The sequence below is a fragment of the Arachis ipaensis genome, chromosome B5, assembly GCF_059453495.1.
Source record: "Arachis ipaensis isolate K30076 ecotype BB chromosome B5, ASM5945349v1, whole genome shotgun sequence".
Classification (NCBI taxonomy): Eukaryota; Viridiplantae; Streptophyta; class Magnoliopsida; order Fabales; family Fabaceae; genus Arachis; species Arachis ipaensis.
In genome coordinates, this window is record NC_142440.1 from 137,476,205 (window position 1) to 137,537,683 (window position 61,479).

General features: G+C 29.4%; 3 protein-coding genes across 4 annotated transcripts; all 3 read left to right on the top strand.

Annotated features, from left to right (window-relative positions):
* The first annotated feature begins 35,512 nt into the window (after positions 1-35,512).
* On the top strand, positions 35,513-39,204 carry LOC107641075 (uncharacterized protein At1g24485-like). Its single transcript, XM_088487297.1, has 7 exons — positions 35,513-36,099; positions 37,144-37,619; positions 38,097-38,229; positions 38,351-38,419; positions 38,527-38,598; positions 38,798-38,866; positions 38,979-39,204. Exons 1-7 carry the CDS (start codon positions 35,513-35,515, stop codon positions 39,202-39,204), a joined length of 1,632 nt encoding a protein of 543 aa, XP_088343423.1.
* An 8,460-nt stretch (positions 39,205-47,664) lies between these two features.
* LOC107641076 (uncharacterized protein At1g24485-like) lies at positions 47,665-51,636 on the top strand. The gene is made up of 7 exons (XM_021124484.2): positions 47,665-48,257; positions 49,256-49,827; positions 50,388-50,520; positions 50,925-50,993; positions 51,084-51,155; positions 51,259-51,327; positions 51,495-51,636. Exons 1-7 carry the CDS (start codon positions 47,665-47,667, stop codon positions 51,634-51,636), a joined length of 1,650 nt encoding a protein of 549 aa, XP_020980143.2.
* A 6,482-nt stretch (positions 51,637-58,118) lies between these two features.
* On the top strand, positions 58,119-60,431 carry LOC107642061 (methylecgonone reductase). 2 transcript variants are annotated; one of them, XM_016345384.2, is made up of 4 exons: positions 58,119-58,513; positions 58,599-58,845; positions 59,129-59,308; positions 60,087-60,431. In XM_016345384.2, exons 1-4 carry the CDS (start codon positions 58,197-58,199, stop codon positions 60,309-60,311), a joined length of 969 nt encoding a protein of 322 aa, XP_016200870.1. In that variant the 5' UTR covers positions 58,119-58,196; the 3' UTR covers positions 60,312-60,431. The 2 variants fall into 2 exon arrangements, with proteins under 2 accessions (XP_016200870.1, XP_020980144.1); XM_021124485.2 differs by having other exon boundaries at positions 58,599-58,773.
* Positions 60,432-61,479: the final 1,048 nt, after the last annotated feature.

Below are 61,479 nucleotides of genomic sequence, written 5' to 3' on the forward strand. Positions count from 1 at the left end.
GTAGGGGTTGTTTACATAAACAAAAAGGATGAGGGTTTTTCAAGTGGCAATTGTAGAGTTGTTTTGTTATGTTTTGAGCAAGGTTATGAAAATTGAACCGGTTATCAAACAGTTTTAATTATTGGTTTATTAGTTTATAAGTTTAATCGGTTTGATCGTGGTTAAACTGAAAAATTGTTTTATAAAAAAATAATAAATAAAATATAAATAAACACACAAAAATATAATTATACACTAATAATCTTTAAAATATTATCCTAATTAAAAGTATTACATCAACCGCAATATTATAATCTCATCCAAATACAAACACAAAAGTCAAATAACAAAAAAATAAATAAATAATTAATCACAAACCATTCAATTATTCACCATCTTTACGGTTCACGGTTCAACCGATTCGACTGGCCGATCCAAACCGATTTTCAAAACCTTGGTTTTGAGTGACTTTTGATAAGCTTGAGTGTTACTTTAACGGATGGATTGAAAAAAAAAATTAACTGATGGTTGGTTAGGAGATTGGAGTTGATCGCATAGTTGTAAGAACCGAATTGATGATCAAATTGGCTAGGTTATTGGTTTATTAATTTATTGGTTTAATCGCTAAATTACAGGTTGAATCGGTAAAATCGGTTTTACGTAAATAAAAAATATAAAATTGAAAAAAATTAAGAAAAATCAAAATACATATTTTCACTAATATTTTAAAAATAATCAAGTCTCAAATTTTAAAAATAACTAATACAAAGATAGACATGAAATTAGTTAGTACTTAGTACTACTAATAACCTTAAACCGACGAATTCCTTTCGACATAACTCAATATCTTCTCATTTTCTAACCAAATGAAGCTTAAACCGATGAATTTCTCCACTCCTAATAAACTTCTCACAATATATAACAAAATGGTTTTCTAAATTCCACAACTTGTTTATAATGGTCTCATGTACTATGTAGGATCGGTTTTTGCTCTATTATTATTTTTTTTTTTTTGTTCCAATTGATGCATCATGAGTTGATCCTTGTTTTTGTGAGGATGGTGTTTTTTATGGTGAATTCGTTGAAGCCATTCTAAAACAATATGAAATAGCAAAGGTATAAAACAACAACTATTACAAATTCACATCATCTATTTCCTATTCCCTATTCAGCTATTACAAATTCACATCATCTATTTCCTATTCCCTATTCCCTATTTAGCAACCCTAAATTCATAGCGACATCAATAAAAACAGCTATAAACACTAATAATCAGAAAAAAGGCATCGATTTGCTATTAACCTAAATAGGTTCATAATAAAAAAATTCGACAAATTCAAGAAATTCATAATCAAGAATTAACAAATTCATAATCAAGAATCAACAAATTCAACCAGTTATAATAAACAATATAATATAAACAGAATAACTAAAAAAAATAGAGATAATGAAGAACGCAGAGAAGTGAGGAATGAGGAGACCACCAACCTATCAGAGAGAAGACGCGACGACGGCGACGACGACGCAGAGCAAGGAGCCGCGAGAAGAAGATGACTTACGAGCCAAAACGCAACAGTGCAGGGGATGAAGAAGAGGCACTGTGTCCGGCGAAACGAAGAAGACGAGACAGTCGGCGGTGAGGTGAGGTGAGGTTGAGAGAGACTATAGTGTGATGAGGTGAGGAAAAGACTTCAGGGCTGGAGCTTTGAGGGGTTCTGGGAAATGGATGTCGTTTAAGATTAGGGGGAATGACGTATTGGGGTATATTCGAGTATTTTTTTTAAAAAGACCCAAAACGACGTCGTTTTGGCAAAGAAAAAAAGAGTTTCGAATCGATCGGGTTACACAAAATTGCCAGTTTTTTGGTTTTCATCAAAATTGGACGGTTCAACCCGGTTCTCTCCAGTTCTATTCTTTATTCGGTCAGATTGCTCAATCAAACCGGCCAAATAACGGATTTATCAGTTTTTTGTCGAACCGACAGTCCAATTCGATTCTTACAACTATGGTTGATGGTAAGTATGTTGGAATTTAAAATTTAAAATTTGTATTAGATACAATATTTGAAATAAGACCAGTATCATTAAAGAGAGATCATATCATTTTTAGGGTCAGTTTGGGTAAACAAGTTAATTAAGTTCTTTTGAAAAAAGAACTTAAAACATAAGGACTTATATTAAAAGCAGCTTATAAATAAGTTATTTTGTATTTGAAAAGATAGAAGCACTTGTTTTAAAGTTGTATAATAAATAAGAATGATAAAATAACTTTTGAGAAAGAGAGAAGACAAATTTTTTAACTTCTTTAAAAGCTCTTAAACAACTTTTTGAGAAGTTAAAATCATATTTAAAAAATTGTACCAAACACCATTAATGTGACTTTTCATAAGTCAAAAGTTTAAAAAACAAATAACTTTTGAAACTTTTCAAACAGACCCTTAAAAAAAGATCAATTAAATGATATAATGAATGAAATAATAAAGTTTAAATTGAATTGAAATCAGTGTTATAAGAATCGGCCAGTGGCCGCTTCGACTGGAAAATCGGTGAACCGAACTCTCAACTGGTAAAAATCGGTCCAATCAAACCGCTCTAAAAAAATTCTAAAATTGTTGAAGATGTGATTTGAACTTAGGTCCTCCTTACTATTGCATGCTCTTCTTACCACTAAGTTTTATTATTCCTTATTATTTTATATGCTAATTATTAATTATATAATAAAATATACAATAATTTTGTTAATATTGTTTTAATTTTATATTCACTTATATTTAAATTAATTATATTTTTATTATTCATAATTATTAATATAAATGTTATTAAATATATATAAATAAAAATATCAAATATTTTTATTAATTACAATGATATTCTTTTTATGATTATATGATATTTATTAAATATTTTTTTAATAAAAATAATATAATAAATATAAACTAATTAGTTAGTTATTGAAATAAAAAATAGTTATTTCAGTATGAAAATAAAATTAAAAAATTTTTATTATAAAAAATACTAGAATTTTATATACTTATTTAGTGATAATTGGATTATAACTTGTTAATTATAATTTGTTAAAACTTGATTATTTTTAAAATAATAGTGAAGATATCTATTTTAAATTTTAATTTTAGACTTTTGACTATTTTATATTTTAATTTACGTAGGACTAGTTCTATTGGTTAAATCAGTAACTTATCGGTTGAACCAATAAACTAGTGAAACAGTAGTCTGACCGATTCGATTATCAGTTCAGTTCTTACAACTATGATTGAAATAAATTTTGCGTTGAGTCTCAAATTTATTTTATGATATGAATCTTATTACACATTTAAGTCTTTTTGACAACCAAATCTAATTAAGTTGTTCGAAATCCAACCAGACTCGCTCACACAATGTACACATGAAAACACATACTTCTTTTTCGTGTTTTTTCTTTTTTCTCGCGCATTGTATTCTTCCTTCCCGTCCTTTTTTCATTGGTGTTGTTGTTGCTGCTTTTTTTTTCTTCTCTTTTTTTTCATGTATTACTGCAGACATTTCTTCTATTTTGTTTAATTTTTCTTCTCTTTTTTTATTATTTTATTTCTTTTAAAAAAGTAAAACAAGACAAAATATATAGAAACAAAATATGAAGGAGAAGATGAAGAAGAAAAAGACAAAAAAGAAGAAGCAGAAGACGAGATAGAGGAGGGAGAATTTTAAATTATGCAAAATTTATCAAAAAAATAGCACCAAAATTTTATAATAATAGCATAAAATTTTTTTTTTTTGACACTGAAATTTTTAACTGTGACACAAGTTCTTGTTAAGTGGATGAAATAAAAATTATGAGAATGTGAGAGAAGAAGAAGTTTATGAGGAGTAGAAGAAAGAAGGAGAATTTTGAATTGTGTAAAAAAAAAAAATAACATCGAAATTTTTTAACCGTAACACAGAAATGTCTTCTTTAGTAGAGGAGGGAGAGTTTTCAACCGCTCTATCTATTTTATATATCATTATTAATATCAATGACTAATTACTAATTTGACAATCAAAATGTGCAACATACATGACATTCTTTAATTGCATTAAAATTAAAATTAAAATATTAAAATTAAAATTGAATTATACCTATATTATGTATGATATATTACTATCTAATTTAATAATCAAATGTGTCACATGACACTCTTTTATTAAAATTGAGAGAAAATATTTTTTTCCAAAATTAATAAACTTCCTTTCTAAATTCTCTCATCTACCTCTCTATTTTTCTATTTCTATCTACCATCTTCACTCTATATATATAATTTATATTTTATATTAATAATTTGACAAATCAAAATATGTCATCCCACATTCGATATTTTTTATTACAATTAAAATAAATTTTTTTTCTTCCAAAATTAAGAAACTCTCACTCTCATTTTTCATCTTTATCTTTCTCTCTCTTTTCTCTCATTCTCTATTTTTTCTACCTTTCTGTTCTACAGAAAACAAAATTAATAAAATAATATAATTCAAATAAAAATATTATTATTATATACATATTTTTTTAATTTTTATTTAGTTTTAAATTTTCACCCCTTATCTTTCTAATCTATATTTTCATTTTTCTTCTTTCAAATATTTATTACATATAATTTGGAGAGAATACTAATGCTATAATTAAAAGTTAGAATCAAGATTCAATTGTGAAAAAAAATTAATTTTGAGTTAATTTTATAACTATCATTATAATTTTTTATGCTAATATCTAATTATATTTTTATATACATAGAGAGAAAAAATATTAATTTTAAATAACAAGTATAAAAATTAATTATTTCTATTTGTGCAATAGACTTAACACCTAATTAAATGTAAAAATATACATGTTAAATTGTTTCAAATTTTAGATAACGAATGTTAAAATTAATTATTAATAAAAAATTAGACTTTTTCATATAAAAATAATAACTAAAAATCTTATTATTTGATTTTTTATCAATAGAAACCTTGGTCTTCTGATCTTAACCAGAGAGTTTTGTCAACCTATGACTTTTTTTTTTGTAAAAATAGTTTGATTTTATAAATCTTTTGTGTCATGCATAATTTATACTGTCAAAACAAAGTGAATCGTAATTTTAAAAAATTTATATTCCCGTAATATTATTACGGGTAAAAATACTAGTTTCTAACTAGATGATGTGATAAAATTAAGAACTTATTTTATAAAGACTTGAGTTGCTGATTCACAAATTTTGATAGAAAATAGAATAAGTGAAAAAACTCTGTATATAACGCAGCGAAATTAAGCAGAACAAAGTGCAAAAATTTGACGATAATGACGTTAACGATAATGGTGATGATGATTGAGGAAGAAAAAGAATTCAAATGAAAAAAGAAGGAGGGGAAGGAAGAGAAGGTTGTGATGGACAACAACGACAATAACAAAAGAGAAAGATGAAGAAAAAAGAGGAGGAGAAGAAGAAGTAGCAACAAAAATATAAATAAGAAGAAGAAGCGTGACGTAAAAGAAGAAGCGCGTGGATGTAAAACACATTTAATCAACTTGATTAGATTTAATTTAGCTATTTTGCTTAGTTGTAGAACTTTATTGTTATGATATATAATCTTATAAATACTTATGCAGCATTCTGTGAGATAAAAAATAAAAGGGAACTATGGCTAGTTAGTTGTGGTAAATGAAGCATGAATGCTTGACATGGACATACTACACATCACATACACATGGACACACCAAATTTTAAAGAGAACTTTTGAAAAACCAACACATTTTCCTTATCTTTGCCTTACTTTTGAACCAACACTACCATTAATATTCAAATTACCAATATTGGCATTTTTGAACAGTGTTAAAAAACCATATCCTATTTGTGTTGAAGCATTTTTGAATTATATAAAAGAAAAGAAAACAATTGGTCAAATACAAAATGTACGTATGTATGGGTTGTGTGTTGTACTGGTGTCTTTCGGTGTCAGACACATGGATATCTCCTTCAGTTAGTGAGTTCGTGCTTCATAGGCTGTGGTTGAGTTATTTGTTTTGGTCAACTAAAGATGAGTTAAATTCATCTTACATGTATGTAAAACAAAATTGTACCCGTTCAGTCATTTGAGATACATTACTCAATTCACAATCCCTTTTGATTTTCTCAAACTCACAATACTCCATTTTCAATTGTAAAAAAGAACAGAATTTTATCATTTAGTGTAAAAAAGAAATTGTTGAATTTGGTGATGAAAATTATGAGAATTGTCAATGAAAACTTCATTGGTTACTAGAGATGTAATGAATCAACCATGGATGATTATAATTATTTTCCATAGTTGCATCAAACAAAAAGACAATACATTTGTCCGCTTAAGGATATGGTGGATGCTAACACACACATTTGAGGAGTTCTGCTCTGGCTTCTGGGTGGGAGGTAGGCATTGATGTTCTAGATCAAGCTTTTGCAAGTTTAGGTTATGTATCTCTAGTAGCTATAATTTATTGTTTAGAAAAGATATCATGTAGAAGCCGTTTGTGATGTGAGTAGGTTAAAGGAACTGGTATTCTATATTGTTGTGCTTGCACCAGCAGAAAAGCCAAAGCTATCAACTTGAATTATTGTTTAACTATTATATATAAATGCTTCAGAGCTATGAAGCATGGATGACACATGACATGAGATGAACACATGTATATATTTGCAAGATATAAAGGAAATGTTTTAGGTTGTCCATGTACTTTATTGGAACATATTTGTACCATTATTTTGAGACATTCAAATTTAATATAAACTAGCAAAATGTTGTGATAAGGTTAAATTGAATGCCCATTAATGTGGACGGTTGGTTTTTATTTTCAATGCTGAATGAAGAACTTCATATGCTTATATATAGAGAAGTAATCCTATGAATATTACTTACATCAATAATAAAAACTAAAATATTCCCTCTCTCTCTCTCTTACTATAAAGCACTTATTTACTTTTCTCTTACTACTAATATAATATTAATATATTATCTTTATAGTAGTATAATAGTATTGGTAAATACTGATAATAGTATTTTTCTATTTATACTTTATTTTATTACCTCTTCCTTATTTATCTTATTTATTTATTTATTTTACAATACGTTATCAGCACGAGACTCTGATCAAATTTTTAGGAAGACTCAGGTAACAAATTTTCATTATGTCAAAACTCTCTCATCTTGAATTCAATGCTCTTGATATATCTGAAAATAATTATTTATCATGGATATTAAATGCTGAAATCCATCTTGATTCAATGGATTTTGGAGATACCATTAAGGCTGAAAATAATGCATCCCAGAAGGATAAAGCCAAAGCCATGATTTTTCTTCGTCGTCATCTTGATGAAGGATTGAAAAATGAATATCTCACATTAAAAGATCCTGCAGATCTTTGGAAAGACCTTGAAGAAAGGTACAATCATAAAAAAACGGTGATACTTCCTCAAGCTCGATATGAATGGACGCACTTGCGTCTACAAGATTTTAAATCTATAAATGAATATAATTCTGCAATGTTTCGAATCACCTCACGGATGAAATTATGTGGGGAAAAGATAACTGACCATGATATGTTGGAGAAAACTTTCTCAACCTTCCATGCCTCGAATGTGCTCCTACAGCAGCAGTATCGAGAGAAAGGGTTTAAAAAATATTCTGAGTTAATTTCTTGCTTTCTTGTTGCTGAACGCAACAATGAGTTGCTTTTAAAAAATCATGAAGCGCGCCCAGCTGGCGCCGCCCCATTTCCTGAAGTAAATGCGGCAAATTACCCCAGAAGAGGTAAATGGCAAGCTTTTAATAACAAGAAAAATTATGGAAATAAAAGGAATTATATTCAAAAGAGAGGATCTCACCAGAAGTGGGATAAAGAAAGAAATATCGGGCAGAATAAATCAACAGAGGATAAGTGTTTCCGTTGTGGTGGAAAGGGCCATTGGTCACGTACCTACCGTACCCCAAGGCACCTAGTTGATCTTTACCAGGCATCTTTGAAAAAGGATGACAAGGGAAAAGAGTCGAATTTCTATTCAAATGATGCTGAAAATTCCACCACTCATTATGATATATCTGATTTCTTTGAGGATTCTGAAGGAAATATTGGTCATTTGATCAATGATGGAATAGTTTGATGTGTGAGATTGTTAAGCATTCATGTAAATAAATAATGTAAAGAACTTATTGTTAAGTTTTAGTTTCTATTTATTTAAGTTTTAAATATAATGTATATAAATAATGAAATATTAATGTTTATGAATTTTGAAATCATTAAATGTGTCAAGTTTTAAAATAAAATTTTAGTATATGACATTTTTTATGTGCAGTATTTCTTAGAAAAATAATTCCGATCAAGTATTCAATTTAACTGTGCATACTACTCATTTTATTATTATTTGTCTTTGAAGAGAATGACAATGATATGTAATGAAGATGTATGCCTTGAGGATAGTGTGAGTTCGCACACTATTCTCAAAAGTGATATATATATTTTACCCATCTTGTGCCAAAAGAAGAATGTGTTAATACTATAATTGGCTCAGGCAATGTGATTGAAGGCTCCGGAAGAGCTGTAATTTTGTTTTCCGGAGGAACAAAATTCATAATAAATAATGCACTGTTGTCTACCAAGTCTCGAAGAAACTTGTTGAGTTTTAAAGATATTTGCCGAAATGGATATCATATTGAGACTATGAATGAGGAAAATCATGAGTACTTATGTATCACAACTCATGATTCAAATAAAAAGGTTATATTAGAAAAGTTGCCCTCACTTTCATCTGGGTTGTATTATACCAAGATTAGTGCAATTGAATCACATGCCACAGTAAACCAGAAGTTTACTAGCCCAAATGAATTCATAATTTGGTACGACCGATTGGGTCATCCGAGAACAACCATGATGAGGAGAATTATTGAAAACTCCCATGGACATTCACTAAAGAACCAGAAGATTCTTAAAACTAGTGAATTTTGTTGTGCTGCATGTTCTCAGGGAAAGTTAATTTTAAGGCCATCACCAGTAAAGATTGGATTCGAGTCCCCTGAATTCCTGGAAGGATTCAAGGTGATATATATGGATCTATTCATCCACCATGTGGATCTTTTAAATATTTTATGATCTTAATAGACGCATCTTCGAGATGGTCACATGTGTGCTTATTATCTTCTCGCAACATGGCGTTTGCAAGATTACTGGCTCAAATTATTCGATTAAAAGCACAATTTCCAGAAAATCCAATTAAAGCAATTCGTCTTGATAATGCTGGTGAATTTACTTCCCAAGCTTTTGATGCTTATTGTATGGCTAATGGAATAAGTGTTGAACATCCAGTAGCTTATGTTCACACACAAAATGTGTTAGCAGAATCACTTATTAAACGCCTCCAATTAATTGCTAGACCCTTGCTTATAAGAACAAATCTCTCAACCTCGGTTTGGGGCATGCTATTTTACATGCCGCAGCACTTATTCGTTTGAGGCCAACGAGTTACCATCAGTTCTCTCCTATGCAACTAGCTTTTGGCCAGCAGCCAAATGTTTCCCATTTAAGAATATTTGGGTGTGCGATATATGTTCCCATTGCACCACCTAATCGCACCAAAATGGGACCCCAAAGAAAATTGGGGATATATGTTGGATATAATTCTCCCTCTATAGTAAGGTATCTTGAGATACAAACGGGAGATGTATTTAAAGCCCGATTTGTGGATTGTCATTTTGATGAATCAAAATTTCCAATATTAGGGGGAGAGAATAAGCTTCCTGAAAAGGAACTTAACTGGAATGCATCATCGTTGATGCATTTAGATCCTCGATCAGGGCAATGTGAACTAGAAGTTCAAAAGATTATACATTTTCAAAGAATAGCAAATGAATTGCCTGATGCATTTTCCGATACAAAGAGGATAACCAAGTCATATATACCGGTGGAAAATGCCCCAATTCGGATTGATGTCCCAGTTGGACAAATTGCCACCAAAGCAAATTCAGGCCAGAAGCGTGGCAGGCCTGTCGGTTCCAAAGACAAAAATCCTTGAAAGAGAAAAGAGGTAAATATTATTCCTGTTGAAAAAGACATAGTAGAGACACCTGGAGTTGTCCAAAATTCTGATATAGTTTTAACGCCAGAAGACGTTCAAGTACCTGAAAATTGTGAAAATGATGAGATCTCGATAAATATGTCTTTATAGGAAAGAAATGGGACCGAAATAAGACAATTGTCAATGAAATATTTGCATATAACGTGGCATTAAATATCATGCATGAAAGTAAGGATCTTGAGCCAAGATCAGTCGAAGAATGTCGACAAAGGAATGATTGGTCAAAATGGAAAGAAGCCATGAAGGCTGAATTAGACTCACTTGCAAAACGTGAAGTCTTTGGACTTGTAGTCCTTACACCAGAAGATGTAAAACCTGTTGGATACCGATGGGTATTTGTGAGAAAACGAAATGAGAAAAATGAAGTTGTACACTACAAAGCTCGACTTGTAGCACAAGGTTTTTCTCAGAGGCCAGGTATAGATTATGAAGAAACGTATTCCCTTGTAATGGATGCGATAACATTGCATTATTTGGTTAGTTTATCTGCATCTCATAAACTGCATATGTATTTAATGGATGTGGTAACAGCCTATTTATACAACTCATTAGATCGGGATATCTATATGAAAGTCCCTGAAGGACTAAAGATATCTAAACTATCCAATGAATATTCGCAAGGGTTATACTCAGTCAAATTGCAAAGATCTTTATATGGTCTAAAGCAATCTGGACGAATGTGGTACAATCGTCTTACTGAGTATCTGGCCAAAAACGGATTTAAGAATGATGATATTTGCCCATGTGTTTTCATAAAGAAAAATGCATCTAGATTCATTATAATTGCTGTGTACGTTGATGATTTAAATATCATTGGAACTCTTGAAGAGATTACAACAATTATAAAAACTCTAAAAGAAGAGTTTGAGATGAAAGATCTTGGAAGGACTAAATTTTGTCTCGACTTGCAGATCGAGCATATACAAAATGGGATTTTTATTCATCAAACAACATACACAGAGAAGATCTTGAAGAGATTTTATATGGATAAGTCACATCCATTAAGTACTCCAATGATCGTAAGATCTTTGGATGTAAAAAAGGATCAATTTCGTCATAAAGAAGAGAATGAAGATATCCTTGGTCCTGAAGTACCATATCTTAGTGCAATTGGAGCGCTAATGTATCTTGCTAATAATACGCGACCTGACATATCATTCGCGGTGAATTTACTAGCAAGATATAGTTCCTCTCCAACCAGAAGACATTGGAGTGGAGTCAAACAAATCTTTCGATATCTTCATGGAACGGTTGATATGGGATTGTTTTATCCCTATGGATCCAAGTCAAACCTAGTTGGCTATGCAGATGCCGGATACTTGTCTAATCCACATAAAGGGAGATCTCAAATAGGATACCAATTCACATATGGTGGTACAGCTATATCATGGAGGTCCACGAAACAGATGATAGCAGCAACCTCCTCTAATCATGATAAAATACTGCGATTCATGAAACTAGTCGCGAGTATTTTTGGCTGAAGAGTTTGATTCAATATATCCTGTCATCATGTGGACTGATTGATCATAAGATAGCTCCAACTGTCCTGTTTGAAGATAATACAGCATGCATTGCTCAAATTAAAGGCGGATACATCAAAGATGATAGAACAAAGCATATTTCTCCCAAATTCTTCTTCACTCATTATCTTCAAAAACAAGGGACAATTGATGTCTAACAAATCCGTTCAAGTGACAATCTGGCAGATTTATTCACAAAGTCACTTCCAAAATCCTCCTTTGAAAGATTGGTACATGAGATTGGGATGCGCCGATTTCGAGACATTAAATGATGTTGATAAGAGGGGGAGATTGTACTCTTTTTTCCTTGGTCAGGTTTTTTTTCCCATTGAATTTTTCTTGACAAGGTTTTTAATGAGGTAGTCCCCATCACAAAGGATATTGTACTCTTTTTCCTTCATTAAGATTTTTTCCCACTGGGTTTTTCTTTAGTAAGGTTTTAATGAGGCATATTCCTAAATGGGCATTAAAGGGAGAGTGTTGTGATAAGGTTAAATTGAATGCCCATTAATGTGGGCGGTTGGTTTTTATTTTCAATGCTGAATGAAGAACTTCATATGCCTATATATAGAGAAGTAATCCTATGAATGTTACCTACAACAATAATAAAAACTAAAATATTCCTTCTCTCTCTTTCTTACTATAAAGCACTTATTTACTTTTCTCTTATTACTAATATAATATTAATATATTATCTTTATAGTAGTATAATAGTATTGATAAATACTGATAATAGTATTTTTCTATTTATACTTTATTTTATTACCTCTTCCTTATTTATCTTATTTATTTATTTATTTCACAACATACACAAAATACCCGCGCATAAGCGTGGGTGAGTCACCAAATTTTGAATACTTATTTTAATAATTTGATTTTGTATTTATAAAATTTTTGACCATATAATTTTGAATGGATTTAGTTTTGTATAGATTTTAGAGACAATGACAATAATATAACTATCATCAATATAAAATTTTAGATCTTTAAGTGTATAATACCTATCAACTAAACCTTTCAAATAATTAATATTATCTTCAATTTAGTTTTAAATTTTTAACCAAATTCAAGCATTAACTCAAAAATTACATTATTTAAACCAAATACACTCCTATGCGTTCATTCAGTATGCCTACACAACTACACCTGCTAACTTAATCTAGTCTTAATATATTTAACTTCCCACTTTTTATTTTGCTAACATATTATAACTAAACTCATTCATCTAGTGCATTGAGATAAAGAAACAAAGCATAGTTAAAATTAGTAAATTGAAAATATAGATTCAAAAATATCATATTATGATATTAAAATACTAAAATACCATGTTATTTTCATTATTTAAAAAGAGAGATAAAAAAATGATAATATGATAATAGGTTACGTTAATAATGAACGAAATAATGATTAAAAAAATACTAAACAAAGAAGTAGTACTCTATTTTAACTGGTTCTCTTTATCTAACTAAAATAAAAGTCTAAAAGTGAAAATGTTATACAACAAATCAAACTCATAAATTTTAGTTAATAAGTTATTTACATATAATAAAAAAGTCAAACAATATGCATATTAAATTTAGAAATTGAAATATTAGTAAGTTCACTTTGAAACAAAAATGCTAATGATACATCACAATTACGAAATACTTCTAAAGAATTTACAGTGTAAAAAATAGCTCACTTTTAGAATGTATATTTTTACATATAAATAGGAACACAATAAACATAAAACTATACATGCTAAATTTTCATTAAAGGCTTTAGATTTGTTGGATGAATAAGAAAAATTTTATCCAAAAGAATGGATAATTTGTGAGTTTTTCTAACTTTTTCTCTTCACTTTTATGTCCTTATTTATTTGCTGTGCAACCAAAAAGAAGAAAACTCAATCTGTCTTTCAAAAAAAAAAAAAAGCAAATAATTAAAAACATATTAAAAACTTTAGTTCTAATTAAACATAAGGAGATAACAATTACAAAATTCTTAAATCTTGTATAAGAGGATAAGAGAACTTTAAGAATCACTCAATATAAAATTGGTACATATAAGTCACTTAGAAAAGAAAAGTTGAATCTAGGTCTCTTTTAACTTTGCTTGAGTTATCTTCGAATTGGATGGAATTTTTAGATTATGTTGAGTTACTTCGTGTGAAAATGTAGGAGATACTTTTATTTTGTTTCTTATCGAAAGAGGAGTCAGAACAGAATTGTGTGTAAAGTATATAGTTGTGAAGTCTAGTTGGATAGAATAAGTAGGAGATAATTTTATTTTATCTCCTAAAGTATAGAACCAGAAATAGAGAAGAAAAATATAAGTGGCATAGTCATATATCCTAGTTCAGTTACTCAGTGCAATGTAGCCTAGCTACATCCAATCTCCATCACAACAATGATGAAATTTCACTATCTTTAAACAAGATTACATTCACCAATTTTCTTAAGATTTAACACAATCCTATCTCGGGCAAACCCAACTTCTACCCAAACCAGATTTAACTAGAAACCCACCCTAACTTTACAATCACTAAGTAGTTACCCAACTTAGTAAGGAAATCCTCTGAAGATCATGAAAACAAAACAGAAATACATATAAAAAAATTTCTGAAATAAATATTTGACTTTTCTCCAAATCTAACTCTCTCTGTCTTTTTTCACTCAATGACTTTTTCTTACATTCTTCACTGTAATGTCTTTTCCCATTGAAACAAAGAAAGATTAAACTGAGAAAACATAATATTCAATTGAGAACTATGAAGGAGAAGAAGGTATAGCTCTGTAAGTTATGGGAATCCAAACTTTGTGTTCTCACTCCTTACTGCAATCCTTGGCCATTTACCCCTTTAATAGAGAAGAAAAGCTTCCAAAGCTTGAAACTTGTCTTCAGCAACTTGTTTGACTTCTTCTTTCCCAATATCAGCAATAGCAGCGGCGCAGAAGAGAGATAGAGTAGCAGCAGTGATTCAACAGTACATGCATCGATACTTCCATCTTCTCTTTCATCATTTTTCATACTGCTTCACAAATCTGAACTGTGTATCAAAATGTTGGCGCCAAGTTTTTTTCTTAACCATTGATTTGTTGCACCGCCCCATAACCTCTATTTGAATCGGATTTCTTATTCTATCTACGCAAAAGGAAGATTTCTTCACCAATCTTCAACGAAATACAAACATGGAAAGATTTCTTTTGATGAGCCTTCAAATGTAATTTTTGCTTTTAACCCTATCTTGTTTGACTTTCTCTTCTTGTTTAGATTTGGTAACCCAGTTTTTTACCTCTAATTTGAGTCCTAATTTGATTTCTTCTTTCTTATTTTCTTTCTGAACTTCAAGTGGATGAGAGAAAAAAGAGAAGAGAGAAGAAAGAGTTTTAGTTTGATGGCTTCGTGATTTGGTTCAAATGGAAATGGAGTTCCATTGCTTAGTTTGTCACCAAATGAGTGAATGGATTTGAAATTACCACCTGGGCCTAATGCATGTTTTGGACCAGGTTTGTTTCTTTTCTTTTCTTTTTGTTTTAAAGTTCAGCAACCTTCCTTTGTATTTGGCCTGATGCTTTTGCTTTTGTTTCTTATGGAAAACATTCCCTTAAGCTATAAGTGTATGTGGACTTGAAGCTTGTTGTTGGACCAATTTGCTTTATATTAATTTCTTGCACAATTAAATAAACTAATCACACATAATTGGACTTTTAACTCAATAATAATGTTTAGTTAGTCATCATCAGTTAATTTTTTTGTTAGTTTTTTAAACTCAACAAAAATGTTCCAAAACCATTCATTAACCACCAAATCAAATATTTAGAAAAAAGTTATATTTGATTATACTTATAATGTTAAGTACCTTAATAAATATAGCACATTGAAGTGCACTCGAATAACAGTAATGTTATGGCCTTTCATTAATTAAATCATATCAAGGAATTGGTTCTATGTACATAATTTGTATCAACGAATTTGGAACCATCACTTAGAGTCTTGTTTTTATAAGATTTAGTTCAACTGTAGCTTTCTATCAATAGTTTTAATCTTGTCAATAACCTATAATTCACAGTTGCAGTTGTATGATCATGTTTCTAAAATCAAATGTTTTTCTCGTCTAACATGAAAAAAAATCAATCACCTTTACAAGGATATATAATTGTCTAATCTATATATAATAGAGATTAAGTGAAGTGCAAAAGTTATATAAAAAACAGGAGACGTATTATGCTAAAATTTCAGGAGATCACCTATACCTCTAGGTGGACAATAGCAAAAGTGTCAATGTGCTTTTCATTATAAATGATTCTAGTTTGTCTACCCACAAAAAAAATTCAAGCTCCTTCAATAAGCATAGAAAAGTAATAAGTATAAAGTTACATTTTCTTAAAAAAAAAAAAGGGGTAAAACACATGCGAATACATATATACATAGAAAATCTATGCAATAGATGCCATTACACATACATTTCATCACTTAATATAGTAAGCTGATTTATCATTGGATGAAATCAATGAAACTCTATTTTTTTTTATTATTCTGTCTACTAAATATGAAAAATCTGCAAAACATTAGGTAAAATATAAGGGGCGGTGACGTTTGCTTTAAAATCTAAATATCAAACATTTATTACAATTAAAAAAAAAAAGATTATTACTCAATAAAACAAAAAAAAATTAATCAGCCATCATTAAGTTTAATTAAACAACCCATTACCAATCTTCATCAACATAAAAATGCAGATTAATATAAGATCACATGTAAATACAAACATCAATCTAGTTGTCACCTGCTAAAAAAATGCAAGCAGGCATGGAGTTTTGATTTGAAAGAAATAATTCGACAAAAAAAGATAACAACAATATAATTAGTAGTCAAAATAATAAAAATTCTATGAAAGAATTATCTTTCTTGGCCACTTGAACTATGTCATATACAATTCTGTAAATCTCTACACAAACATTTTTTCTGAGATCAAGAAATCTTTAAATAAAGTAAATTAATTATAAAGATAAATATATCAAATTTGACAAAACTTAAGTCAGATAGATGCAAAAAAATAAAGAAATTTTTAATCCATTTTAAATTTTCTTTACATAACATAGATTAATTAAAAATAAATTTTGTAAATATTCAATCACCTCAACTAGTAATTCTGAATATGAAATATTTTGTTCTTACTCCATCAAGCTTCATCTGGAGCAAAAATATGGCACAACATTTCTTAGCAATATGACATAAAAAACATTCAACAATAAATGATTGAAGAAAATCCAAATGATGGCAAGTTTGATTTAATTGATCTTGCTATAAAACAAAAGTTTCTCATCACAAATATATTATCATTGAACTTTTAAAGTTCTAAGAGCTTCAGATTTTATAAAAACTTCTACATATATAACAACGCATTAAGAATTTTGAAATCTTTACAGGTAGTTATGCTTACCATGTAAATTGCTCTAGATAAAGGCTTACAAAGCATACAGTGTGCATTAATTATCTTTGTAGATTGTTCAGCAACGAACACTATAAGAAACACATTGAGTACTATCGGATTTATCAACGAAAAAATGAATAAAATTTGACAGTATATTGTTTACTGTCGAATTTTTCGTCGGAATTTATCCAACGGAATAAACCTCGCCGGTAACAAATTACCGTCGAAGTTTATGTATACGATGGTAATTTGCGTCGAATTTAGCAGCGGAATATAGATATAAAAAAATGAAATCTATTGTAACTTATCGTTGGAAATTTTTCGATGGTAACATTGGCGCTAAAGCATACAGCTTAGGGCCCCTTACCGCCAGATTAATCCGACGGTAAAAGTTGATGGAAATATTTTTTTCTAAATTTTTTTGGAAAATTAGCTAGGATGTTACCGTTGGTATATTCGACGGTAATTCCGACGGTAGATTATCTTTTCTAAATAATTTTTTTGTCCATCTCTAATGTACTCCGATAATTAATAATTGAAACAGTGCTTTAAACCTAATGTGAAATACCAAATATACAAATTAAAAATACGGAATAATGGTAATTGAAATATCTAAAACAATGCTAATTATATTACATTCTTCTTAAAGTTTGGTAAAGAAATACATAAGATAGAACTATATTTACATTTACCCTATTTAGATTCATCATCTTCTTTCTCTAGTTCACCATCCTCTTCTTTCCGAGGTAGTTTCTGATCATCGAACTCGTATTCCTCTTCTTTGTGGCCATCGACCCGTCTTCTTCTTGAAGATCATTGTCCTCTGGTGGTAGTTCGTCATCATCTATTTCAAGGTCAATGATATCATCATCCATAATATCCGACCTAATGGTGATCGGATCACTGGTATCAACCACCATTTTCGAAGGAGTTGGGTCATCAATCTAGTAAGGTTCTTGACCCTCTGTCCCATCAGACACGATGCGACCTCTTGACTTAGTCTTAACCATAACCACCTAACTAGACTTGCATGAACCCGAATAAGTCAAATAGTATAGTTGCTGTGCATTTTGAGATAGAATAAAAGGATTGTAGTGCATATATTTCCTGGTTACATTAACTTCAGTGACATCGTAGTCCTTGTGCTTTCATCACTACAAGAAAAACGTTGAGTACCGTTGGATTTATCGTCATCCTGGAGTTGACGGTATAAACGACGCTAAAAACTGTTTACCGGCGAATTTTTTTCGTCTGACGCTAATTATCCACGGATTTTCCGTCAGTATTTTCAACGGATTTGTCGAGACTGAGTTGATGATTGCTGTTGGATTAATTCGACAGTAACATTGGTGCCATTTCACGTGTTTAGGCGCCAAGTTACCTTCGGATTAATCTGTCAGTAAATCCTACGGTAGTATTTTTTATTTTTTGGCACCGTTAAGCCACAATTAGTAGTCAAATTAAAACTCTTGTTAACAAAATTATTACTAGAAATCTACAATTATCAAAAATCAACAAATTATTTTATTAAAAATAAATGGTTTGAATATAATAAAATGTCATAGAAGTAGAATACAATGAAGTAGACAAACAAAAACTAAAACCCTAAAACCTACAGATCCCGGTAATTGTCGTCATCGTCATTGTCATCGTGGTCCCTTGCTGAGGCGGCGGAGTTGGTGCTAATATCGGTTTCCTACCGGCAACGTTGTTGTAGGAAGTAGCAGCGTCCCTGGCTCCAGCGTGTATCTGCTGGTTGTACACCTCCGTCTGCTCTCATAAACGATCTAGCTACTCTAGCTTCTCTGTCAGGTCTGAGATGATGGCAATGGCTCCTCACACGCATACAAGAATGTCATTGTACCTCTGCTCAAACTGCTCTGCTTGCTGGTGAAGCTCCTATGTCAGCTTCATGGGAATCGGCAGAAGTGGTGGCAGAGGCAGAGGAATTTGTCAATGCAAAGGAGTGGAGGCCACTAGCGAAGAACGACCCCAACCCGAAGCGGCAATTCTTGTGAGGTTTAGAGGCGGTCTCGCACCAAACCCTATAAGGATCTACCACTGAAGTCTCAGAGTCGGCTTCGTTGTTCCCACTAGGCGGCTGAGATTGCTGAGTCGTGACCTCCAACCTCTGCGTGTAATCCTCCTGTGTCACACATGTTGTGATTAGGATAACAGTTAATTGACTTTGAACCAAATAAATTTGAAACTTAGGATTAATTTGAACTCACATAATGAGCCGCAGGCTGCTCGTCAGCAAATCTCTTCTTGTTGGCCTTCAAAGTATATGTACACTTAAAGAGCTCTGCCAGTGTCGCCTCACAATCCAACGACTTATGTAAGACCCCAGATTTCTAGAAATTAAATAATAAATTATTTATAATTTATTTTATTTATTCGAGAATATATTTTCAGCGATTTTTATATTAATTGAGTACTTTCTTATTATTGATTTAAAGCTTTAGTGATTTAAAAATAATGAGGATTTGATATGGTTTAATTTGAATAATTAGATTTTTAATTTTATTTTATAATTTAAAGAAAAGTAATTTGATTATCTCTAATTATTGAATTAGAATAGTATTTGAAAATAAATTGCAAGCTCATGAATAAATGATATTTTTATATATAGTTATTGTTTGATTAAATTTAGTTTTTAATTACTCTATTACCCTTAATTTTATTGAAATGATTAAACTACCCTAAACCTAATTTGACCTAACCCTAACCCACACACACACACACACACACACACACACACACACACACACACACACACACACGAGTCCGCAGAGAAGAGAAAGAGAAAGGGAGGGGAAAGCATCGCCGGCTGAGGGGGGGAGCTCACCGCCGTCGTTGAGCCGTCGCCGTCATTATCGAGTTGCTTGTTGCCTTCGTTGCCGTCAAGCCCAGGAGAGAGAGAGAGAGAGAGAGAGAGAGAGAGAGAGAGAGAGAGAGAGAGAGAGAGAGAGAGAGAGAGAGAGAGAGAGAGAGAGGAAACCCTCGTCATCACCGTTCGTGGAGTCCATGCCAACGCCATCTTTACACGCTGCTGCCTCATTGCCGAGCCTCCATGATCGCGCCCGTCCAAGCTTGTCACCGCCAGTCACGTCATCATCGCCTCTGCCCAGTGCCACCGCCATTGAGATCGCGAACAGAGGAAGTAGACAAAGCTATTTGCGTCACCATCGCGGGGCCTTAGTCGCTGTCGTCGTCCTCAGTGCAAGCCTTCACCATCGCTGGTGGGGTCGAATCTGCCGCCGAACTAAGATGAGGGAGAGGAAACATGAACGGAAGAGAGGACGGGAAGCCACTGTGATGCACCACTATTTCGTGGTACATTTTGTACTTTATTGAGTAGATTTTATCCACTATTCTCACACTTATTCATAGAATTCTCATGTTTTATATTTTCCTTCCTAATTTTATGCTATGATTGAAAACATGCTTCTTTGGCCCTAAATTTGCTAACTTTAATCCTCTCTTATTACCATTCGATGCCTTGATATGTTTGTTAAGTGATTTCAGGATTTATAGGGCAGGAATGGCTTAGAGGATGGAAAGAAAGCATGCAAAAGTGGAAGGAATATAAGAAATTGAAGGAATTGCTAAACTGTCCAGCCTGACCTCTTCGTACTAAATCGATCATAACTTGAGCTACAAAGGTCCAAATGAGGCGGTTCTAGTTGCGTTGGAAAGCTAACATCCGGGGCTTCGAAATGATATATAATTTGTCATAGTTGCCATGCTGTTAGGTGACGCGCACGCGTGTATCACGCGTACGCGTGACCTTGCGAAAGTTCAATCGACTCGTACGCGTGACAGAGCCACGTGTTGGACGTATTAGAAATTGCTGGGAGCGATTTCTGGGATCCGTTTGGCCCAATTCCAAGCCCGAAAACACAGATTAGATGTTGTAGAGTGGGAGAATCATGGACACAACATTCATTCACATAATTTTAGGTTTTAGATGTAGTTTTCTAGAGAGAGAGGCTCTTTCCTCTCTCTAGGTTTTAGGGTTCTTAGGTTTAATTCTTCCAAATTTCAGATTTCTATCTTAGTTTAATTAGTTTCTCTTCTACTTTTATTTGTCTTAGCATTCTAGTTTATTTATTTACCTTATTGATTACTTTGTGTTGCTACCTTCAATGTTCTGAAAATCGGTTCGAACCGACCGATCGAACCGGTCGAACCGTAAACCAGACGCTGAAGCGGTTCGGATAATAAGAAAAACCACAGAATTTGAAAATCGGCGTTGAACCGACGAACCGGTCGGTCGAACCGAACCGGGACCCGGCCGATTTTTTAACCTTGCAGCAAAACGCCGCCGTTTTGTGTTTTGGGAACCCTAATTCCCTTTTCCCCTTCGCAGCTCCCACTTTCGTCCAGCACTCCAGCTGCTCTGCACTCCATCGTCCCACAGAAGAGTGAAGACAGAGCAACACCCACGACTCCACGAGGCCGCCACGACCCACCACAGTTCAGCATGGGTCAGACTTCAGAGAGAGTGAGACTGTGAGAGACATAGAGAACGCCTGAAGCCCTCAACGCACTCACCTCCGTCGTGCCTTCAGCACCGTCACGCCGTCAGCAGCGTCGCGCCGTCAGCTCCGTGGCGCCGTTGGGTCCGTCGCGCCTTCAGATACCTCACGTAGTCAGCACCGTCCGCTGTCAGCTCTGTCGCGCACTCAGCTCCGTCGCGCCCTCAGCCACTTCGCATGTCACCTCCGTCGAGCTCTTCCTCTGAGAAAGCAATAGAGAAGCGTTGAAGCGTTGAAAAAATTAAAGCCTGAAGTCCTTCGAGCTCTGAGAGAAAGCAATAGATTTCCTCATTTCCAGGTAAATTTTAATTTAGTGATTCTGATTCTGATGAACTGAACTCTAATGAACTGAACTCTGATGAACTGAATTCTGATTCTGATACTGATTCTGATGAATTGAACTATGATGAACTGAACTCTGAGTCTCTGAAACTGTTATGAACTGATATAGTGATATGTGAACTCTGTGAACTCTGATGAAACTGTGATGAAATATGAACTGATTTTGTGATGAAATATGAACTGATTTTGTGACATGATTGTGTGAATTCTGATTTTGTGAAATCTGATTGTGTTAACTTTGATTTTGTGACATGATTTTGTGAAATCTCATTGTGTTAATTCTGATTTTTTGAACCTGAGATGTTGTTTGTATACTCTGATTTTGGAATTTGGATATTGTTTGTTCATTTGTTGTGAACTTGAGAGTTGAGATTATTGGGTTGGATTGCTGGTAATATTTAGGTATGGAAGAAAGTATCAACCAAGACCTACCTAGGAATAATAATGCTGAAAATAATTCTGCTTCAAATGAACGTTCTCTTCCTCCGCGAGTAACGAAAATCAATCACAAACTTGTAGTGTTCGGGGGAAAACTGATCCTGCTTGGAGATACGTTGCTTTACAGAATATAAATGGAAAACCGCATTACCAATGCTTATTTTGTCTGAGTACTTTTGGGGGCGGGGGAATTAATAGAATGAAAAAGCATTTGGCAAACTTGGATTTTGATGATTGATGACAAACTTGGATCATTTTGATGCTGCTATGTGATGTTTGATTGGTTGTTTGTTGACTTTTGAACTTTGAATTTGTATTTGAATGAGATTATAACATTTGGTTTATGTAGTACTTTTAATTTGAATGATATTTTAAAGTTTAGATTAGACTATAATTATATTTTCATGTGCTTATTTATATTTTATTTATTATTTTATTATAAAACAGTTTTTACGGTTCAACCACGATCAAACCGGTTGAACCTATGAACCAGTGAACCAGTGCCTAGAGCGGTTCGATGACCGGTTCGGTTTTCAGAACCTTGGCTACCTTAGTTTATGAATTCTCATGTTAGATTCAATTTCTTTTAATGCAATTTGAGGTATTTCAGGTTTATTGCTTCTTCCTTTCTTTGTTATCATCTTTACTTGCAATTGGTTGTTCAGATTTTATTATCTCTTATTGTCTTTCTATGCTTTTATGTTGTGTCTTCCAAGTGTTTGATAAAATGCTTGGTTGGATTTTAAATTAGCTTTTTATGTCCTCTTGGCTTTGGTAGAGTAATTGGAGACTCTTGAGTTATCAAACTCCTTTGTTGATTGATAATTGAAAGTTGCTGGTTGATTTGGATCCCTCTAAAGCTAGTCTTTCCTTAGGAGTTGACTATGACTTGAGGAATCAAATTGATTTGTCCACTTGACTTTTCTTCATAGTTAGAGGTTAACTAAGTGGGAGCAATGAACAATTCTCATCACAATTGATAAGAATAACTAGGATAGGACGTCCAGTTCTCATACCTTGTCAAGAGCTTTATTAGTTATTAGTTTAATTCTTGCAATTTATTTTCTTGTTCCTTATTCAAAACCCCAAAAAAGATACAATCTCATAACCAATAGTAAAAATACTTCCCTGCAATTCATTGAGAGACGACCCGAGGTTTGAATACTTCGGTTATTATTTTTAGGGGTTTGTTACTTGTGACAACCAAATTTTTGTATGAAAGGATTCTTTGTTGGTTTAGAAACTATACTTGCAACGAGAATTTATTGTGAATTCTTTACGAGCAAAAAATCCGTTCATCACACCGTTACTGCTGCTGTTGCTGAACTGACAGAGCCACCACCGGAGTTACTACCATTCAGTTCAGCTGTTATTCCTTGTTATCATACGTATCTCTATTCTGAAACCCTCGTCGCTAGAATATAAGTATTATGTTATATTTGGTCAGAGATTCTGAGGTTTTGGTAACGTAGGATCGAGTTCTGGTTGTTGCATGTCGCTTTTAGAGTTGTTGTGGTTGCTCCGAAAGTGGTTTGGGGCTGTGGTTGTGGCTGTCACTGATTGCGGGCCGAGAGAAGAGGGTTTCTTTGACGCGTTTGGTTATGGGTTTGACTATTTCGAGGTAGGAGAGCTTTTCTTAAACTTATTTTACTTTTAAGAGTTGTTACAAGTTGATATTAATACGAAAAAATATATTTTTGTGACTTTATAAGTCTTATGGATTATATTGAGTTATTTGGATAAATGAGAATATTTGTTTGATTGATTTATTAATCGATTGAGAATGTTGAAAATTCTGATTAGTTAACTGATATTGTTGAATTGATTTTTTCTTGATTTACTAGAAAAGATTTAAATTAGAATTCGGTTTGATTTTGAAAATGAGTTGATTTTTGAAAAGATTTAATATTGAGATTTGATTTGATATTAAACTTGATTTGATATCAGAGTTTGGTTTAAAACAAATTTGGAAAGAATTAGATATCTGGAAACGGTTTGATTTACGAAAAGGAGTTGATATTTGGAAACGATTTGGTTATTGAAAATTATTTGCTATTTGGAAATGGTTGAAAAGGGTTTGAGGAATGTTTATATGGGACTTGAAAAGGATGGCAGAGTCTGAGTTTTAGAGGTGGTGCTACCAAAATTTTTATAAAAATTGGAGGTTTCGTTTGAAGTGGTTATTTAGAAAGATTTGGATTTAAAGAATATATGATTTAATTTTGAATTATTAAGAAAAGGATTACGTTTTGAGTTTGATTTATTTAGAGAAGAATGAATTATGTTTTGAGTTTGAATTATTGATGAACGGAATGGGAAGGATGATGCGGATTGATTTCAAAGTAAGATTTTGAATGAATTGAATGATATTGAGAATGAATTTGAAAATGAAATTTAATTTGATTGAGATATCTGGGTAGTAGCAAGGATTGTGTTCGTCTTGCTTGCTCCATGTCAGTGAATGAGATCCCAAGCAGTAGCAGCAGTAGTGGTTCATCCCACTTGCTCCTGATCAGTGATTGTGACACTTGGGTAGTAGCAACAGTAGTGGATTATTCCACTTGCTCCAGGTTGAGTCTTTAAACACCCGACTGGATAGTAGCAGCAGTAGTCTAAGGTTAGCTACCATGATATGTTGGGTTGGCTATATAACCGACAGATGATATCATCAACCATAGGACAAGCATACATCATATGCATTTGTATCTTTTGCTTGAGTGTGCATTGTTTTGATTTGCCTATATGTTTAACTATGCTTATCTGCTATTTGCCCTACTTGTTATATTTGTATCCTATCTATAATTTTCTTATTTGTATTATATGTGTGTGCAACTGAGAGATCTCTCATGTTGGTGGTGGTGAAGCTGAGGGTTATTTTCCTGATGTGATGATTTGATTGTTTATTTGATTGAGTTGCTTGGGACGGAGGTTGTGGCTGATTTCTGATTGAGGTTTTAATAAAGTATGAAAAATCAAGCTGGTTCAGCATAGACTTAATGAACCTATGCTTGGAATAAGTTGGTCATTCATACAGTCTAGAAAACTGATTAAGATTTTATTATAAGAAAGGTTTTGGATTTCTGGATAATTAAATATTGGTTTTTGAAAAGGTTTTGGATGATTAGCCGTTGGTTTCTAAAAGATTCATAGGACGAACGATATTCACTATCTTGAAATCAATTCTTCTCTTTATACGTATCTTCTTATGACAATTCTTAAACCCTTTGCTGAGAACTCTTTCGAGGACGATGTTCTCACCCCTCTGCAGAATTCTCTTTTCAGGACCGATGAAGAAGCTTGCGGAGTTTTCGCTAAGTTCTTAGATACATTATTTCTATTTGTATACATATGTTATAGATTTCTTTTGCCTGTATTGTTAAAATCTTGTAAAAGGGATAGGAGTTTGTATGTTTTGTATGTATATTATATTTATAAGTTACTTATGTAAGCAGTTCTGTATATATGTATATACTTGTTTGTTTTCAAGATAAAGTACTTTTTCGCATTTTCAAAGAAATCAGCGATATGGTTTCGAGTCAAAGGTTCCTATTTTATTATTAAGTATATGAAATCGTCATAATACTTTTCGCTATAAGAGTGGTGCAGCCGGAAGCGTGACATTCTGATAATAAGGGTGTTACATTATAGTATCTGAGCAGTCTTTCCTGTAGAGCCTGAGGAATGGACTGACTATGCTTCAGTTGCATACTCTGAGCGTCTGTCATGTTGTAGGTCTTGTCCCAATGACGAGAGTTAGAGCTTTATGCACATAACGGCCTACTGATTAATACCGTTAGGCTACCATTGCATACATCACAGTATTAAGTTTGGCCGGCTTAACACTAATAGATTATATATATGAGAGCACTAACGGGATATCGTAGGCAAAATAGAACTAATAGATAACGTATACCGTGGGATTGGAAAACGTTAGAAGTTAAAGTTTGGGAAGTTGAAGCTCTGAAATTGGTACGAGTTTGGTGCACAGATGAATTATCCTTCATTTTAATACCAGCTTGCCTTATAACCTTTTTGAATCGAGTCTATCTTGTATTTTATGCTTTGTACCACACTTTTTTTTTCCTATAATGTTTTATGCCATATGAACATCTTGATATTTGAAACTGTATACATATTTATATGCTCGGATTTTTTGTTTCTTTTTTCTCATAAGATGTTTAAAAATAAAGTGTTGAGACTTTATAATGTTTTGTATATTACATTAATTTTTAAGGATAAAAATTTTTATAAGTGGAATAAGATGTAAGAATTTGTTGTCAGTCAATAAATTATTGATACACAAAGCGTAATTTAAACTCTCGATACTTATTTAAATGGATGATATTTAAATAAATGAGAGAACTAACTACTACTAAACTTTTCACTTCTTTTTCAACTTGCTCTTGAGCTCCATTCATATTGATGACTACCTCTTCAACTATTTTTTTTTATGATTTTCATTTTTGCCATCCTTTCTGTGATATTATGTAATTAAAAAAAATCACATTTTATATCTGTATCATGTTATCAATTTCATAACAAAATAATTTAATAGCTCAAATAATATATTTGTCATTATATAAATTAAAAATTACTAATATGACAATAAAATTCTAAAAAATAAAATTTAAACTGACAAATAAATCTTAAGTATTCTACAGTATAAAAGAACACTATACTTTATTTATTGATCTACGTTAAAAATATACAATTATAGTTTAATTACTTTAGTCCTAATAATATTTGGTAAAATTATAAAAATTTAAAGAAATATTAGATTGTAAAATAAAATAATTTTTTAAAATAGATCAAATGATAATTATTTGTGAAACTACTTAATGTCATTTATTTCATTTGATCACTTCATGTGCATGGAGAGAAAATTCAAAATAAAATAAAGAATGGCAAGAAAGAAGATAGAAGGTTGATTTAGAAAATAATAAAAAAGAAAAAAAAACATGTATATTGTGTTTCTGAGCACATCAAATCAATATGAAAAAAAGTATGCCATTACATTAATAGAATAAGAAATAAGAAACATTTCATGTGCACCGGGAGTACCGGTGCTCCAATTTGTTTAACCGTTGATCTGAATTATAAAAAATATATATAATATATATTAATTAAAATCAACGGTTAAAATAACTGGTGCACCGATACTTCCCGGTGCACTTGAAATATTTCCAAAATAATATGTATTAAAACTTAAAACTACATATATAATTGGGATAATAATTATTAAAAGAAACACAAAACAGCAGAGTTAAAATCATTATTATTATTATTATTATTATTATTATTATTATTATTATTTCCAACTACTTGATTATTTAGGAAATGATGATTAATTAGTTTATTAAAATATTTTCTAGTTTTGTTTTTTATTTTTTTTTTTTTTATACTGTCCTCTTTGGTCCTAAAAATTACTCTAACTAACTGTAACAATTTCCTATAATTATTTTCATTAAAATGATGGGAAATAAACTATGCAACATGCAAGCATAGAAGCCAATGAGTAATAGTTCAAATGACATAGACTCTTCATACTCAATTAAGAGGTTGCGGGTTTGAGTCTTCTATCTTTCCAAATTTTGCCAATGAGTAATAGCTCAAATGGCATAGACTCCTCATACTCAATTAAGAGGTTGCGGGTTTGAGTCTCCTATCTTTCCAAATTTTAAAGCTCCAAATTTTTGCCAATGAGTAATAGCTCAAATGGCATAGACTCCCCATACTCAATAAAGAGGTTGCGGGTTCGAGTCTCCTATCTTTCCAAATTTAGCCAATGGGTTATAGCTCAAATGGCATAGACTCCCCATACTCAATTAAGAGGTCGCGGGTTCGAATCACATATCTTTTCAAATTTTTAAGCCAATAAATAATAGTTCAAATGGCATAGTCTCTTCCCTTTCTCTTCCCCATTCCCAGTTCTCCTTTTTCTTTTCTTTTACCGGTTCCTTTTTTCTTTTTCAATTTTTTCTTCCCCAATTTTTTTCTTCCTTTTCCTTCCACGCCCCCTTTCTCCTTTTTCAATTTATCCCCAGTTCTTTTCTTTTTTCTCTCAGAAGAAACAAAATAATAATTTATTAATTCATAGAAAAAGATAATGGAAGATGGAAAGAATTACAGAAGATAAACTTCCTGTGGGCGTTATCTCTCTTGCCGCCTTCACCCCTTTCATTAATTTTCTTTTGGGCTGTCGTGGCGCCTCCTCTCGAGCATGTGCTTTTGCTTTTGATCGATGTGATGTTATTGCATATTTATTGTTGTCACTGCTATAATTTATAAAAATTTTTGTTATTTAAATCAAATTATTGACTTGAGCATATTATTTGCAATGATGATGTTGTTGTTGTTGTTGCTGTGAATTTGAAGAAGAAGAACAGGGTGAAGAAGAGAATTGATGAAGGTAATTGGAGATTATATATTTTTTTTATAAATACAAAACAACGTTGTGTTGGAGATTAGGATTTTTTTTGTATAAATACAAAACAACGTTGTGTTTGAGTAATTATTAACTTTAGGGATTACTTTAAAACTCAAATACAAATTTAGGGACCATTTTAAAATTTAACTCATTATAAAATAATAAAAATTTAAAAATGAAATCCTCTAAAGTAAGGATGAAGACAAGGTGTTGGATATATAACCCAATTCCACTATGTTTTTGACCTTGTATGAATTAGAAATTTTTTCTCTTAACTTATGTTATCTAAATTATTTTTTTATCAATTTAATATTGATAATAATTGATTATAATAAGAATATATAAAGAATATATAAGATTTTTTATTTTTTTATTTTTTTAAGAAAAAAAAGTTCTTTTTATTTTTATAATTTTTAATGAATAATAAAAATTAAAAAATCTTATGTACTCTTTTTGTACTCCTGTTTTAATTAATTATTATTAATTTTAAACTAATAAAAAAATCTTAGTAACACTTCAAAAAATAAGAAGAATGAGGTATTAAGATTGTGATGGTAGAAGGAATAAAAATGAGATTAAAAAAATAAAACTAGGACAACATGAATAAATACTGATTAGTGATTAAAAGCTCTTTATCACTTGTCCAATGTTATGTTTTTTTATTTTGGAGTGGATTTTTTGTTTTTAATTTCTTTGTTTAAGACAAAATTCTTTTTTTATACCTGAATCAGAATTTTTTTTATCTTTGATTCTGACTCTTTCTTTAAATAATTTTATATTTTATATTTTTATTTTTATTTATGTATTTTTATTTGAGAATAAAAATCAGACGAACCTAAGAATGACCATATAAATACTGATAGTGGGAATGTGGAATTTTTACGATGATAATGCATCTCTTAATACTAATAGTAATAAAGTTTAATTATTGATTGGTAAATGTGATAATAGGATGTAGATTTTAATTTTTTTAAATAAATAATTTTAATTTTGAATAAACAAATCTTTTTATTTTTGAAAAAAAAAAACATAATTATAGATGAGTAAAATAATAAAATTAGATTACCTAGTGATTTTTGAACCAAATTCAATTTAATCTCGTTTATTGTACCTAGACTTCTTTATGTGAGGAGAGTTGGAGAAGGAGACACCTTGGACATTGGAAAGTGAACAAGCGAAAATTAGTATTGAGCTGGTTGGTTACGATTGAAATGAATGAAATTAGGATTGGGAGAGAGATGAGACACTAAAGCTGGGTTGGGCCATTGGACATTGGGGTGCTTTTTCTTGTTTACAAAAGTGAACTAAAGTAGACATTGTGTACCTAAATATTAAGGTGAATTCTTTGATATAGAAATAATTTTTTTTTACACACGACAAAATTAATGTGATATAGATTTAGGAGTGATATTTATCTTTTGTTATTATTTTGTTTTGATAAGACAAATGCATAGAAGTTTAGATTTTGTCTTTTTTTTAATTAAATATTAATACTAATAAAATTTTAATTATAAATATATTTTTGTTGTATTAGACCAAAAAAATTGGACAAAAAAAATAATTTTTGGATTGTAATAAATTACTATAAAAGAAATATATTTTATTGTGTTTACTTTATCAATAAAATTAATTAGTTTTTATTAAATATTTAAGTATGCATAAATAATATTAAATACTACAAACAATAAAGATTAAAAAAATAAATATTTAAATTCAAAATTTAGTCTCTAAATTATTGTGTATAATACTAAATTTTTCTTTAATTTTGTATAAGAAATTAACAAGTGTTATTTTTATTTTGTGAGAGTACCTTTAAAAAAAAATTGTCAATAATACTAAATTTTTTGTGAGGGTACCTTTAAACAAAATTTGTCAATAATACTAAATTTTTTTTACATTTTGTATAAAAAATTAACAAGTGTTATTTTTATTTTGTGAGAGTACCTTTAAAAAAAATTTGTCATTTGATTTATGAATTAATTAAAAAAATTCTTTAGTTCATGAATTATTTATTTTTTAAAATTAATTTATAATATTTCGATTTATAGTAAGAATGATAATTTATTTAGAATTACAAATATAACAATAAAATTAAATTTAAAAAGATGAAAAAATATTCATATGCAAAACTGGAACATAAATAAATATTCATACATATCAAATAATTTTAAATAGTGAAAATTTTAAAAAATATTCATACGTATCAAATAATTTGGGTTATGTTTCAGACTCCAGTTTTGTTCTTTAAGTTTTTTTCTCATCTTTTTAAATTTTACTTTGTTGTTATATTTATAATTTTAAATAAATTATCTTTCATACTATAAATTAAAATATTATAAATTAATTTTAAAAATAAATAATTCATGGATTAAAGATTTTTTTTTAATTAATTCATAAACACTTTTTAATTTTGATATTGAATTCATAATAGTATTTTTCAACAAGGTATAAAATTTGGTGTGTTTTTTTATATAGAGATCACAAATCTAACCTTTTAACTTGTGAAGTTTAATTTTTTTGAAATTTTTAAAATACAAAATCGACCCTCCGATTTGTGAACTTACACAAATATGATCTTTCAATTTGTGAATTTTAATTTTTAAAAATTTTTAAAATACAAAACCGACCTTCCGATTTTTGAATTACTTACACAAAATTGATTCTCTGATTTGTGAACTTACACAAATTTGATCCTCCGATTGATGAATTTTAATTTTTTTTAATTTTTAAAATACAAATAAGACTCTCTGATTTGTGATTACATCTATACTAAATTAAAACATACCACTTCTACATAACCGAGAATAATACAACAATAATTCTATATACAGAAATAAGCTATTCATAAATCAAATGACAAAAATTTTTAAAATTACTCCCACAAAATAAAAATAACACCTATTATTTTCTTATACAAAATGTAAAAAAAATTCAGTGTTATACATAATAATTTAGAGACTAAACTTTGAATTTGAATGTTTATCTTTTAAATATTTATTGTTTATAGTATTTAACATTATTTATCGCATACTTAGAATATTTAATAAAAATTAATTAATTTTATTGATAAAGGAAACACAATAAAATATGTTCTTTTAATAACAATTCATTATAGCCCAAAAATTATTTTTTTTTGACCCAATACCACAAAAATATATTTTTAATTAATGTTTCATTAGAATTAACGTATTTAATTGAAAAAGACAAAATCTGAACTTTTATGCATTTGTCTATCGAATCTAAAAAAATAGGTGCCACTCTTAAATTCATGTCACATTGACTTCCTCATTATTTCTACGCCATAAAACTCACCAAATATTAATCTAAAAAAATAAGTACATAGACGGGTTAAAGAGTCTGCCACTGCGAGTTAGAGCTGCTATCGTTATTTAACTTAATTTAGTCCTTTATAACTCTAATTCCCAATTTACTCTTTTTTCTCCTTTGCTCTCCTTCTTCTTTTCTGCTGTTGTTGAGCGTGATTTGAATCATGATGGGTGGAAGCAGCAAGCATGTTAGTAGCTCCAGTAATGGACAATCCAAGAGAAGCTGTTTTACATACTTGGGAGTTATCTCTAACTGTTAGTTTTTTTTTCCTTTTTGTGAAGATGTACCAACTTCTTGGTGATATTAAGTTAGAATTTGACGATTATACTCGAATGAGTATTACTACAGAGAGCAGGATTTGGATATTACAATAGCAAAAGTAAAATACTCTGGGTGATGTAGAATATAGTAGAGAACATTTTGCTTCTCATCCATGCCAAGTAATAGCGTCAAGAATTTCTGCAAGCAAGCTAGCTTCGTTTTTATTAACAGTGTCTTTGGATAGCAAATTACCTCACAGTTTGCAAATTAGTGGCCAAAATCAGGTACTAAAGAAAGGAAGCTGTCTTGGTGAGAGGCAACCACCAAAAGTGAATTCAAGTGCCAATTTAAAGGTAATTTAATTTTCGGCTGTTCTTGATGTACAGATTAGTGGTTAAAAGGGGATTGTGCATGTTTTGGAAGGTTCGAAATTAAGGATTGAAGGTTCAGATTCTGTTGTTTTGCTTCTGACAGCTTCTTCTTCTTTTGATGGACCATTCACATAACCTAAAGACTCTAAGAAGGACCCTACTTCAGATTCCCTCAATACAATGAAGTTGGTTAAAAAATTGTCATATGCTAACCTTTATTCACATCACTTGGATGACTATTAGAACCTATTTCATCGTGTGTCATTGAAACTCTGTAAAAGGTCAAATTTTTCCTCTCAAACCATTTCAACTTCGGCAAGGGTCAAGTCTTTCCAAACAGATGAGGATCCTTCACTTGTGGAGCTTTTGTTTCAATATGGTCGATATCTACTTATTTCAAGTTTTTCTAATATATATATATAGAAGTAATTTAACTGTCCTTTTTTCTTGTCATCTAGTGGTGCTCTTCACTTGAACATTAATCTTTAAATGAACTATTGACCATCTCTTCCTTGCAACTTACGTGAGTCTCAAGAGCAGCTTGATTATATTTTCTTTTTATCACTCAGTGAAAGTAAAACTGCAAAGGTATCTCCTCCTTTCACCTTTTTCCCCAATTGAGGCCAAAAGCAAAAGAAACAGGGGCTGCTATATAACATATAGCCATTAGCAGAGCATTTGGTCACCATCTGGTCACCACATTGGAGCTACTAATATGGTTGTTACCTCCACTCATCATGACTCATTCAAACCACGCTTAATAACGACAGAGAAAAAGAAGGAAAGCAGAGAAGAAGAAAGAGTAAATTGGAGATTAAATTGGGGATTAGGGTTATAAACCACTTCAGGACTAAATTGAGTTAAATAACGATAGTAGCCATGTCATATAGCTGTTATCTATCCAACGTGGTATTTTTCTGTACACGTCAGCACGCTGTTAAGGAATATTCTCCGAAAAATGTTTTAGGAATGACCTTGAGTTACCTTTGTTAAATTCATGGACAATATTGGAGCCAATGCAAGTTTAGGGACGACTTTAAGTCTCAATTGCAAATTTAGGAACCACTTTGAGATTTAACCCTAATAATAAACTTAATCACGGAAAAAATTATCTCTCTAAATTCAATTGATGATTTTATATTTATAACTTCAATTGATTTTATATTTATAACTTCAAAAAATACATTTTTTATATTTAGATGCAACTATGCCAATCCAAATTGATCTTAAAGGACTAGAATATTAATGTACCAAAAAAGTATTATGAAAATCTTCTTATACATTCATGAGTACATGTTTCCATTGAAAATGTGAATAGCAAATAATACTATATAAATGTTCTATGTCTGACGCGCTTTTCCAGCTAATAATCTTTATTCTTTAGCATTCCCGTAGTTAGAGGTCACACATAATTTGACTTCTATTTTTTCAAACCCCTTTCTCTAAAATTCTAGCTTTTAGTCCACTCATAATTCTGGTGATCTATGTTTTATTATTTGCGACTTTCAGAGAGACACAACTAGGCACGGCACGTTCTTCACCAACTAAACCTGTTGATAAACATTTTTTTTTTCAAATTCAATCTTGATGACCTTTGTTTAATTACTTAAGCCCGGAAGCAATTTATTTTAAAGTGGTGGGGTTATGACTATTTCATTACAAGGTTTATGACTTTAAGGTATCTCACATTTTCCTATGTTATTCACTCAATGTTATTTAATTATTTGTAATCATATTATAATCTCTAAGTCAACTAATTTTGTTTAATAGTTTATCCATTCTCTCAAGTCAACTCAACTCTTGTTGCCGAGTTTACATGGGAAGAAGAATGTGATATTCTAGGCATAAATTTTAAGAATTTCTTTTAAGGGTTTGGTTAATCTGTATTTTTAGTTATTAAGTTACTTGCTAAGGAAGCAAGAATAAAAGTTTTTTATTAAAGTTTTTTTTATTTTATCTTCAATGCACTTGTAAATTGTAATAATGATTTCTTGTTAATAATTGTAACATAAAATAAGGAATTTAAATTTCACTTTTTCTTCTTTTAACTAAAACATTGGGGAATTCAAGAATTAATACACTTTTATCTGTCAAAGTCTAGTTTAACATGCTTTTCTTTCTACACCAAAAAGAAAGAAAAAAAAAAACGAAAAAATCATGTGATTTTTTTTTTTGGTGACTAAAAAATCATGTGATTTGATCAAGATATATAATTTCATGTTTTTATTTGGTATAAATGAATAATTTCATTTTTGAAAGACTAATAATTCAATAAATCAGTCTATAAAAATAAAAATTCCATCCCCATTTATACAGATATTTTTTTGTTTTTGGTATATTTACAATATTTTGAATTTTTTATTTTTCATAATATCTCTCAATTTTATAGTAACTAATCTATTATGAATTTAAGTTCTATTTAAGATATTATTATTGATTAATAGATTAATGCATATACAAAATGAAATTCAAACTTTTTATACTTACTTAATTGGACGAGTATAAACAAAATTCACTGCAAAATTAACGGCCAACATATAATATATCTTAAGTCTTAGTCAAATATGAAGAGATAGGATAAATAACTCTATAAAATAAGACAACCGTATTTGGCGTGCTGCGTGCATGGCAATCATCTGAATAATTAAGGTTAGTAAACTATGTTGCACTTATAATGGTTTGTTATATATATAATCACAACATTGCTAAGCCTAAAACATAAAATACCATCACACACAAAAAAAAAAAAAAAAACCCACTTTCACAACCATAAGTCATAACCATGAGAAGTACTCTTCATTTATTCATAGCACTTTTTGTGCTATTACAATTAAGCCCTTCATCACATGCAACATTTGTTAGCATTGATTGTGGCTCCTCCGAATCCTTCACCGATCAAAACAACATAAGATGGGTTGGTGATGATTCATACATCCAACATGGTGTGCCTCAACAAGTCTATTTAGGTTCCAATGATCCATTGAGCACTCTTAGGGTGTTCCCAAATGGAAAGAAGCATTGCTACTCCATCAAAGTTCAAGAGGGTGAAAAGGTTCTTGCTAGAGCAAGCTTCTACTACGGGAATTATGATGACAAATTCTCACCACCAATCTTTGATCTTCAATTTGATGGAAACTATTGGGCCACTGTTAATACATCAAATTATTACTATGTTGATTATGAAGCTATATATGTGACTAAGGGAAACTTTACTAGTATATGTGTTGCTCAAACAAAGCCTAACATGCTTCCTTTCCTATCATCACTTGAACTACGTAGCTTGGACCCAAAAATGTATAGCCATGTTGATTCCCATCATGCTTTGATTTTGCAATGGAGATATGCTTTTGGTGGAAATCAAACTATCAGGTATTCAGAATTAATATATGTATACATTATGCTTTGGTACATACTTATTTTTGGTGAACCAAAATTAATATATACATTAATACTTGAGAATATAATTTGTTAGAATTTACAATTTTCTGAATTATGGCCATAATTTTCATTTATAACTTTGTCAATTTTTTTATGCATTTCAATATCTAGCTTCCCAATTTTTAATCCCTTTCGTTACAATTTTTTTTTAGATACCTATATAGTCTTTGAATATAATTAGGCTCTTATAGTTTAAGCATTTTTTTTAACTGATAAGCTAAAATCGTTTTTCAACCATATCATTCTAATGGAAAAGTTTTGTGATTAAACGCCTTTACTATACAAAAGTTTTAAAAAGTAAAGGAGCTTGGTCTGAAAATTTTTAAACTAAAGAAACCTTGATTGAAAGATGTTTGTACATCATATAGAGTTTAGAAATGTAAAATAATGTTTAAAGTATTAAGGTTAAATGAAAATTTTTTATACAATTCAATAGATGCTGATCCAATTGAAAATTAAATGAAATTATATATAAAACATTTAACTCCTATGAAGCTTTTGGTATTTCAAATTGCCAACCAATTTTTGGAGGAAATATATAAACAAATATAGAACATAACATTTTTTTTCTTATTAAATTTATGCAAAATTCATTTAAAATTAAAAATTCACTCAGAGAGTAAAAGACACAGTAAGTTGACCAATTTATAGTAATATAAGATGTGTTTAGTTTATGTTTTATTTTTATTTTTACTTTTAATATTTTTATGTTAAAAGTATTATGAAAAAATGAAAATAAAAAATACTGAAAATAATAATAATAAAAAAATATTTTCTAAAATCAAACGGGTTTATAGTTTAGAAAAATTTTAAATGTATCTAAAACTTCTAATAATTTTAACCATTAATTTTAATTAATATATTTTTTATAGTTGAAATCAAGCTTAAAACAGCTAGAACATGTTTCTGGTTAAATCTAAAATTCTTGTGTTAGCTTGTTGATGAAAATTGAGAATCCATTGGAATATTGTACAGGTACCCAGATGACATATATGATAGAATATGGAGAGCAGCAGATGGCATAGGGCTGTCTGAGATCCATAATCAATTTTCAAGAATTGACATGACAACATCAGAAGATGTTCCACCTGAATCTGCACTCCAAAATGCCATTGTCTCAACAAGCACCAATCACTACATTCAATTCATCAACAGGCTCCCATCAAAGAAACAAGTCCCTGTTTACATCACAACTTACTTCTCTGAACTCATTCCAACTGCAGTTGGAAACAGGTCCTTTCAGATGTACATTGACAACAACAAATTCTCAACCCCTATTGTTCCTCCTTTTGGACAAGTTAAGGAACTTTATGTTACTAATGTTACTGCTTCTTCAGACACTTCTTTTGTTCTTCAGGCTACTCAGACTTCTACCCTTCCTCCTTTGCTAAATGCTCTTGAGGTTTATACTATTTCTAATGCTTTGACTGCAGGAACAGATAGCAGAGATGGTAAGTTTTTTTGAAACTGTTATTTAATCAATTCTTTCTAATGGATAAGACTTTGTTATTGTCTTAACTAAATACTTGAATTTATACTAGGTGTATACTAAAATTAATCACAAATATAAAATATATATTAAAAATGAATTAAACTAACATATATTATATATAAATATATAGTGACTTATTTAATAGATGATATTTTGTAGGTAGATGGGCTGTAGCATTTTTTGTTCTTGATATAGTGAAAATCATTGAATTAAGGGATTTTATTTTGTTGATATGTCAATGAATATATTTATATAAAATGTATACGCATGAAATTATTTTTATATTTATAACTATTCATCAGGGTAAATTGGAAAAACATGGTGTGATATTAACAGTAGGGTGGTCAAATTATATGTTAAAAATATTGAGTATTTTCTAAACCTTGTATTTATTCTCACTTTAGCCTCTTTTTTTTTTTCTTGTGAATTTAATAAGTGGAAGGTTTGTTACAACTGCAATTTGCATTTGAAGTGCTTGTGGAATGGAGTGGAGACCCTTGTCTACCATATCCATATAGCTGGGATTGGATACAATGTACCACTGATCCAACACCCAGGGTGATTGCATTGTAAGTTAACTAATAATAAATTATAATTATTGCACTTCTTCTAAATAAATTTTCGAAATAAATTATTTATATAGTATATTTACTAATTTGTCATATAAATGTGTTGGATAAAATCAAATAGGTATCTCAGTGGTTTTGATCTGAGAGGTGAGCTTCCAGATTTCAGTTCCATGGATGCACTTGAAACTATGTGAGACCCTAATAAATCCATTTTTTTTTAATTTCTGTTCTGAAATCTTCTACAAAAATAATTTTGTAAAACATTAAGTAAATTAATTAAACTTGTTTAATTCTCAGTGATTTGCACAACAATACCATAGAAGGCCCGATTCCTGATTTCCTAGGCCTACAGCCTAAGCTCAAAACACTGTAAGTTTAATTCAAATATAAGTTTTTTCTTTTTTTCTTTCCATGTATGTTGGTTATTTATGGTCTTATATCTTAATCCATGAGTTGTGAGTGTGTAAGTTGATCCAAAACAAAATAAAAATAAAATAAAAATATGTTGTAAAAAATGCAACACGTGCTTTTGGCACTAGAATGAAAATTTCTCCATGATTTTGTGCAGGAATTTGTCTCACAATAGATTCAATGGTTCTATACCTCCATCACTAAAGAATACTAAGATTGAAATTGAGTAAGTTGTAACATTCTCTTCATTTTTTAAAATTATGATCTGTGCAGATAAGTAGAACATTATTTTTAGTCAAAAACAATGTTTAGTTTCTAACTGTTTCTGTTGCTTTTAGCACAACAAACAATTGTCTCTCAGAAATGAAGTGTCCACTTCACTTTGATTCTCAACCGCCGCCGCCGCCACCGCAACTTTTCTCAAGTGATGAAACAAATAGTCCGCCGCCGCCGCTACTACTGTCGGGAGATGAACCTTCAGGAAATGGAAGCATGAAACGAGACTTGTCACTAATAGTAGTTATGCAAATTTTGCTGACAGTGCTATTCATTAAATTTTTTTAGAAAGTGTTATTTGATTTTTGTAAATTTGTTCATCTCCCTTCAGTTGAGATGTTTGTGTTGCAGAGGTGAAATTTTGAATTGAAGTGTGCGTTTATGCTATGTAATTGTATATGTTTTTATTATTTCCTTCTGATAATTTAAACAGGGTATGTTGTTTCAATTTTATTTTCTTTAAAAGAAAACCTTCTAATGTGTGGGAATAATTACCGTATAATAGATTGTGTGATGGCTTGAATAGTTTTCTTATTATATCTCATTCAGTGTTCACTTTTTATTATATTTCGTACAATAATTTGTTGGAGGAAAGAAAAGTGATAGAAAAAAGACTTATTTAAAAGATAGGAAGGGATAATTCAGTGAAGATTATGACAGATACTTAGATTAAAAATTTTCTATCATCGGCTACAATTACTCAAACAATCAGCTATCCACAAATAAAATAGTAATGGTACAATTCAGCCTAAAAATTGCTTAGCCAATTTTACGAGAAGTACTAGAGGGTTAGCAAATTTTGTGAGTTATATCTATCCATAATATTTTTAATGGTGTGAGATTTCATCTAATAGTGGAGAATTATTCATTTTTTTTTTGCTGGCTAAATGCCGGCTAGATTTTGATAAAAGTACTCGCTCTTTAAACTTTTTTATCTTACAAACTGAAATTATAATGGGGGAAGACAAATCTATTTAGTCATTAGAGAGAAAAGGTCTGTATACTATTATTTTGGAGTATAAATTAGCTCATCAGTTTTATTATCCACCGTTTGAAGTACTTCCAGATAATGTAAGTCAAAGAAATTCTGATCTTTTTTGTGGGATTCGAAATGTCTACCAAAAATTAAAATTTTTTTATAAAGAGTATTTCACAATGGATTATCTGTTAGAAGAAGACTCCATGAGAGATTACTTGAATTTTTTCCAATCTATTTAAGATATGACTAGCAGGAGAAATCACTTCAGCATTGTTTGCTGACCTGTCCACAGGCGACGACGACCTGGCGAAATTCTGATGTGACACCCACCAACGTGAACAATGATGCTGAAATGTAGTAATAGTGGTTTAAGCTCCATGAAAACTTGGAAGGGAGTAGAAATAGGAGGAAGAAAATTCAATTTGTAACTCCCTTCTTGTGACAATTGTGGATAATAAGAAATAAATTAATTTTTGAAGGATGAAGAATTGGCCATCATCAGATTTTAGAGGCAGTAATTAAGTTGGAAAATGAATTTCAAGCACCAGTAAGAAGAGGAAGATGAAGCTCCTCAAAGACCACACCAATCTCTCTAGTAGTATTTTTAAAAACTTAAATGTAATAAAAATTTATTATTTTTTATTAGTATTTTTAATTAATAATCTAATTTTTTAGTCTAATAATTAATTTAATAATATATTTTTACATCACATTTTTAAATATTATTATTTAACTACTGACCAAACAACAATAAATTATACTAATTCTCTAGTACTTCTCTTTTGGAATAGCTGTGTAGATCCAATATATATAACAAAACACACATACATAATATAGCAGTTTTATAATTTTTATACAAACGTTGCAACCAAATATAAAAGTACTTAAAACAACTAAAATGTGTTCATATGCCTTTTAAGAAGGGTTTTGGTTGGTAGTGCGGATGAGACTTCAGAAAGGTTGTCTTTGAAATTAGTTGGAGAAATTTCTTGAACAAAAGGAGTAAGGATCTCTCCGACGAGTAATCCTAGATATGGATTAGAACTAAATGATGACATGTGGTTTGGTGTTGATGATCAGTGAGAGAAATCTTGAGGTAATGAAAAATATTGGGTAAATGTTATCCAACCCCTATAAAATAACATGTAAGTTACTATTTATTATGTATCACATTGTAATTGGTCCTTACTTAACCATAGTTGGGTTATTTTATAATTTATTATCATTTTAAATAAAGTTAAAAAATGGGAGTAATCTCACGCAATCTCCCTTTCTTCATCCCTTAACGATGTGTTTGAATTCCCGTCATCAGTAACTTTGCCGTCCTATTTAATATAGCCGTTCTATTTAATATAGCCAGCGCCGACGTCCTCGTTATCTCCTATCCTCTCACTCGATCCCTCCTTCTGCCGTAGATCACTCTTTACTAACATAAGTAATGTTTAGTTTGGTTATTAAATTTTTTCACTAAAACAAATCTTTATTTAATTACATGATAGAACATATGAATGTAAAATATAATATAATATAATAACTCTATTTAGAGTACTTAAAAGTATAATTAAAATCAGGAAAAACATATCTTTTATCGTACATAAATTATTTTAAAAAAAATAAATTGTTAAAATTAATAACACAAGTTTAAAATGATAAAATCTAACTTTCTTACAAGTATTTTTTATAGTATTTTTATTCTTTTAATTTTTAATTTATTCGTATTTTATTATTTAATTAATGATTAAATAAATTATTTTTATGAGAAATTATTTTTTTGTATTATCTTAAAGAAGAGACCAATATAACAGTTTAAAAAATAATGTAAAAATAATTTTTAAATAAAAATCGATAATATTAAAATTTTTAAATACAAAAGTAAATTATATATATAGATATTTAAGAGGTAAATATGAAATACATGCCTAAAATAAATAAAACAGACAAAAATAATTCTCTATTTCTCAAGAGTACTCCCATTTTGTCTGTTTTATTTATTTTAGGTATGTATTTCATATTTATCTCTTAAATATTTATACAATTTATTTTTTAAAATGCTATATTGGTCTCTTCTCTAATATAATACAAAAAATATTTTTTCATAAAAATAATTTGTTTAATTATTAATTAAATAATAAAATACTAATAAATTAAAATTAAAAAATAAAAATATTATAAAAAATATGGTAAGACAGTTGAATTTTATTATTTTAAATTTCTGTTATTAATTTTAATAATATATTTATTTTTTAAATAATATATGTATGATAAAAAAATATATTTATTTGTTTGGAGTACAAATTTTATTATTATATTTGTTTGGAGTACAGATTTTAATTATACTTTTAAATACTTTGAATAGATTTATTTTATTATATTATATTTTACATATAAATATATGTTCTATCACGTAATTAAATAAAGATATATTTTTTTAATAAAAAAAATTAATAACCAAATTAACCATTAATTATGTGGCTAAGCAGTGATCCATGGCAAAAAGAGGCGCTGGCTATACTGGGAAAGATGGTGAACTTACGGGCAACAGAATTCAACGACGTGACTAAGGGATAATTCAACGTCGGCGCTTCTTGTCACGAACGCGACGGTGCTTGGAAAGACCGAATCTAGGTGATGAAGTGATGAAGAAAGAATGGAGGAGTGGAAATGTGTTTCAATTAACGGGAGTGAAGTTTTGATATTTTAAGAAATTATATCATTTCCAATCTCAAATAATAAATTATAAAATAACCCAATTATGATTAAGTAAGGACCAATTACAATATGACACATAATAAAAGATAATTTATATGTTATTTTAGAGGATATTAGGTAGCATTCACCTTTATTTATTTATATTTTGTCTTTTTTCTATAGGATTAATTCCTATGTAAAAATATAAGATCCATCATTTGACATCAAAATATGCGTATTACACCTTTATATAAGATCGGTGGTTACACCTTGAATTCTTTAAAAAAGGAAGCCACTCGTATAAAGACGTCTAAAATATCTTTTTTTAAAGATGTTTTCATGTTGTGTTTTAATTGATTTTTGTATAATTTATTCGGTGTTACTCATCACATATTATTAAATTTCTCAAAAGATTTTCTTTCCAAAAACAATAAAAAACATTTAATTTGGACTAAAACAAAAAAATAATAAATTAACTATTATATTTTTTTTAAAAGATTATTTACATAAAAAAATATATCACATTCATCAAAATATATATATATATATATATAACAAGCTCAAGCCTCTTAAAATTTTTATAAATAAAAAAATAATTAATTTATATTCATACAATATATAAAATAATTACTATATTATTATTATATTATAGATTAAGATTCACTAATTTAAATTTTTTTTATTTTTAATATAAGCATTAGAAATAAATAAAATTTTTATAACTAAATGTAGTGTAACAAAATATATATAATATTAATTAGTTCTTAAAAAATTCTAAAAAAATAGTTTCTTTCATTTTAGTAAAATAACTATTTATTAAAATAGATAAATTAATTATTTTTTTCTCATATACAGTTTTTTTAAGACATAAAAATAATTAATTAGGACATTGGTTAAGATAATTAAAGTCAATATTTCATTAAATTTTTTATTTAAAGAAAAATCCTAGTTAATTTTGGTATAAAATTTCGAATTTGAAAACATTGATAAAAATTATGTTGAATTTTGATTTATTTGATTCTCATTTAAATTAATCACTACATAAGTTAAAGTTCTGTTTTGAAGTTATATTCGAACTTTAATCTGATTTTTAAAGTTTCAATTTACTTAGTTTGATTTTTTAACTTAGGTATCCGTGACTCATATTAGGGTTTTAAGTGTTTAGTTGAAAAAAATAAGGTAAAAAAAATTTCAACTATTAAAATATAAAATCACTGGTTTATTGGTTCAACCGATAAATCACTGGTTGAACCGATAAAACCGGTCTCACGTAAATATAAAATATAAAATAGTTAAAAACTTAAAATTAAAATTTGAAATACATATCTTCACTAACATTTTATGAAAAATCAAGTCTCAACTTCTAAAAATAACTAATATAAAAAAACATAATATTTTAATACTACAATAGTATCTTATTTTGACACAATAAAAAAATAATTAATTCACAAAGCCTATCATCTCACTATAATATGAGTAGATTTTAACACTAACATCAAAACAAATAACCTTAATCACAATACTAACAATAAAATAGATCAAGTAAATTAAAAATTTTATAGTGAAATGTATATTTATATTAATAATGGTATATAATTAAAATATAATTAATTTTAAAAATAGAAAAAATAAAAATTAAATTAAATTAGATATTTATGTATACTATATAATTAGTATTTGTCAAATATAGTATATAGAAGTGCAATGGCTAAGTGGCAAGTACAGGTTGCTTTTGCTCCAATTTTCAAGCAGGGTTACACCGGTTTGCACCGATTTTATTCCTTAAACGGTCTAAGGAGTAAACTAGTCTGGTTCACTAGTTTTTCGATCGAACCAGCCGATCCAGTTCGATTTTTACAACTATGAATTGAAATACGAACATAATTTCAGAGACCAATAAGTATTATCTCTTTGTTGACAATTAAGTTGTTTTAATGGTAATTAAGATCTAATAATAGTTTATAATAAAAGAAGCATTCTTTTGCAACAATGAACCTATAGTAGTAGTTAGGGGTGTTCATAGATTAGATCATATCCATATAAATCCACAGTATTTATCCGTATCTGATATGTAATTTGAGGATATGATCTGATCTGTAAGATGATCGGATTGGATCGAATCGGATCCACACTCTAATCAGATAGAAGTAAATATGTTTAAAAAAGTAAAAAAAAAATTATTGACTTTTTTTATAAAAATAAAATTTTTTAATATTTTTTATTTTATAGATATATTTGATATCTGATCCAAACATAAAAAGTGCGAATATCGAATTTGATCTAATGAGTTTAGTGCGGATTGGATCGAAATTTCAGCCATATCCCATCTGTAAACACCCCTAGCAATAATAACTAAAAAATTATAATGATTATATTTTTAACTAAGAGGAAGGCAAAAAAAAATTCTAAATACAAGAACATTTAATCAAATATTAAAAGAAATTTTTACTTTAAATCAGTTGGACCTTTTTTGCTCATATATATATAATGTAATAATAATAATAATATGATAATTGTTTTATATATCACACAAATATAAATATTTTTTTTCTATGATCTTAAGAAAGGTTTTGTAAGTCCTTAACCTTGTTATCGATTTTTGTAGTGTTAGCTCTCATATTATCAATTTGATTCATATATAATTCGAATGATAAATTATTTGGTGACGTACTTCCTTTTTTACTGTGATATACTTGTTTATTATTATTATTATTATTATTATTATTATTATTATTATTATTATTATTATTATTATTATTATTATTATTATTATTATTATTATTATTATTAAAAAATAACAAGCCAAATTATTGCCATAACATAATAGAAGTATGGAAGTTTATCATTCTTCTCTAATGGAGAAAACAAAATTCTTTTCAATAGTTTATTTAACGTTTAGTAGAATAAAAATAAATTTTATTAGAATAAATTTTAGTACGAATTTAATATTTTTATTCATCATAAAATATTTATAGAATTACTCGAAGATAAATTTTGAAAAAAAGAAAAAAAAACTATGATTTTTAATTTTATTTTTAAATAAACTTTATTTTTAATTTTAAAATAAATTTTATTTTTATTTTTTAATAATATTAATTTTTTATCGTATATAATTATTCAATTATTTTTTAATCATATATAAATAAATTACTCTTAATAAGACTTTTTTTGTGTTATTTAGTTATCTTTTTTAAAAAATAATTAATTATTAAAATAATTAAACTTTTCACAATAATAATAATAAAAAATTTATGAACGAAAAAAATTAACCATCCTAATAATTTTTTGTATTTTTATTTATATTTTAATTATAAACATAAATATAATTTAATTATATTATTTATGAAATGTGACTATAGATGTAGATAAAATTTAGTTATATTACTTATATATAGTTTTATTGTATTGTATTGCTTATAAAGTTAGATTATAATTATGATAATAGAATTATTCTTGTATTTTTATATGTATGACTAATTGGTGGTGTTAAAACATTACTCTTAATTATAAATAAGGTTTATATATAATTTAAAAAATCAAAGACTCAATTAAAAAGATACGAAAAAAATGATGTTAAAATATTCTAACTCTTTAAAATGAAAATATTCGAAATTCAATTAAAAATTATTTAAAATTTAAACTCAATAAAAAATTATATTCAATGTGTTTTGTATTAAATATATTTAATAACCTATTATATCATATTGGTTAAAATTAGTTTTATAATGTTAATTTTTTAATAACACTTTATTAGAAAAAACTATCTTTTCAAAATTTTTAAAAACTAATTAATATTATATATTTTGTTACATTATATCTTATTATAAAAAAATTATTTATTTCTAATGCTTATAATAAAAATAAAAACAAAATTTAAATTAATAAATTTTAATCTATAATATAATAATAATATAGTAATTTTTTTATATATTATATGAATAAAAATTAATTATTTTTTTATTTTTAAAAATTTTAAGAGCTTGTTATATATATATATATATATATTTTGATGAATGTGATATATTTTTTTATGTAAATAATCTTTTAAAAAAATCTAATAGTTAATCTATTACCTTTTTTGTTTTAGTCTAAATTAAATGTTTTTTATTATTTTTGAAAAGAAAATTTTTTAAAAAATTTAATAATATATGATGAGAAACATCAAATAAATTATACAAAAACCAATTAAAACATAACATGAAAACATCTTAAAAAAAGACGTTTTAAACGTCTTCATCTGTCCTTTAAAAATACACGTACTCAAACAAAGAAAGAAAGAAGGAATTCTATAGTAAAAGCCCAAGTTTTGTACGTAGCTGGATTGATGGGCTGTGAGAAATTCTTTGTAAATTGTAATCGTGATTTGTGACTCATTCACGATCAGAAGGGGCATATGTATATGTAACCCCTGGCTTATTTGCGATTGGACCCTCTAGATTATTTCAGAGTCGGATTTGACATAAAAGTTGAATATGCCACAAATTGGAGGAAGACATATGGCGCATATACACAAAATATGGCGCATATACACAAAGTATAGCCTAATTAACATGGATATTTATTTATTTATTTATTTATTTATTTAATTTACCGAAATTTAAGTACGGTTACTAAAAATTTGATACATTTGCAATATAAATCTACTCAACTGTAGTCTAACAAAAAGAAAAACAGTTTTAACAATTTTTTTTTCATTTCTATAGTTCAAACTCTATTGTTTTTAAAAGTTTAAATTACTTACCACACATCCATAAAATGAATTTTTTTTAATAAAATTTCTTTCTTTGAAAAAAAGGATGAGACATAAATCATTTAAAAGAGCTCTATTTCATTCCTAGGCTATCTTCCATTTTATTCCTTTATGTATATATGGCATTTAGGCTGTATGAGTTTACAGTGTTTACTTATTTATTGGCTTTTAGATGTACTTAAAAGATTACTTTCTAAGCAACCAAAAAAAAAAAAAAAAAAAAATCAGAAAAACTACTATGCAATTGCCTTTTGCCATGTTGTGTGTTGACATAAAATCTTATATTAGTATTTCTTAAGCCTCTTGTTGAAATGAACAATTATCATCAATAATGGGATACACTCCAAATACACTAATTGTAGCCATAGTACTAGCCATACCATTGTTCACAAAACTCTCTCTAACAACCTTTGTGAGCATCAATTGTGGATCCTCCGAACCTTTCACCGATCCACAAACCAACATAACATGGACACAAGATGATGCATACATTGAGCATGGCCAATCCTTCAATGTCTCTTTAGGGTTAGGCACATTCAGCACCCTTAGGGCATTCCACACTTTGAAGAAGAATTGCTATGAAATTGAAGTCCAAAAGGGAGAAAAGGTTCTTACTAGGGCAAGTTTTTTCTATGGGAATTATGATAACAAGTTTTCTCCTCCTATGTTTGATCTTATATTTGATGGTAATTATTGGGGAACAGTGATTACATCAATTTCAGATCATGTGGATTATGAAGCTATATATGTTACTAAGGGAAACTACACCAACGTTTGTGTTTCTCAATCAAACCCTAATCATATTCCTTTCATCTCATCAATTGAAGTGCGTGGTTTGGACCCTCAAATGTACAACCATCTTCATCAAAATCATTCCTTGATTTTGCTTAGTAGACGTGCTTTTGGTGCAAATCAAACTGTCAGGTATATATATGCATTTATGATTTTTTTTAAATAATATATATATATATATATATATATATTTAGAATTATTTTTTTGGTTTTTAAGTCGCACAATTTTTTTTTCTCTCTTTGCTTTTTAGATCTTAAGGAATTTGCGATTTCGCCTAATTTCTTGATACGTTTTAACCCCTTTTCTATTTTAAAATTCAAGTCTAAGAAATTCATAGTCGTCTAGCTATTTCATAGTCGTCTAGCTATTTGATCTTAGTCCAAACCCACCTTGTTAAAAATATTCCTGAATCAAAGGCTTAATACTTGCTTAGATATAATAACTAATAGCACAAAATTACTTAAGGGAAGAGGCTATAGGAGCATTTTCATCTTAACACTAGATACAGTAAACACCGACTCACTCATACATATATAAATGTTGGATTAGTGAGAAAACTTCAAGTTGTAACTAGAGCCAAAATAGAATATACAAAAAACTTAAATTAATTAACCAATTAACCTCAGCTCTGGTAATTATTTTTCTCTAGTTTTTAGCCAGATTTGAAATTTTAACATATTGCTGTCCTAATTGTCAATAGATGAATTCTTATATTAGAAATAAAATCTTAGTTTAATTTTACTTTTATGTATCAAAATATGGTAAAAAGTATTATGAAATTATTTTTTTAAAAAACTTAAGCCGATTAAAAAAGACACGTAAACGATTATATCTTTAACATATTCTTTTACACAAAAAAATTTTTTTTTGAGTATGGATAGTTTTTTTTTTCTTTTTTCTTTCTTTTATTTATGTTATACTAAAATTCTTTTTTTTGGTCATTAAAAATCAAACTTTAGACTTTTAGAATATAGAAATTCTAATACTATATTATAATATCATTTGTCCCAAATATTTAAACTACTAAAAAAAATATATAAATAATTATATTTTTGAAAAAAAAAATCAAGAAAAAAATTATTCATCAGATTTTAATGATTAATTTAAGTAATTGGTTGATCATTTTTAGGTACCCTGATGATGTGTATGATCGAATTTGGATTGCAAAAAATAGTGATCAAGAGTTTATATATAGCATCCAAAGTGAGGCATTGGACATCAACATTAGCACAGTGGAAGATCAACCACCAAAATCTGCAATCCAAAATGCATTCACACTCCCAAACACAACCTTTGGAATTCAGTACAATATATCTTCACTTCTTCAATCAACATCAGATACTAATAATAATTATAGTAATTACTATTATAATAATAATAATGTTCCACTTTACATCAACGCATATTTCTCCGAAGTGATGGAAAATGCAACAACTGGCACAAGATCAATACAAATATATAGAGGCAATAATAATAATAATTATAATAATAATAATGGACCATTCTCATCATCATCAAGGCCCATAATCCCTCCTTTTGGAAGTGTTGAAGAAGTGCACATTAACATGTCAATTTCATTAGATAGTAGTATGAATTCGCTTTATTTTCATGCAAGTCCTGGTTCAACTCTTCCTCCTTTGATCAATGCTGCGGAAGTTTATAGAATTGAACCATTAGCTCAAGGAACTGACTCTAGAGATGGTTAGTATTATACTTATTTATTATGAGTAGTTATGACTATTGATAACATTTTTTTTTTTAATCTTTTATTGGTAGAGACTATTGATGAATTAATTATTAATAGCAGTTAATTAATATTAACGTAAAATAGTCTTTTTTTAAGTAAAAAAAACAAAAAAAAAAAAACTAGAATTTGACTACTCAACAATCATGTTAGGTTGTTTATTTATTTATTTTACCAATCTGTTGCTTTTTATTTTGATGTCAAAATTGTCAAATATACATTTTAAGATAAATATTAATTAATTTTTTGACAAATTAGAACCAAACTTACACACAAAAACAACTACTTTTAATAGGAAATATAACTTCTAAAATGTTTATATATTGAAAGAATTATTTTTTATTTTTATTCTCTCTTAATCAATATTCTTATTACTGCACCCATTAATAATATTCTAACAATAGGTATAGTTTTTTCATGTGTTTTACTCTTTTTTTTTCCTCCTAATTAATAACCCTTCTTTTTCTTTTCATCTTTTGCTTCTGTTATTTCCATATAACTTTTGGTGTTGATTTAGTGGAAGGATTGAGGCAACTGCGATTGGCATTTAAAACATTATCAGAATGGAAAGGTGACCCTTGTCTTCCATTTCCATACGCTTGGGAATGGATTCAATGTACTGCTGATCCTAAACCTCGCGTAAAAGCATTGTAAGTTCTTTTCTTTAATTTTTTTAAAGGAAAACCATTGTTAGTCATATATCATTATTACTAAAATTTTGTAAATATGTGTTTTAATAAAGGCACATTTTACGAGCACTATAAAAAAAATTGAGTAAAATTGTTTAAAAGATAATTTTTTATATTTTTAATGCGTTAAATATATCAACAACTTAAATAATTTTATTATTAATGATAATTTTAATATGTGTCTAAAATATATTTTACCTATTTTATTATTATTATTATTATTATTATTATTATTATTATTATTATTATCCAATTTCCTAATCAATGTTTGGAAAAAAATATATAGTAGAAAAAGCTACTGATGATTTTGTTGTGACCTTTTTATTTTTCCTTTTTTGCCCCCTGGATTTGTAACATATATATAGGAATCTTAGTAGCTATGATCTTCATGGGATTCTTCCAGATATGAGTTCAATGGATGCACTTGAAATTATGTAAGTATAAGTGAAGTTTTTGCTTAATTAACTGCACATTAGTGATAAACTAAATGCTTCTATTTCTAACTATGTATTTCCGAATTACAGAGATTTGCATAACAACACCATTGAAGGCCCCATTCCTGAATTTCTTGGTTTCTTGCCTTTACTTAGAGTGCTGTAAGTTTCACTTAATATATCATAATCACATAATGTAATGTCCCTTCTAATTAGAGAATATATGTAACATTTTTTTTTTCTCTTGATGATGCTCACTTTTCAGGAATTTGTCATACAATGGTTTTAATGGTTACATACCCAACTCCTTAAACAATACAGACATTGACATTGAGTAAGTATATATGTATTATACCGTTAAGAAATTAAATTTATTTTAGGCATACTAGTAAATTGAAAAAGCGCCGATACATCAATTCATAATTAATATTAGGGATACAGTAATTTAAAAAAAAAAGATTTTCCTCATAGTTATAACAATTTATTATTGGTGTATTTCAGCATTACTCATCTCCCGGAACTGAAAAATGTATCCATTACAACCACTAGTGATTCCCCAACAAGAATGTCATTCGAACTACACATATTATTGCTTATAATCGCAAAGCAGGTTTTAATATCTCTGTGGATGAACTTTCAATAATTGATGCAGAATTTTCTGTTACTGTAAGTTTGTAACACATGTTCAAACTAAATTATATATAAAACTTATTCAGACAATTTTTTGCGTTAAACGGAGTTTGTATGACTTTTTTTTTTCTTTCTATGTATGCGTGCGAATTGTTTCGGTTGATTATTGGAAAGATTAATATTTCGATTAGGTTTTAATTTTATTTATAAAATTAAAAATATTTTATTTGTGTTTTAAATATTTTATTTTTTATTTTTATTTTTAAATTAAATTTAAAATTTTCTTAACAAATACTTTTTTGTTTCTATTATTTTTTATTCTTTCATGATTTTTATTTTTAAATCATTAAAATCATTAAGATGATGATTACTATAATGATGATTTTTTTTTTTTCAAAGTTAGAAGTGAGATTCAAATCCGCGACTTCTAAGTGAGTATGGGAAGATTATGCCATGTGAGTTATAACTCGTTGGTCTAGAATAATGATTCTTGCGGATATCTAAAAAAAGATAAAAATAGAGAATATGGATATTTTAAAAGAAAAAATTTAATTTTGATTCACTACAAGAAAAAGTTAGAAATCTGTCAGATTTATCGTTGGATTTATTAAATAAATTTGTCGGTAATTAATTTATTGACGAATTTACTGTTGTCCTGGAGTTGACAGTATAAACGTCGTCGGAAACTGATTACCGGTGAATTTTTTTTGTTTGACACTAATTACCGTCGGTATTTTTAATGGATTTGTCGAGACTAAATTGATGATTATCGTCGGATTAATCCGATGGTAACTTTGGCGACATTTCACATGTTTAGGCGCCAAGTTACCGTCGGATAAATCCGACGGCAAATTCTACGGTAATAATTTTTTTTTTAGTTTTTTTGGGCACAGTTAAACCACAATTAGTAGTCAAAATAAAACTCTTGTTAACAAAATTATTAGCAGAAATCTAAAATTAGTAAAAATAAAAAATTATTAAAATAAATGGTAGAGGTAGAGTACAATGAAGTAGATAAACAAAAAATAAAACCCTAACCCCTCACAGATCCAGTAATCGTCATCATCATCATCGTCGTGGTCTCCCTGCTCAGGCGGCGAAGTAGGTGCACACGTCGGTGCCCCACTAGCAGCGTTGTCACTGGTACCAGCAGTGCCACTACCTCAAGTGCTGTCGGCTCCAGCACGCATCTGTTGGTTGTACGCCTCCATCAACTTTCGCAACCGATCAAGTTGCTCCAACTTCTCCATCAGGTCCGAACTGATGGTAACGACTCTTCTCACACGTGCAAGAAGGTCGTTGTACCTCTGCTCAGACTGCCTCGCTTGCTGGTGAAGCTCCTGTGTTAGCTTCTACACCTCCCCCCTCAAGTCGACAACTTCCTGAGAATCGTCAGAGTTGGTGGCAGAGGAAGCCTCCAACGCCGAGGAGCAGAGGCCACTGGCGAAGAACAACTCCAACCTGAAGCGGCGATTCTTGTAGGGTTTAGTGTCGGTCTCGCGCCAAACCCTATCAGGATCTACCACTGAGGTCTTGGAGCTAGCTTCGTCGTTCTCACTAGGCGGCTAAGATTGCTGGGTCGCGGGCTCCAACCTCTGCGTGTAATCCTCTTGTGTCACATACATTATGATTAGGATAACAGTTAATTGACTTTAAACCAAATAAATTTAAAATTTAGGATTAATTTAAACTCATATAATGGGCCGCAGACCACTTGTCAATAAATCTCTCCTTGTTGGTATTCAAAGTATGGATATACTTAAAGATCTCTGTTAGTATTGCCTCACGGTCCAACGACTTAGACTACAAATTAATATATCAACCAATAAAATAAATGAACAAATTAACCAACTAATTCAAGTAACTACTAAAAAAATAAACAATGACAAAATTCTTATCAGTATGCTCTTCGTCTTCATGAAGGTCGCCGACCCATCCATATACTTCGACGACCTAGGCAAAATTCTGTTAGCAACGTTCGTCAGACAGCTACACTTGAACCCCTCATCATTGTTAAAATAGGCCTCTAGTTCCTTCTTGATGGCTGAACGAATCCACGATGTTAGGTGGTTGCCCCCTTACGAATGTCGCTCATCATCTGCTAAAGTCGTTTAGCTGCCCAGTAGTCATAGATCTTCCTGATCATGAGATTATGTTCCGTATCCCATATGAATTTCAATTGCACAAAGTGATTCAACAACATTAGTTAGTAGGAATAAAATACAGTTTAAATACGGTTAATTAATTCAACATTATTGCGTTCTTACTGTCCACTTCTGAAACCATCGATATCTGGTCTCAGCCGGAATCTGCGTGTAGGTTCGCCACGAATGCTCTTTAGTTTGCCATTTACCCTTTCCATAACTGTTTTGAAGTGCTTTTTTCCCTTTCTATTATTGTTCAGAATAGCTCCTAAGTATCTTCCCAGGGCATTATTTTCCTTGAACTCTATCCTGCTAGTGATCTTTGCTTGGTGTTAGATGCGATATTTTTAAAGAAAACTATGGTTGATTTTGCTGAATTGATCTTTAGGCTTGATGCGTTACAAAAATCATCCAAAATAACATTATTTTTATCTAATTTATGAGTAGTGATTTCGGTAAAAAAAAGAGGAGATCGTCAGCGAACATGAGGTGAAAAATTTGAAAACCCTTTCTATTCATCTTTGTTGAATTCGGAAGGTTTCAAGTGAGTTGAGAAGGGAGGTTGAATCAAGGAACTGCTTTTAGAATTGAATAAACAAGTTAAGTAGATATTTAGTTTTACGAGATTATTTCTGCTTTTGTCTCATAAGTGCAGAACAGAATTGAAGCAGTGAAGAAAAGAGTGAAGGAGAAGAGTGACACCTTGATATATCCTGGTTTGACCACGATAACCTACGTCCAATTTTCACCACAACAATGGTAGAATTTTTACTATAATCAAGATAGATTACAATCACTAATTCCAAGAGACTCACACTTTTGTAAACTACCTAAGTTATTCTAAGCTTAGTAAATTACCTAGGTGATAACCCAACCTAGTTAAGGAGAACCAAGTGTACTCTAACCAGCATATTTTCGAATACAAACACTCAAACAATGATTGAATTTTGGCTTTTGTATGAAGTTCTCTCTTTGCTTTTTTTTCATCTTTCAAATTGATCTTAATTCTAGATATAAGAGAACAAGAACACACTCAATATGACAAAGAAAAAAGATTGTGTATCAAATCAGATTTTAGTTCAATGGTTACGTTATTCCTTGTCTTCGTTCTGCTTATATGGAAATTGATATACTCTTCTTCAAGGTTGATATAACATTCTTTTTCACAAAACTAGCTATTTCACCAATTAAGCACAAACCTAACTTTAAAAATCTTTTTCTTAGGTGCTTTTAAAAGCACCCCTAACTTTTAAAAGTTGCAAGTACAAGCACATAAACATTTTAATTTACCAAACACAACACGAGGTGTTTGTGCTTTCACTCTTCAAAAAGTTTTACCAAACTAAGTATAATGGCTTTTGTCTTGTTTCTATGTAGTATTCTTGTTGTTCTTTCCATTTTTCTGTTGTTGATACAAGCTTTTCTACATTATTGTCAGAGCTTCTGTGTGATATTCTACAATGCTACCTTCTTTAATGTTTTAAACACTAAATCTATCTTTTTTTTTGGTAAGTTAAATCTATATTTTTTGTTTTCCTTACCTTTGTCGATGTTGCTTGGGCCAATTCTATCCTTCTTATACCTTCTTGGCTTTTGGACCACCATCCATGGACCAAATGTGCTGCTATTGTGTTCCATAATGGCCTTTCCTTTTTCTTTTATTCATATTTTTTTCTGTATGTTTTTACCTTGTTGGTCAGCACCAATATGCTCTTCTGTAGATTTGCGTATCTTAGCCTTTTTAGGTTCTTTCCTATTAAAATTTGTTGTTTCATTTTTTTCTCTCCAAATTGCACAATGCTTTTTCTTATGATTAGCTTTGCCACATGTAAAGCAAATCTGATAAATTTTCTCATATTCTACTTGAAACAACTTACCATTGATCATATATCTTTTCATTAGAGGTTTAGTGAGGTCAATCTCTACATAAAGGCGAGCAAACTTTTCTCTATACATATGAGATGTGTTGTAATCAATTTTGCAAGTCCTCCTATAAAGGTCTTTAATTTTCCACAATATTTTTTCATCATAAAGTTCTATAAGAAGTCCTAACAACCTTATCCAGACTATGATTTTGAAGATGGTGGTTAATAAAGGATTGAAATTAGGCTCTCAATGTCTCATTGCTAAATAGCGATTTTCTTCCAAAGACCTTTGAGAAGAGCGAAATCTGAATGATCTTGAGCATAAAATTTTACTAAGTAAAATTCATTGTCCAAGTCAATGACTTTAAGCTCCCCAAGTCTGCTCCACATAGCTTCTATTCTTCTTTTCATAGCAATATATCCAATCCTTTTTTCTAAAAGTTTGACTATCAGAGACCTCCACCATGATTTCCAAAGTTTCTTGTTTACCTCCTCGTGGATAACAATGTTGAGTAAACCCTCCCCTATATCCTCTATTATTATGTGTAGTTTGATGTTTGTCTTTTGTTTCCGTCTTTCTCTTCATGTGATTTCTCTTATTCAAAAACTTCTTCTTGATCATTTTTCATTTTGTCATCTTCATCCTCATCTGTCTCTAGCAAGTCGCCTATAAGTTCCTGGTTGACTCCAGTCACCATACTCACATATGATCTGCCTTTCTAGCCTTGGTATGGGTTTTGCATCCAAACCTCCATTCTGGGTATTAAAGCTGAAGTTTCGGAGAATCCCTCGTCACCTTGTCTTACCTTTTTGATGCTTCTATGGAGGTCCTTCTCTTGTTTCGAGTGTTCTTGCTTAGTCGGGTTTCTGTCTGATCGCCCATGACCAGCCATGGAGGGAGGATCGGAGGAGTGGACCGTTGGTGAAACATTAGGGAGATTACTGTACGAAAAGAATTTGGGATGATTGTATGAAGAGTATTGTTGAATCTATTAAAAGGCAGGGTTCTTGTCCTCAATAGTAGGGTTTTGTATTTAATATTTTTTTGAATGAAAGAGCTCGACACATCAAGGCCTTGGTATTGTGATAAAAAGACCTTGGTGCTTTAATCCATAGACCCCCTTTTATTGGTAGCATCTGAGTTGAGTTGACAACAACTGATTAGAATATAAGGTAGCGTTTGTTTTTGGAAATAGGATACGGAGATATGAACAACACATTTTTAAAAAGTGTTTAGAAATAAAGACATGGACACGGAATATATTGTCTCCGAGACAGTTTTTTATACTTTTGTGTCCACTCTTTACGAAGGACAATGATGGACACAGAATTTGGAAGAGGGACGCGGATCTTTTTTATGATTTTTTTTTTCATAGATATTTTTTATTATTCCACTATTACCCCCTTTTTATTTTTCCTAATTTGCGTTGTTCTCAGAAAGGTACTTTCTTCTCCATACTCTTTCTTTATCTCTACGTTCTCCTTCTTTCTCTTTTCTCAGGTTCTCTTTCTTTTTTGTAGAAATTTTTATTGGGTTGGATAATTTTTTTTCTTATCGTTCTTACTTCAATATCATTTTAACCTTGTATTATATTATTTGATTTGTAATAAAAATAATAACAAAAATAATTAGTCTTGAGACTTTTGAAAGATAAATATTATAAAGATAAAATTGATCTTTTAAAATGCTAAAAAATAATTTATAAGTTGTAATTGATTTTATATAATTTAAAGAAAAATCAATTTTTTAAAAAGAAAATTAAGTTTTTAGATAAAAAAATTGGTTTTCTAAATAAAAATAAATTTTTATGTGCAAAAACTAATTTTTTTTCATGTAAAAACGGATTTTTTTTAAAATTGATTTTGTATTTAAAATTAATTTGGTTTATTATCCTAAACGAAATTTTTTATTAATCAAACTCAGATTTATTTTTTTGTTAATATTAACCATATGTATTCCTACATATTAATAATAAATTTAAAAATAAAATAATTATATTTATAAATTTATTTTAATATAAATACTATTATATAATTTTTTATTAAAATTTTTTGCCCTTTCAAACATTTTTTTCAAGTTCCCATTGTCTGTACTCTTATTCTCTATTAAATTAATTTGTACCAAAAAAATTTAAAATCACATGGCTATTTTAGTCCTTTCATATAATATTTTAGTCCTGTCCATGTGTATCCAAACATAATACTAGACATTACATTACTGTCTTGTACATCGTATCCAAACATAATACACAAAAAATAACTTTTAATGTCTCTATTCTGTTGTCTCTGTCTCAATATCATGTTCTGTCCTGTCTCTAAAAACAAACGCTATCTAAATTATTACACGAAAATACAATCTTTTTCTATTGCGGCCGCTATCGAATATTATATTAGTCTTTCTAGGTTAGGTCAAAGTTAAAAAGAAGAGAGAAATAAAATAGAGTAACTACTCCACAATTCACATAAAAAAGCAAGACAAATAGTCTTGCTCCAATTGCATTTAAAAATATAATCTCTCCTTTTACTCACTATAATCAAATAATCAATTTCCAAGACAAGAGAATATGGAAGCAAAGAAGGTCCCAGAAGTGTTGCTAAACTCAGGGCATAAGATGCCAATGATAGGTCTAGGAACTTCAGTAACTCCTCTTCCACCACATGAAACTCTCATCCAAATCTTCATTGATGCCTTTGAAGCTGGCTACACACACTTTGACACTGCTTCCCTTTATGGAACTGAAGAGCCTCTAGGCATAGCTTTGGCCAAGGCCTTAGAGCTTGGAATCGTAAACAGCCGCCATGAAGCCTTCATCACTTCCAAACTTTGGTGCAACAATGCTCACCATGACCTTGTCCTTCCAGCTCTCAAGACCACACTCAAGTAAGTAAAGTAATTGAAAAAGAAAAAAAAATATCATATTTTGTATATAATCTCATCACTGATGTATAGTTGCTCTTCAAATTAGGAAACTTGGGTTGGACTATCTAGACCTCTACTTGATTCATATGCCAGTGAGGTTGAAACCTGAAGTTGATGGAGTTCTTGAAATAAGAAAGGAGGATTTGCTTTCCTTTGACATGAAAGGAACATGGGAAGCCATGGAAGAGTGTCAAAGATTAGGCTTAGCCAGATCCATTGGTGTAAGCAACTTTGGCATTAAAAAACTCACACACCTCTTAGAAAATGCAACTATTCCTCCTTCTGTCAATCAAGTAAGAAAATTCAATAGCAACACTTGCCAAAAGGGATTAAATTTATCAAATAAATATATATTTTAAATAAAAAATTTTATGATGTCTATAAAGTTGGTGTCTAATTTGTTTTAAAAATGAGGGATAAAGGAATAGAGCTCACTATTTGTATTTGATTATTTGTATCAAATAGTTAAAAATTTAGACACATGAGAACACACCATTTTAAATTGAATAATTTCTTTTTTTTTTTTATTTTGACAATAATGATGTGGCTATATTCAATTTTGATTTTTGACTTTAGGTGGAAATGAGCCCATCATGGCAACAAGGGAAACTCAGAGAATTTTGCAAGCAGAAAGGAATCCATTTGGCTGCATGGTCACCATTAGGATCTTACACAAAATCATGGGGTACTAATTCAGTTATGGAGAGTCCAATCATTAATAAAATAGCCACTTCTAAACATAAGAGTGTCCCTCAGGTGCTCTTTCTTAACTCAACTCTAATCTTTATGCCTTTAACTACCCCTATATTTTCTCTTATAATTTTTGTGATTTTAAGGTTAAAACTTTGACCGGATAAAAATTTGTGTTATTCTATTAGTATTTAAGATCTTATGTTATCACTTAATAATTTGATTGACTTAATTATCAGATTAAGTCGTTTGGATTATATTTTTTGGGTGTAATTTTTTTATGGATCTACTTTTTTTTTTTTGAAAAAATTTTACTAGATTAAAATATGAAAAAAAATTTACGATGATAAAACTTATTAAAATTTTAAATAAATATTAATTTTTATTTAATGTTTAAATAATATTATTTATATTTGGGTAAAGTATATTTTTGTCTTTGAAGTTTGGTAAAAATTTTAAAAATATCTTTAAATTTTATTTTGTTTTAATTTTGTCTCACAAGTTTTTTATTTGTATCAAATATATTCCTGACGACTAATTTTTCAAAAAATTTAGGACAAATTTAACAATAATTTCATAAAAATAACTTTCAATACAAGTAAATCAAAACATAATTGTCATGCATTGTTGTTGGATTGATCTTAAATTTTTTGAATATTTAACTATTAGAAATATATTTGATGTAAATAAAAAATTTTTACAATAAAATTAAAATAATAAAATAAAACTTAAAAATATTTTTAAAATTTTTATCAAAATTTAAAGACAAAAATTATATTTTATTTTTTATATTTAATTTGTGAACTATATGTTAAGTGTAAATGTTGATGTCATTGGCCTGCAGGTAGCATTGAAATGGATATTGGAGCAGGGGGCAATCCCCATTGTGAAAAGCTTCAACAAAGAGAGAATGAGAGAAAACCTTAAAATATTTGAATGGGAACTGAGCCAAGAGGAATCACAGAAATTCAGCCAGATTCCACAGCGTAGAATGTTCAGTGGAGAAATATTTGTATCGGAAAATGGGCCTTATAAATCCTTGGAAGAATTCTGGGATGCTGAATCCTAAAACAAATTATTCTCCTTATAACCTTATTAGTAGCAACAAAAATATGAAATCCCATCCCAAAAAAATGTATCTTATATTTATCTACTCAAGTGCATCCAAAGCATGCCATACATCGCAAGGTCTAGGGGTGAATACCAATTGAAATACGGTTAAACTTTTGATTTGATCCACACTAAAATCATCGAATCGAATTTAATATTTGCAGTTTTTATTAGCAGATGGAATCAAATATTGAGTATATTCATAAGCTTATAAAAATATTTTTAAAAATTTATTTTTATTAAAAATATCAATAAAATCTCTTTTTTCTACTCTTTTAAATATATTTATTATTAAAATAATATTAAATATATTTTTTTTAAATAATAAAAATAAAATAATATAACATATATGATAATTATTTGTTAAAATAAAACATAAAAAAATATTTACTTATTTATTTATTTATTTTTGCGATTAATTCCGATAATCTTATAGATCAGATTCATATCCGTAATTTTTAAATTTAATTTGGATAAACACCACAAATATATCGATCGATCGAATCTAACCTATCAACACCTCTAACAAAGCCAACTAATTAAGTAAAAAAGTTATATGAATCACCAACTTGGGATTAGTTAAAGTACTGGATATACTTTGATTATTAACCAAGTGAGTCGTTGAGTTCAAATATTGGAAATGGAAATAAAAGATTTATAGTCTAACCGAGTTTTTAAACGTAAAATAGTTTTCTATCCTTTACATCATTTCCTTCAAAAAATTCAACTTGCAAACAACCCATCCTTAGATAAGTAAAGGGGTGGTATAATTACTCTTTTTATATTAATAAAAATATTATATATACACAAAAAATTAATTATTAAATTAGTTATTATATATTTATATATAAATATATATTATTTATTAATTTATTTTTAATATATATTTTATATCAATAATTAATTTAATAACTAATTTTTAGTATATACAAAATATATTATATATGGTTGTAATAATAAATCTCTAAAGTGAATTTCTAACAAAGAGATAGATGTGATCATTCTATATATTGAGAGGAATAGATTCCCTCATTTTATTGCTTTATAAATCAGCTGCATGCTGTGTGGGAACTTCCTTATCCTATGTACCTTTTTATATATTCATATAAGGTTAGTTTCAACGATCT

What these genes read in the sequence shown, in the direction of transcription:
- LOC107641075 (XM_088487297.1), top strand. Translation starts at nt 35,513, where the DNA reads ATGAGAAGTACTCTTCATTTATTCATAGCACTTTTTGTGCTATTACAA. An exon ending in AGGAACAGATAGCAGAGATG is followed by an intron (nt 37,620 to 38,096) that starts GTAAGTTTTTTT and finishes GAATTTAATAAG; the next exon opens with TGGAAGGTTTGTTACAACTG. An exon ending in AATACTAAGATTGAAATTGA is followed by an intron (nt 38,867 to 38,978) that starts GTAAGTTGTAAC and finishes TGTTGCTTTTAG; the next exon opens with CACAACAAACAATTGTCTCT.
- LOC107641076 (XM_021124484.2), top strand. Translation starts at nt 47,665, where the DNA reads ATGGGATACACTCCAAATACACTAATTGTAGCCATAGTACTAGCCATA. An exon ending in GGTGCAAATCAAACTGTCAG is followed by an intron (nt 48,258 to 49,255) that starts GTATATATATGC and finishes GATCATTTTTAG; the next exon opens with GTACCCTGATGATGTGTATG. An exon ending in ATGGATGCACTTGAAATTAT is followed by an intron (nt 50,994 to 51,083) that starts GTAAGTATAAGT and finishes TCCGAATTACAG; the next exon opens with AGATTTGCATAACAACACCA.
- LOC107642061 (XM_016345384.2), top strand. Translation starts at nt 58,197, where the DNA reads ATGGAAGCAAAGAAGGTCCCAGAAGTGTTGCTAAACTCAGGGCATAAG. An exon ending in TTCCTCCTTCTGTCAATCAA is followed by an intron (nt 58,846 to 59,128) that starts GTAAGAAAATTC and finishes TTTTGACTTTAG; the next exon opens with GTGGAAATGAGCCCATCATG. An exon ending in AACATAAGAGTGTCCCTCAG is followed by an intron (nt 59,309 to 60,086) that starts GTGCTCTTTCTT and finishes ATTGGCCTGCAG; the next exon opens with GTAGCATTGAAATGGATATT.